Genomic DNA, 72,089 nt, shown 5'->3' on the forward strand with positions numbered 1-72,089 from the left:
GTTTAATTCACGAAAATCGTCATCTATTTCGTGTATGCAATCATATCGATTTTTCTGTATCAATAATTGTAATGTTTTCATTGTTTCCGCCCTTCTAATTATCATTCTACACCAGCTTTGTAGAGCTAAAACGTTGGTTATAACTACTCTATGTGCAGAAAACATTCGATACATTTTATCATATATGAAGTTTCTTACATTGTTTAATTTTGTCCACTTCTGTAGAATACATATGGCTTTACTTCTTACTAAAAACCTGAAATATTTTCTTATTCTATCGTCTCTTTCTTCTATAATTAGAAACTGCTTCCATGAAATTATTATTATTGATATTCTTATACAGTGGACGAATATCGTATGGAGTTTACGAGAACGATTAGCATGAAATGACAGGTGCTTCGAAAATTTCAATTTATACCACATTTCTATTTGCCGTGATGCTTTTTTCTTCGCTATTGAATAAAAGAAAACTTGACTGGTGTACCATTTTTCAATCGTCAGAAGATTACTCTGAAGCTTCGAAAATGAGGGAATTGATTTTTTAAATAAATTTGATAAGTACCATCTTTTCACTTTACAAATTCCCATAATAATATATTTTTCTACTATGTAACAATATAAAATATTTATCCCTTCAACTGTCTGAAATTTAGATTTTCTCTTCTTTAATTCAATCAGATAATCGATGCTACGATAGATTGTTTTAAATAGGGCCATGTCGGACTTAAACAGATTGACTTTTATATCTTTCAGCTGTTGTAAATTTGCGAAAAGACTCATTTTGCGATACCAGAATTGTATTTCAGTAATTTCTACTAAATATATCTGTTTTTAAGTGTATCAACAGAAATTCTAGAGTAAACAGGGTAATCTTTCGATTCATGTTTGCTACAGACAATTGGCATAAGTTCCGAATCCTCATTACACTTCATGTTTGTATTTTGAAATGAATTATCTAATTTATCATTATTAACATCGTACATTTGATTCGTTCTTCGCATGTGCGTGCTTCTATTACCATTGTTTTCAATCCACGAAGTCGAAGTTGGGCAACAGACATTCCCTTTAAAACACATTCTGATATTTCTTTTTTTCATTATGCAGAAATTGTATAAGATGTTAAAATTTACATTTTCTTTAAACCATTTTTGAATTAAAGCACTACAAACATGTTCCATTATTCGCTTTCTATACATAGATCGCAAATGCCATCGCTGAATTACAAATGCATATATTTTGTTATTGACTTCTAATTCTGATTTGAATGTCGATGATTTATGCCTCCATAATCTTCTTGCTGGCTTAAAATTCAAGTTACGTGTAGAAATTTGACGTTCCTTCTCTTCTGCCTTTCTGGCTATAACTGTAATTAAAATAAATGAGTAAATATTTAATTGATTAAAACTCGTTCTTCCTGTAAACACAAAAGAGTTTTTACGGCCAGGCTCACAATGGGCGAGGAGAAACGGCCCACCCACAAAAAGTTCTTGGGGATTTCCACTCTTCCAAATAAAATTTCCAGACCAAAAGAGGAGTACTCTACCCCTTAACCCGTCAAATTTAATACTAATGCCAGATATATGCCAAATAGCTCTTACCCATCATATTCAGGAGAAAGAGAAGATACAGAAAACACGCGATCACGTAGCAGATATATTCAAATAAACCTTGTAAAGTCATAATTCCAGACATTGCGGCAAAAAAAGATAAATTCATTGTTCAATAGTCATTATTAAAACATAAACGTATCTGTTTATTATAAATATTTGTATTGTTGGATTTTAAAAGTTTTCATGATTTCTATTGATATAAATAAAATTAAATCTACAAAACTAACGTAAAACACATATATTATTATAAATTCAGCATGAAATAAATCATTGGCAGACTTAGCGACAGACAAATAATTGAGCAATTTCGGTTTGCTGGAGTGCAGAGTTTGACTTGTATGATTGGCAGAATATAATTCATGTGTTTAATTGTAATTGGTTAAGAATTACGCACACTTCTGTAGTACACTATCATAGTGAAAATGTTTTTGATATGTTTAAGCAAGATTTTACACGTAATTAACAAAAATGTTCAAATAAAGTTACGGGAAACCATTACATTAGTGGTGCTTCTCTGAATCTTTTTCCGAATTCAGTGATCATCTGTTTAATCGAATGGGGAGATTTATACAGATTCTCATATTTGCTTGCAGAGATAAGTTCGTCTTAGGTCTTTCTATGTGCAAAATTTGTAAAATGGCACTCTGTCAACTGAAGCTATACAGCTATAATACTGCAGGCAAAGACTCGTCAATTTTTTCTTGAAAAACGTAGTTATTTCTTTTTTATATATTAGATTCACTTTCTGCATTGTTTCCGACTGTCTCCTCAGATTTTCTTTTCAATAAGTTTATATCATGACGGCGTACGAGGTGACTATGCAGTCCGGCAGTACTTCCTCCGACTGCATTGTTTGTTTCAATGCACAACTCGCACACTCCATCATCTCTTTCTCGTGCGATCGAATAATTCCATGATGAATTTTTACTCATTATTACAATAAACGCGAAACACTGTATTAGGGAAAATGGTATTTTCTGTATTTCTGTTTTAATTAATCTCGCAATAGAGGTTCCGATATCTGAATTTTACGAAATCTGACTCCAGTGTCACTAAAGCACACTCCAACGAAGAAGAAACACACAAAGTAAAAAATAAGCTTTTAGATTCTTGCACTTAATCCACTTTAATTACGATTATTTTTCCATCATGACAAACATGGATGATGTTTATAAAGAAACTGAAAAGAATTTTACTGTGTAAGTCGTTTTTAGTCAGTACGTATTTATGAACTATTTTAAATGAAGACATGGCAAGAAGTTTCCTTTCTCACCTCAGCTGTCTCGGAAGCAAAAACAAGACTGTTTTTGGGATATAATACAGGGAATCAAGTTGTAAACAGAGTAGAAAATCTTTTTTAGTAACCTTAAATAACAAACGGAATGCCCATTACCAGCTGCACTGTTTTCTCCCTATGGTATCATAGAAGAGAAAAGAGAAATTGTCTTCCCACTGGTATTTTCAGTATGAATTACAAAAAATAAATATCGGGCTAACTAAGAGGTATTTTTAATGCAATCACTATTCAGAAAAGAAACGTCAAATAGAAGTACGACAAGGAATCACAGGGCACAGAAGAGCGTTAATCCAGAAAAGCACACAGACACACTAAAGTGAACAGGTAAAAGAAATGGCGACAGCTGACTGGAATCGGCCGTTCTTGTTCATATTCAATGCAGCAAATTCCTTACAGCATATATGATAAACTGGCGGACCACGATCTGCATACGGCGCCCTGTGTCATTTTTCCTGGTCTGCGGCCACGATGATCCGAAATTAGATAAAACGGCTTACAGATCAAATGGTAAACATATATCTGACATAATGAAGATTGTTTCTTCTCAGTCTTTGAATCCAGTAAAAACGATTAAGTATAGTTTTATAAATACGTGCATTAAATAAAATAAATGTTTAAATCAAAGCAATACTATAGCTATTATGTATTGATTAGTTGAATTCATTTAACTACATAATGTGTTTTAATTGTTCTATCTATATTTCGGCATTATCATCTCAAATTATAATTTTAAAAAATTTTGTAAATGTGACGTGGCATTCCTGAATCTTACTGGTCGCAATAATGGCCAGTTGTTTAATTGAATTTGACACACACGCCTTAGAAATTACTAATTCTCTTGGGGAAAATGCTAATATGGACGCTGAGAAAGCGTAAGTTGACTCTCTCAGGACAGAAAGTTGATACATGATGTTATCCTTGAGTTGTTTTCCTTTTATTTATTCGATTCTCGAACTTTTGTCACGTACTAGATAAAGAGAAATAAGTATAAGGAAAGTGAGTACGATTTATTTTTAATTTCTGAAGTGGACACTTTACTTAATTAAATACAATCTATTTTTTCATCTTAACTTCTTAATCTGTTAATTTAATTACATTTTGTTTCCTATTACTTAATCGCTAAATCGTTTCGATGGCTTTTCCTTATTTCCGTGTTAAAATAATGTTTAATGAATACCCGAGATAAATATTTAATATTATTATTCGGAATAACGAAAAATATTACACAACGTATTTATATATATATATATTTGTAATTAAATTTACTAATGATAGGAATAACAGAAGTAACTTTCGTTAAAATTAATTTTTAACACGCTTCTTCTAATTAGTACTACATATAAAAAACTTTGTCTTAGGAAATTTGGTTAATGTTACCTATGGTTCCAAAATGGCGGCTCGTCTCTGATTCCAGTAAATAGAAGAAAGGAAACAGTAAGGACGCACGTTCTAACCTAACCTAACCTATTTTAATGATTTTGTTGGTAATAATTATGGTAATTTATTAGAATAGGTTAGGTTAGGATAGAACGTGTGTCCCCACTGTTTCCTTTCTTCTATTTACTGTAATCAGAGACGAGCCGCCATTTTGGAACCATAGATAACATTAATAAAAAATTTATATTTTACGTAAACAATATTTATCTTCTATATTTTCCTACTTTGTAATCGATTCTAAATTTAGCCTTTAAGGAATAAATTTCGTTATTTTCATTGATCATTGAATAGATAAATAATTTACTTTTACTTTCCTGGTTGTTAAATATATCAGAGAAAAATATCTCAATCCGGCAAAATATTATTCTCCGTTAAAATTTTTAAATTTTTGGACACGGGTCACCTTGAAATATCGAGAAATGCAAAGAACTTCGTGTTGTTTTTCTGCGTGTATGGATATTAATGTGTGGGGTGTACGATTTTGTTCACACATCCGAAGCTTAATAACTCGTTTTCTATTTGTCGAAAATTCCTAAAATTTTGTAGGCAGTTTGTTTATTAGGGGATCGATGGCTTTACAATTTGGTGATTACAGGTCAAGGGGATGGGAAGATTAAGTTGTCGCATGTATTAAATTTAAGGTCACATTTAATAACGATTTTTCTGGCTATTTATGATTTACAACTTTTTATGTTGCCCATGCACTAATATCTGATATCAATTGAGTCGGAAAACAACAATACGTTACGTATCTGCAACACCTAACCGAATAGCAGTAAAATGCAGTCTACCGTACAACACATTAATTCATGACGATAATATAATATTACGCATTACAAAATTTAACACGACAGTTTTTACCTTCCTCTGTAAAATAATTATATGTGGAAATGCCATATACTGTACATGTTAAACAATTTATGTAACTTAAATCCGACCTATTAGATTATTAATTCCCACTGTCGGTGCTTGTATTTCATAACCTTAAGAAATATGTTAGATAGATGACTCTATTTTTAAACGATAAGTTCGATGTATAGAAAAAAAATATTACAGCACTAATTTGAAATGGAGAGCATACATTCTAAATGAAAGAAATTAAAAATATGATTAAAAATCGCAGTCTGCACTGTGACAATGTGAAAACAAATAATTGCTCGTTGTATCTAAATAAAACCATTTACCTCTATCAATACTTTTGTCCTGTTAGGTTTAATGCCTTTTCCAGTTATGGTCTGATAATTACTATATCAATATCAATCTAATTTATTGATACAAGAAATAATTCTTTTTTAAAATGCATTGTCTAAATGTTTCAAGTTTAAGTACACAATGCCAGCATATTAATACCTTGCATGTTGCTGGTAACTAGTGTTCTTAATATCAGTGAATGTTTCTTAAGCTAAATGTTTTCCAAATTTTGAAGTACAGTAGAGCGTCGATAAATGGAACGAATTGGGGACTGGGGTCCTTCCAGTTAATGATTTGTTCCAGTTTCCGACTTCGTACGAAAAAATACATTAACCTGTCCGATGTTCAAATTTTACTCCGTTGCGTATCGCTTCCTGTTGAATTTTTCTCCGTTGCGTGTCGCTTCGTGTTGAATTTTTCTCCGTTGCGTGTCGCTTCGTGTTGAATTTTTCTCCGTTGCGTGTCGCTTCGTGTTGAATTTTTCTCCGTTGCGTGTCGCTTCGTGTTGAATTTTCGTAGATTTTAAGCCTAACGAAAATTTTTATAATAATCATCGAGGCTATCGTATCGTTAAAAATTATTTCTGCATTTTGCACAAACAAAATAAATATATTAAAGAATATAAAAAACATGAAAACTATACTTTAGAAGTAAATTTAGTATCAAAAACATTCGATTCAGCATGACACAGTCCGACTGAAAATCGTTCCACTTTCCGGCCATTCCACTTACCGACGTTCCACTTATCGACGCTCTACTGTAATTAATAATTAAAGTTAAATATTACTTTGAATATCACAAAAGCTGCAATAAACATTTTAATCGTATTTAGCGGAAAAAGTAATAAGAACGAATTCTATTCATATTAAATCCATTATTAAATGTTCCAAACTCAGGTAAAACACAACATAATCTTACTTAATAAATTCGTATACAAATAAATTACGTTCTGCGTATTAATTCGTATTATTTTACTTTAAGTGTTGTAAAATTTTCATTTACCTGGTAAGATATCAGATCACGCGCTTCTGCCATCAGGTAGAATGACTGTATAAATACACACACAACATAGATATGTATTAGAAGAAACGAAATCATCGACTTATATGGAGCTCGTGCTGAAGTTATTCGTTTTTACCACTGTTTTTTCTGCAATTGATTGCTGGCCAGATTAGGCTGAAAGACTCGCCGATCCGTTAAATCGGATTGTACAAAGCTTCCGACGTTATTGTGGTAAGTGTTGGTAACATACGATTACGTTTTTGTATATAGTTTCATATTTTTCCAAAATTAATCTATGCAATATTCTGTTCACGTTTATAAAAATTGAGAAAATAATCAAATAAATTAAATCTTTAATCATTTTTACCTTGTTTCTTGCTTTTTAAATTAGCTTTGAGTAAGGAGACACTAAGAAACTTGCTAAGATTTTGCTGTATTCACTGAACACCTTTTGTAGAGAATACCAGAAAAAGAAAGAGAAATAACAAGTAAAGGTATGCAAAATATATTAAAAAATCGAAAAGTAAAACCAAAAACTATCGACAAAGTGAAAAATTATAATAGACGATTAAATAATGCTAAAAAATTTTTAACAGAGAATAATTTAGTATTACTTGGAAGTGACAAAACAATACAAACTATAATTATGGAGGCAGATAAAAAAAAAATTATTAAAAACCTAATAAAAGAAAATGAATACAATTTACTAGAGAAAGATCCAATGTTCTAATTTAATATTATCTTGTTACTAAATGAGAGAATCAACTCACATACAAACGATCATTGCTTTCATTCTATGAGTTAATATATAAATTTTTATTTTAATGAATATTTAAATCAAGAAAAATATAGCAACGACATTCAGGCTGTTAAGAGATTTCGTTTAATAAATAAATTTTATATTAATTATAATAACATTGTTTTGGCATCTGTTGCGACTTTATTTCAAGAATAACTTTTACATTATTAATTATTATAAAACCGCAAAAAACTTCATTTTACAGGTTGAAATTACTTTTAAAAAATATTTAAAATGACAATAACGAATATAATTTTCATATCGTTTAAACAAATGCGAGATATGACACATGACTACCATTATCTCCCTATGCAATCAACCTTAATCAGTAAGATTTAATAGCATCGATGCCCTTTAAATACACGCTACTGTGAAAATTTCAGTTTTTGTATCTTTACCCCATCTTGAGAAACTAAGCGAAATAGGCACTAAAACACACATGTACTGTACATACATATCCATAGAGTTTTTCGATGTTTTCTTTAGCTTTTGGGTTAAACGAGTGTCAATATGTGGAGATTCACAAAAATCTTCGACACGATTCCCTTGTTATATACACATAACAATCGGAAAAGCAATATAAAACCTATATAATTTGACTATCGGAATATTGATATAGCTTTTAGAATATAATTATCTAAATTAAGAACTTAATTATAATAAAGGTTTATTCATCATCTTCAATAATTATTAGGTAATCTGCTTATTACAACTGAATGTTTGTTCTAGACTAAGAATGCCTTTTGCAAATTCTATTGTAGTTCTGTGTCCTTCGGAAATTGCGCTTTACTAAATAAATTAATGCATCAATCTTACCAATAAATCGATGAAAATATTCGAAACGTATGCAAACAATTATTGATTATTTTGATACGTTTTCTTATTTTGTAAAGCGCAATTACCAATGGACACCGAAATACAATAAAGTTCGTAAATGTGATCTTTCTCATACAACAAACACAGTCTTAAAAGAAGATTATACAACACAAGTTCAAGAATAAAAAAAGTTCATTCTGATTACCTATGATAAAACGAATTAAAAACATAACCTTAATACAACAAAAATCTGCGTAAACGGAAGAATTTTTCGAATCGTAGCGTTTTTCTGTTACATAAGCCTGTTCGAAACAGAAATCTGGCTAACCGGAAAAATAATTAACACGAAGTGCTTGAACTAAGTAATATTTAACTGTTATTAACATTTAAATTATTATACTCATTAACAAAGTAAATTAGTTTTTTTCTAACGGAAATGAATCTTTACATAGTATGAAATACAGCACGAAAAATATTGTTTGGTAGACTTAATATCTATTTTTTAATCTATAATCACAATGTATAGGTTAATACTAATATAACGTAGCCACCGACACAAATCACAAAATAAATCAATTAGTTTTTGATAATAGAAATGAATATAAATTTCAGTATCTAACAAAATATTCTTCTGGTTATCTTACTTTATAATATTATAACATTATAAAATGTATATTAGTATGATGTATATTTACTTAAAATATGTTCAACATCTACGGAAGTGCACAATATTACAGAGAATTTTCTGTAATAAAAACAAATTAATATCTTTTATAAACAATCTCAAATTCTGGTTATTCCGATTTATTTTGCTGTTATTTGGTTCAGTCTACCTGAGTCTATACTATTATTATAAAATACTTATTGCAAATTTTATTTTTTATAATAAAATTTCATTTTAAAATATGTATTTACATGTTATAACATTTATAATATTGCAATATTAATAATAATTATTTATTATATATATGAATTTTTATTCATTTCCAAAAATATTCTCAATCATTAATAAAGTAGTTTAGAGAAAAGTGTTTTCAAAACTTATTGTTTTTACGATTAATTTAACCCTGTTTTCTTAATGAACTGCTTGGCTCACATTGAAAAAACCCAAACTCACCACGTGATGATTATTACTAAATTTTTATTGTATTATTTTCTGTTATAATGTGTTGTATTAGACATTAAATATAGTAAATCACAACAGATTATTCCCAAAAAACGTCATTGTTTGCTGTTAAATTAGTAATGTCATTCACTTCGAAGATCCAAATGTCCATCCTATGTTTAGGGTTTACACTGACGGTCCAAGATGGGTGACAATGTGGGTGCCGCCAATGTAGTTTTCTCTGACTTACACCGCGAGTTTCACAACTCTTGCTTGTGTCTCGGTTCATACTGCTCAATAGCACAGGCGAAAACTTCAGCTATTTATATGAGCTTACTTATTTAATTCACATTAGGCATAGGAAAGACAAAAGACACTACTTATACTATCGCATTTATTCTGACTGTAGTGTAGCTTTACACAGAATTGCGAAGTCTGATAGCTGCTTAAAACTTATCCAACTTATGCACCACATTCTCAGACACTAAGACAACATTAGAATAGATTTCCAATTGGTCCTGGTCATGCGGGGATTCTTGGAAACGAGACCGCTGACTGTCTTGCCAAACAAGCTGCAAAGTCTTCAGTCACTAGTACTTTCAGTTACATTGCTACCTCGTACATCGACAATCACGTCAAGAAGCAAATCTTCATTTTCTGGCAAGACAGCTGGGACCGTGAAACCGCTGGTAGGGTCACCTACACTTTCATCCCCAAGGTTGACACTACTGCGATTCTTTGCCACTTTTACCCTAGTTACTCCCTCACTCAGCTAATTACAGGACACGGAAAATTTAAATAATACTTGCATAGGTTTAACCTTAAGGACAATTTACAACTCGATTGTGGTATTCAGGAAGACCAAACACCACTTCAGTTAGTTTTTCGCTGCAATAGGTACAATCACATTGGGGATAGTTGAATCAGAGCTGCTATTCTTAATGGGTACAACTGGCCTTTTAATTCGCTGCAACTCATTCACACCGTACAATGTTCCATTATCTACTCGCACTTATATCCCTTTGCGGGGCTCTGGAGAGCACTCACTCCAAAGGCACGGATGGCAATTAGCTTTTCCTTGTTTTGTTTAAACTGTCAGTATATAGCTGCCTTTAACTTTGTATTTTAATTCTTTTTTCTGTATTCTTTTTCAGTCCAAATTCAGTTAGTCCTAGTTGTATATTTATAATGCATTAACATATTATAGCTGAATAAATTTATTATAGCATTAATGAACTTATTATAGTAATATTATTGCATGAATATGCTAAAGTTGAAATAAAACATTATCAGAAAATGAAAAATTGAGAGAAAAAATCGATAATTGAAATTTTTTAAGTCGACCTGGAAAAAAATATGTGAAACAGACGATAAACAAGACGATGCCGTTAAGTGCTGACATCTGTTGTCGATAAATTTTATAAAAATCGATTGTTAACAGGGTAACGATAAATCTTTACCCTGGCCGTTTTGCTTAACAACTAGGGCAGGGGTCCCCAACCTTTTTGTACCTAAGAGCACAATCTAGAATACCGGCCGGACGGCGGGCACCATTTATTTTTTCAAGGTGAATTTATACTTGGACATAGTTAATAATACATACACATAATGTACACAAAACATTTAATTCCAAAAATGTAATAAAACATACACAAGACTATTAACAATAATTTTTACAAAACAAGTAATTACTAAACAATGCATACAAAATCTACAGAGTACACTCAAAACCTGTTTTTGTGCGGTCTTTTTTTGTGCGATTTTTTATACGTGCAATGTGTTTTGTGCAATTATTTTTGCGCAGTATACCAATTTGATTGAAATTCATATACCGCACACAAAAAATCACACAAAACAAACCGCACAAATAAAAAATTGCACAGAAATCGACCGCACAAAAACAGGTTCGAGTGTATAAAAATTCTTTATAAAAAATATAAATCTGAAAGTAAATGTGATTTTTGGCATTGCATTTCATTGGCCATTGATTCGTAATTAGGAGAGTATGATGATATTCCTGCTCGTAAACAATCGTCAAGGTGTTCATCTGTAAGTCGTGATCTGTACTTTGATTTTATGATATTCAGAACGGACCGCTTTATTTCATTTCAGGTATGGGAAATTTGGTTGGTGAAGATTTGGCGGAGAGAAAAAGAGATCGGTCGCATTTCGCTTTGTGCTTTTATCTGTGTTGGACGCCATTTCTACTTTTTAGTGGTTAATCATTAAAAATGAAAAAACTTTTACATAGCATTTTATTGAAAACCGAAATATTTTTATTTTTATCGTGGTCGCACAGCGGCGGGCACACGTAAAACGATCGGCGGGCGCTATGGTGCCCGCGGGCATAGGGTTGGGGACCACTGAACTAGGGTAACGATAGATCGGTACTTAAGTAGTATTAAGAATCGCGATCGCGTTCAGTTTGATTAGTATTAAGTAGATATAAGTCTTCTTACTAACAGCCACTTGGCACGAACTTCTACACTTAGCTATTCATGGCGGCACTCAATTATTGGTGTTCGCTACACTCAGGTTCTTTTTTAGACCTTTTGGGGAACTACAGTACAGCCTTGCAGCATAAAAACTGCACGCCATCATCAAACATACAGGATACTGTAGCCATATGTACGCCATTCAGATGGATCCTACCTTTCTCTACTGTCTATCTCCTCTCCCTCCTTCTTCCCCTCCCCTGTCTCTTACCCTCTTTTCTGCAGGCTAAACACTTCGTGTACGGCCGATGTTTTTCTTGTATGTATGTAGGTCAAATTAGAACTATATTAAACGATTATAATTGCGAGATAATTGAACAGTTCTAACAAGATAACAACTAAAGCCCTTTACTAATTAGCTATTTGAATTTCGAAATTGAAGCACTAGAAATAAAAAATTATTTTATTATCTACTTTAATTTTTTTTTCTAAAAACTAAAAATAAAAATGTGAGAAAATTTCAAAAAACAGTAAGAGCGCATCCACACATTTGCTATTCGCCGAATGTTGAATATTCGCCATGAGTAACCGACTATTATTAAATAATCGCCGAAAGGCGAATGTTTCCACAAATCTGTATTATGTTGTACTTCAACTTAAATTAATTTCAGATATAATTAAACAATTAATTTACAGTCTTAAATGAAACACAATTAAATTTTCTTATCAATGAACCAATTAATATTACAAACAATATTGTATTTATTATTTCGTATAAATATCTTACTCTTACCAAATGACATCAATGCCGATACTTATCGATTAAATCTCGTAACTTATCTCCATGGTAATCGTTGTTAGATATTACCCTCATCTATAAATAACGTGTTTACGTCACTGAGTTTCAAGGATCTTCCATTCAAATCAAATTACTTCTTTAACATCGAATGTTTTAAATTGGCCAATTGGAAACTACTTTCTATCATACGTAATTTACAGATAGAGTATTGTTATCGACGTAAAACAAGTTTGTCCATTATTCTAAATTATTCTGCATTCTCGACTTCAATCCGTGTTTGAAAGTGGATCGCATATTGACGTAATCTAAATTAATTTTAATAATCTGTAATAAGAAGTGTTTATGCATTTAAAAATAACATATTAAAAAACATCACTTTTGCCTAAATCAGTAATCATGCAGCCATTATCTGATACTTGTATTGTAAAAACGCTTCAGCCTTTGATATCTGTTACGGCAGTTTTCGGTTTGGATATTTTGGAAACATGCAAATGCAGAAAAAAGACAAATACCACAACTGAAAAACTTTTTAAATTTTATACAAATGTAATCGAAATATTTTTGTGGTCAGCCAGCTTTACAGTATACAGGAATGTTAGTTTCTCCCGAAGTTATTTGTAATCATGTTTTTATAGTATTTAAGAGTAATTCGTTGTACATCAAAATCATTTTATCTATTAATGCGTTGTATGCAGCTGTACAGTTTAGCATTTTGAAGAGAAGAAAACTCAACATCCATCACTTGATGACAGGATTTAAGGAAGAAGAAGAATTTATGGATACACTACAGTCGTATATTTCGCAGTATTGTTTATTTTCTATCTTCTTACTCGTTGCACCATCGTTAATACTTATAGTGTATAGTCATTTCGCTTTTAATGATTACGGACTGTACGATAAGAGAATAACTTTAGTATGCATTGTTAGTATGCAGGCATGGCTTATCTATGCATTGTCTTCTATATTTTGTTTACTTCTGTTCGCGGCTTATTTTTTCATTATTCTTAGCAAACGTTTGATAAAAATCTCTCGACAATTACAACTGAGAAATTTCGCAACGAAATCTCTCGTTCAAGAAATGATGACGAAACTCTTACAAATTTGGGAAATTTTCGATGAAATAAATGAAAAGTGGAAGATGCTGCTTCCTCTTATGTACGGACATTTTACGCTCGAAACCTGTGTTTATATGTATATTGGTCTTTTTGTACAGATCGATAAAGTTTTTCGAATATTTTGTTTATGCTTCGGTGCAGTATTATTGTCTCTAACGATATCATTTGCGTGGGCCTTATCGATTTTCACTTCAGTTGTAAGTACCACTTCTATACTTGTAGAAATGAAATATTTTCTGTTCTATTTACAATAAACGATTATTATTTTTCAGATATACGATAATTTCATTTCGATCGGAAAATTCTATTCTTCTCTAAAGTCTTTGGCTTACATTTTCAAAGTATCTAATTTTTTAATTTTAAAAGTCTAACATATTAATGATAAATAAAAACACGAACAGAGACTAGGCAAACAATGTCTTCACTTGTCTTTTATTACTCAAAAAAGGAATCTGAAAAACACTAAGGTTTAATTTTTTATTTAAACTCTGACTTAAGTAAGATAAAATGTTTACTGATGAATGCATAAAATCTAAAAATGTATCTAAAAGATTTGTAAAACCTGTGACTTTACTGTCATAGGTTTTAGAAATGTTTTAATGCTGGTGTGCATAGCATCAACAACGATAGAATGTCAGTGTGTTTTTAATTAATTTAACTCTGAAAAAAAGGCATTTGAGACGTCGTTGCATAATCAACGTTTTTGTGTTTAATGTGTTTTTCTTAATTTTACGAAGAATTTGAAACATTTGGCTTTATAATTGAATAATTTCAGATAATTTGCTTTATGAAGAGATTCGGAGGAAGACCTTTTGGTATATCTGTGGCAGGATTTTTCTATATAAAGAAAAACTTTATAATAAGGGTAAATATTACGAATAAATATAAATTATCATTGTAGTCTATTTAACTATTCACTTATTTAACTGGAATTGTTCATAGCTTTCTGCAAAAATTTGTAAACAATTCCGGATTATTTTTTTATTTCAAAATTTATTATTCGATAATCATCATTAGTTAAGCATTTTTCTAATAGGAAGATTCGGAGTTTATATACGGAAATTTGCATGTTAGAAAAATTGTGAATTAAACGCAGGTAAAACTGAGAATAAGCACTCTAAACTGCAACTGTTTTGTTACAGTTTAGTGTCGTTATTAAACAATCAGCGATTTCAATCCTTCCATAGATTTCAATGTCATATGCGAATTTTACATACATTAAATTGTATACACGAAAATGCTCAAGTAATCATTAAGTGTAGTTAAGTAATCATCTTCTACTGCACAGTAGTGCTTCTACTTTTTAATCCACTGTTCAGAAGCATAATTGATAAAGTATATATCTGCTGCGTAGAACGTGACATACAGGGTGGTATAGCCTTAACTTCAACCTGATAAAACAAAGAATTTCGTATATGCTTATAAACAAGTTTGAGTTGTGGAACCAGAAAGTCATTTTACTTCGTACCTAATATACATATTGCCACAGAGTTAGTGCCAAATATGTGATATAAAAAACTTGTAGAATTAAATCATACATACGTGAATTCGAAACTCTATACTGAAGAATATATGTGCAGAAATTTTGTTTCAGATTGTTTAATTACTAGATTTTGGAAAAAGATATATAAGACCTTTTTTTGAATTATAATTATTCTGTATGTCAGTGAAAAGCAATCTTTTCAAGGTGCGTGGCATACCGCTTTACGTAGTTGCAGGCTTTATTTCTCTACGTACAATCGTCTTTTATATTTGCTAGTACACTACAAATAATGTATACCATTTATACATAAACTAGTAATATATAATTTTCACTTGTCTTCTTAGTGATGGGAAAATTTTTATGTTCTTTGCTAGGCATTTCAGCTTAATTAATTTTTATTAATGGCCTCGTGCTATTATGCAACGATCTGCACATATAGTACAGAGTAATACCTAGTCGTGCACATCAGAATATTATGTGTAAATTTCGAACAGCTGTTTCTTCTCTCTCCTGCTACAACATGGCGTTGTAGTGAATACGAACTGTTAATAGTCAGTAGTTGCTGTAGTGTGGAACTCTGATTTTGTGTAAATGTTTTAGAATTGGCTGCACTGCAGCCTAGTTCATTTTGGAACTGAATATAATTTTCCGAAAAAACAAATAATTTCCATTGTCGAGTATTATTTGGCGTGGGCTTCCTATGCATGTCTTGCAGAAGAGTTCCATTAGTAATATTTAAAAATCCTTTGGCGACTGCCATTGCCGAAAAAATTTGTTTACATAAGTTCCAGATGTTTTGTCACTAGACTTTTTCCTCAATGTAGCCGTGTAAAAAAATAATCCACAAACAAAAGATGAACTAAAGAAGAACATTATAAAGTTGATTTCAAGCCTAAATTTTTGGATATTTTTCAAAGTGATATCAAACACTAATAGTAAGTGCACGCGCCTGCACTTGTCAATAAAAAAAAAATTCGAACGTATGTTCTTATAACACGCTAATTCATCATTTTGAATTTTTAATGCCAAAGCCTTTTAGGACGTCGTGATATCTTAGTCATTGCTGTACGTGATAACAGCCTTTTGCTTATTAAGTTAAACAATTAAAAATTAAGGTCGTATTTCAGAATTTTTCTAAACTTTTTGTTACTGTTTCACCAAGAACAAGAATTATTATTAAATTCGAAACAATATTTAGTTTTAAGAAAAATACAAAACAATACAATTTAATTAAATTGCTTTATATTTAAGTGTTTATGCAAATTTTATCAAGTAACTGAACGAAAACTTACTGTTTAATTTGACTAACACGTCACACCCTGAAATTCTACACCCACTTTCTAACCGAAACATTCGAAATAATAATATGAAGGCGCTGTTACCGAACCCATATTTATTTTGAAACTATTCGTGTATATAATTGTTGACAATAGGCATTCCAAGTCCGAGTCTTTTGCAATAGCGCTAAAATATAAAAAAACAAATATTCTTTTATAATTCGATAAACATTATAATTCTCAAATGCAATCAAAATACCATAATACTGACATCAGTTATATATAAATATATACAGTAAATACATCGTCGGTATTACGACTTATACTTTTTCATATGACGCCAGCTTACACTCGATAGATTTTATTGGTTTAAATATATTTGACGTAATTACGATGTCATTCCAGCAAATGTCTAATTTACTTCCTGCATTTAAAATAACTAAATTTTTATGTTTGAATATTGGGCTAAAACAAAGATTCTTCGTTTTTTATACATACACAAAATAAAACATGTAACACAGATTAAAACAAATAAAAATAGTGTATAAAGCAAGAAATACTGTATTGTTAAAAAAAATAAAGTGCATTATTAAACATAAGATTTTCCTTACACCGAAAATTGTATTGGAAACAACTTTAAACTTGAAGAATTTGAAATAAATGTAGCCCTTTGATAATAGTTTTTAAATTTCGTAATTTCGATAGTCTCGGTTAGAAAGTGTCTGTGGAATTTAAGTGTGGCGTATTAGTGATATTGAACATTAGAACTGTTCGTTTAGTTAACTTGATAAATAAATATATTTAATATTTTGCAATAAAATCGTATAAAAAGTAATTAAGTGTTTAACTGATAATTAATACAGCTTGAATCGGTGTATTTGTTCGTATCTTAATACATCTTTAATTCGGAAAACGTAAATTATAATCCAGAAATATTCCGAAATGTCATTTTATAACCCCTTAATTTAACTTATATTTCACACGATTTTGATTGTTTTTAGGTGCTGAATTGCCTTTATTCTATTTTATCTTCTCTGATTGAAGTAACGGGTGTTATGCAGAAAAACAAGTGCTCTTCAAAAATAAGGGTGAATGTTGCAGTTCAAAACGAAAGTATCGCAGATACAGTATAACTCCAGTATCTTTTGAATTGGTTTGTATATTCATCATATAGATTTTAAACTCTGTAGACAATTTAATTTTTGTTATGATTGTGAAAATTAAAACATAACCTACACTATTCGTATATACAGAGTAACTTCGCATTAATGTTCCTATTGTTTGTACTCTATAACGCATGTAAGCTAGTAAGCATGTAAGTTAGTAGCGACGAATTACATTTTCTGGACATTAGTATTGCATTTAAGAACGGGTCAATAGAGACGAAAGTGTATATCAAACCTACACACGACCCGCTATATATACCGTCAACATCGAATGATCGTATTACTTATAAGCTTTCAGCGTTTAAAGCTTTAATTAGAAAAGCGTTTCAGTATTGCTCTAACATAATCGAGATGATGCGAGAGCTGGATAGAATCAGGCAAGTGGCTAAGATGTTGGGATTTGGTCCAAGAACAGTTGAACGTTTGATTGCCGCTTACAAGAATCCTAAAGTAAGCAAGAAAAAACGGGATCTGACAAACAGTATTACGAAATTCACGTAAAATAAACGTCTGTCCTCGGTCATGGAGGGTATTGCGGGCCGCAGGAACAGCACTATTGTGTACAAAAGAGCTGCATCGATATATAAGCTACTAACTTTTCTCTAGTCGCGTGATTATTCCACCCCCCCTTTGTCGCGCGGCGTCTGACAGAATCCATTTTTTATCTTTAAATTGTAAAATTTTTGGCTTCGCTTCAAAAATTATTATTACATCTTTGTTTTCTTTATTTTTTCTACTTTTAAACAGTGTCAAACATTTTCTTATTGACACAAATGCTTTATTTGTGTCGAATTTAATGTAATTTGATACGCAAAACGCAAAAAATAAACCTATCAAATTTCAACTCGCTGTAATTTCTCTCAAGTTTCACCGATCGCCATCGGGTTTGTTTGTAAATGCGGAAGAAATATGACACTTTCAAGTGAAGTCAGTAAAAATCTCGTACTACTACGAAAAAATTTGTCAATATACCTCGCTATACCCCCTATCGCGAAAGTCAATAAACGTTGATTGTTTTATGACCCTATTTTCAAATGCTTCTTTCTGACTTGAAAATCGACCAATTGACAAAGTTATTGTTTTGTTTTACTCATATGAATGTTGTATTTAAGATTTAACAGACATTTTCCTTATATTTCTACACATGAATTTTATTTTTAATTTTGAATATGATATAGTCGTGTGTTAGGCTTAACTCGATCATCTAATATAAAACTTTACAGCGCTTAAAATATTATTCAATCTATCAAAATTCTTTGTTGATAGTATAGATATAAATGTTTTCTGTGCATGAAATGGAGCAATCAAAAAAATAATGTGTGGAGCATCGAAAATTTGGCAATTTACGACATGATGTCAAATGCGTAAATTCATCTATTTATAACTAAAAATATTCTCGAAATTCCACCAAAAAAATGCATTTTCAACAATACCTATATGAAATTCTTACGCAAGAAAAAAAAATTGTACAATTAGCGCAATTTGTATTAAAGATATTAATTTTGAAAATTTTTGTCGCTGTTATTTCTCGCGCGGACAAACGAGATTTCTCGCAGAGTATAATAAAACATCGCTGAGTTTAGTAATAAATCTCGATATCTCGGTTCAAAATCAGGTTAAAATGAATCTTTTTAGTGAAAAAAAATAAAATTGTTGAGAGAAAAGAATTGATAGCGAATAAGATGCTCGCGATGGTCGCGATCGACGATAGCGATTATCACGAACTCGTTTTTTCCCCGATTTTTTACTACCGCGCATAGTCGCGTGGAAGCTTGTCAGACGCCAGCACTTTTTGGGAATTTTTTCTGAGTAAACTCGGCGCGCAATAAAAATGTTATTTATTGCATTTTTTGCAGTTCGAAAAGATTGGAGTTCTTAAATTTTTTGAAATTTTTTGAAAAATTTCAGGAAAAATGCCACGAAAATAACGATCAGATGGCTTCTCACAGAAGCCACGCGACTATAGAAGGGCTAAGGAACGACAAAGATGGAATTAAACCGAGTGAGCAACCAGGGGTGTACTCGATACCGTACAGCAACGACCAATTAAGGATTGATAAGGAATACATCGGGGTCACGACGAGAAGCCTAGGTAAAAGGATTAAGGAACACAGATATGACGTGGCGAAGAGTAAATGCACAACAACGTTAGCAAAAATGGCGCAGACTGAGGGGTCCGTTGTTAAATGGGAAGAGGCCAGGATCTTGACACCGATACATTCGCCGACACTTGCAGCTACAACCGAAAAATCTGAAATTTATAGGTCCAGCTTAACCAAAAAATGCTTAAATTACAAGGATGCGGCGATTTTACCGTCAGCTTAGAAGTTTCTAATAAAAAAAGTCACAGGAATACATTAAATAGGGCAAAAAGATTGCCTAGGAACTATAGATTTTTGTGTGACGACCGGCAAAAACCAGCCAGTCCGTTTTAAATTTTATTGTTCAAACCCCGATCAAGATTCAAAGGATGTGCAGTCTTCCGCCGGCAAACTCACTTCCCTCCTCCCCGGATCTAACCTCTGAGTCAGGGAGATCGACTCATCATCGCAGCGGACGAGACCGGGAGTATAAATAGGGGGGAGCTATCTAAGAACGGGGTCGGTCGCTGAAGGTCCGCACAAGCCACCCGACCCGTAGGATCCGTCCCGAGAAGCGAGGGCCGAGACACGAAGTCACCGAAGCCCGCCGACGACGAGCCGCCCGCCCGATCCTCCCGCTTCCCTCCACGACCGGAGAACTGAGAAGATTAATCCTACGATTACAGCTAATCCTAGGAAGAGGTATGATCCCCCCCTAAATTTGTAAACTCTCTCTCTCGCGGTTAGGAACGGAACGCGTTAGATCTTTTGTATCTGTTTACCGTCTAAATAAATCTTATATGTGTTGTCCTGTTATACGGATATTGCCTTTCTTTATCGACGACCCCACACACACTCCTCCACTCGACCTGACAAGTAACTGACCGATCCCGACAAGTCGGGATATCGCGCAAAATTAGCCATCCTTGACAGTGGGGCGGGTCTTGCCGACCTATTCGCCGAGAACAAGGAGGTCCGACTTCCGTCCTACCTCCCGGCGTTTCCCACATTTGTGAACTATAGATTTTTACAATGTGTACATGTAACATTGGCATATTTTATTTTATTATTTTCTATGTTGTTTATATTAGTTTTAGTTTACGTTGTTTAGCATAGCGCGTGAGTTCTTTTGTAGTTTATTTCAATTTGAAATTGGTTGTTCGAAATAGTATTCGAATGCAGTTAGCCTGACGATAGCCCATGAAATGGGCCGAAAACGTTTGTTTATGTTTAAATTTAAACGTTCTCAGCATCAAGGTGTTTTTGTCTTAAAAAATTACACGATATATAAAAGTCCGATCGATATATTGGTGGTACAAACAAACAAACATCTTCATTTATATATGTATAGACAAAAACAAAATTCGATATGCAAAGCATTAAATAACTTATTAGTTTGAAAATCACTTATTACGACGTCTCTATATACTACGGGCTTTTTTATTAAAATGATGTGCGATTTCTCTGAATATAAATGTAGATTCAATCTTCAGAATGAGCTTTAAAGTTTACGTTTAAAATTACTTTAACACACTAAAAATAAAAAATTTTTAGTTAAATAACAAGTAAAAATTATACTCTTTCCATTTCCGACTTCGAGGATTCTATGAGCCAAAACAAGACGAACAAATAGCAAGGAACAACAATTATTTTATTAATTTATCCATATGCATTTCGCCATCTAGGCCTCATCAGTGGATACATCAGGATGTTATTCGTTGATTACGTTTTATACCCAACAGCCGTTCCCAGCATGCATCAACAATCAATCCAGCATTCAAATTAAGTAAATTTACATGTTCGGCGATACAGAAATGTTCTACAATTTTTCTTTCTAAGTTATTTTCTATTCTATACAAAATTTTAGTATTTTTTATATTTATATTACAATTAAATTTTTGGCAATGTAAAAACCATGCTGATTCCGTTCTTCTCAGTCTAATGGCTGCCTCATGTTCCCTTACTCTCAACTCCAATCTTCTTCCGGTTTCTCCAATGTAATAGTTTGGATTTCTACATGTACATGACATCCTATATACGACACCGGCGATTTTAAATTGGTCTCTGGGCGAATTTTCACTGTTCATTATACTAATGATGTTAGACATCTTATTCTTTTGACTCGCAACTATGCATACAGAGAATTTTTTAAAAATTGGTTTATATTTTTCAAAAACTTTAGCAACATAAGGAACCTTTACATAAGAAATATCTTCTATGCTATTTTTAACATTAAATCTACGTTTTAAATATAAATTGTACCACTTACAGAGGATATGTTTCGGATAATCATTTAACTGAAATTTTTTAAACAATTGTTTTACTTCGATGTCTATGTTTTCTTGCTGAGTTGTTCGATTTAGTATCTTTCTCAATTCCATAATAAAGACATTCTTTTTATTTTCTAAAGGACAGTAAGATTTAAAGTTAATGGTTTTACCATTATTACATAGTTTTTCATACTTACTAAATGATACACTTGTTTCTTCTCTTTTTATAGTGACATCTAAAAAATTCATTTTATTTTGTTGTTCATCTTCACTTGTAAACTTTAAATTTTTATGTAATCCATTTGCATATTCTTCAATGTGTTTGGATGAAACTGTTTGAGAATCATAAACTATTATTATATCATCTACATATCTTGCATAATATTTAATACCTGTTAGACTTGAAATTCTTTCATCTATTTTATTCATATAGTTATCAGCCAATTTTGGTCCTATAACCGATCCCATGGCAATGCCTTTTTTCTGCCTATAATATTCTGTAGAAATTTTAAAGTAATTATTATTGAATACAAATTTAACAAGTTCTATTATATATTCAGGGACGTTATGTGTTTTAAGACTTTCTATTATCATTTCTAAAGTGATAGATGGGCTAGACTTCTTTCCAGACCATATCGGAGAAATCAACCTATAGTACCTTCAGAAATACAGTAGAACTAATTATCTGGATTGCTGAAAGGTAACTATAAGTTAATCTTCTCCGTATTATGAGTTTGGATATAGAAGTCAGTCCCATCTATCACTTTAGAAATGATAATAGAAAGTCTTAAAACACATAACGTCCCTGAATATATAATAGAACTTGTTAAATTTGTATTCAATAATAATTACTTTAAAATTTCTACAGAATATTATAGGCAGAAAAAAGGCATTGCCATGGGATCGGTTATAGGACCAAAATTGGCTGATAACTATATGAATAAAATAGATGAAAGAATTTCAAGTCTAACAGGTATTAAATATTATGCAAGATATGTAGATGATATAATAATAGTTTATGATTCTCAAACAGTTTCATCCAAACACATTGAAGAATATGCAAATGGATTACATAAAAATTTAAAGTTTACAAGTGAAGATGAACAACAAAATAAAATGAATTTTTTAGATGTCACTATAAAAAGAGAAGAAACAAGTGTATCATTTAGTAAGTATGAAAAACTATGTAATAATGGTAAAACCATTAACTTTAAATCTTACTGTCCTTTAGAAAATAAAAAGAATGTCTTTATTATGGAATTGAGAAAGATACTAAATCGAACAACTCAGCAAGAAAACATAGACATCGAAGTAAAACAATTGTTTAAAAAATTTCAGTTAAATGATTATCCGAAACATATCCTCTGTAAGTGGTACAATTTATATTTAAAACGTAGATTTAATGTTAAAAATAGCATAGAAGATATTTCTTATGTAAAGGTTCCTTATGTTGCTAAAGTTTTTGAAAAATATAAACCAATTTTTAAAAAATTCTCTGTATGCATAGTTGCGAGTCAAAAGAATAAGATGTCTAACATCATTAGTATAATGAACAGTGAAAATTCGCCCAGAGACCAATTTAAAATCGCCGGTGTCGTATATAGGATGTCATGTACATGTAGAAATCCAAACTATTACATTGGAGAAACCGGAAGAAGATTGGAGTTGAGAGTAAGGGAACATGAGGCAGCCATTAGACTGAGAAGAACGGAATCAGCATGGTTTTTACATTGCCAAAAATTTAATTGTAATATTGTAAAAAATAGTAAAATTTTGTATAGTATAGAACATAACTTAGACTAGAAAAATTTAGCATTTTTTATATTTATAAAAAATATATTAATTGTAATATAAATATAAAAAATACTAAAATTTTGTATAGAATAGAAAATAACTTAGAAAGAAAAATTGTAGAACATTTCTGTATCGCCGAACATGTAAATTTACTTAATTTGAATGCTGGATTGATTGTTGATGCATGCTGGGAACGGCTGTTGGGTATAAAACGTAATCAACGAATAACATCCTGATGTATCCACTGATGAGGCCTAGATGGCGAAATGCATATGGATAAATTAATAAAATAATTGTTGTTCCTTGCTATTTGTTCGTCTTGTTTTGGCTCATAGAATCCTCGAAGTCGGAAATGGAAAGAGTATAATTTTTACTTGTTATTTAACTAAAAATTTTTTATTTTTAGTGTGTTAATATTACCACCGATCCCATTGGTTTTAATAATTGATTTTATAAAATTACTTTGTTTTAAATTTCAACCTAAAATTTACTTTTGTTATATATTAGATTATATTTGTTTCATTTATGTAATGAACTATTCTGAGAAATTCGTGCAAAAACAACACCAATTATTTAATTATTTCGTAAGATATTTTTGAAATGAAATTCATGGTTTTTACTTTTAATTTTTTGACCTGAGCCAGCGAAAATGAAAAGAAAAAAAAAACTGGATGTAAGTTATTCCCGTGTTTGTAACACGATATCATTTTAGTTTATCAATAGTAAATCAATAGAAATTGTTGAGTTAACAGCATAGTCTTCCAATTCAACTTTGCTATAGATAATAGGCATAAGTTCTGAATCATTATTTCAAAATAAGAACACGAAATCTAATAAAGTTTCTGATTTATCATTATCAACATCATACATTTGATTCTTTCTTCGCACATGTGCGCTTCTATCACCAATGCTTTCAATAGGGGAGAGCGGGGCTACAAGTTCCGTTTTTTAATCAACCTTATATTTTGTTAAGGAAACATAATTCTAGCATAAGTATTAAGAGATTAAAATTTAGTAATATATCTAACTTTGCTATAAATACAGTTTTTGGGGTTGATTTTTTGTAAGTTTTTTTATAATTAATAATACAATACCTAAAGTCGGAAAGTAACAACTTATCCCGGTTCGGGGCTAGTTGTTAATATGTAAAAAAAAAACAATAATTAATTTAACTAAGTATGTATTTAAAGACTAATCAATAATATCTTATCAATAATTAGTTGTTTTTCTTAAATTTATTATAAAGAAAACATTTTTACGTTTCAACATTTATAACTTTTACTTAAAGAAAAGGGGAGGAAAGAACATCCTTTCCAAGTTCTTGTATAACACCAGAAGTTGCAGGCAAATTTACAACTCCTGATGACCCTGGCTGATCCAAGATTTGTCTTTCGTCAGTAAAGCTTACATTTAACAAATACTCTGCTAACTTGTTTTCCTGTTCTTCAATAAAGACCAATCTTACTTTTTTGTAGCCAATCGCAGCGTTTTCTACTCCAGATTTCAACTTCTTTACAAATCTATATAACGTCATATGACAAATATCTAATTCTCTGGCAACAGTTTTTATTTTTTAACCATCTTTAATAACTGCATCTGCAGCTCTTTGCATCAACTCCCGAGATACAGAACCCCGTGTTGTTTTTCGAATATAAGTCCGCATACTGCAAAAGGAAAAAAAACATTATTTTTACTGCATTACCGGTACAGATTAACTGGGCCAGTTGTTCCAAGGTCACAACATGCCCCCAAAGAAGAGAACATCTAGCCCCGATAACACATGGATTCAAAACAGCAACTACTAGATTAGGTTACGAGACATATACAGTTTTAGCGTAGTATATCAAGATACTCGATATATTTTTGAATAAAAATACCAAACAACTAATCGCTAATTATTTAAATTCGCCAGATATACCAAAAATATCAAACACGAAAATATTTACTTATGTGGATCAGCGACGTACAGGCTCTATTTCTAATGTACCGGACGTCACTGGCCTGATTAAGATAGCTGCCGTCGGTGCGCAGAACGTTCGATTTCATGACATATTTACTAATTATATATATATTTTTTCCTTGTGGAGCTATTTCAATCGGAACAACTTACCCCGGGAACTTTTAGCCCCGCTCTCCCCTACATGAAGTCGAAGTCGGGCAACGGACATTCCCTTTAAAACACACTCTCATATTACTTTTTATTATTATGCAGTAATTGTATAAGATATTAAAATTCACAGTTTCTTTCAACCATTTCTGAATTATAACACAACAAACACGTTCCATTATTCGCTTTCTATACACGGATCGCAAATGCCATCGCTGAATTTGTTATTTTCTCCTAATTCTGCAATCAATGTTCCCCGTTTATGCTTCAATCTTTCTGTCTTGAAATTCAGGTTACGTGTAGGATTGTGACGTTCCTTCTCGTCTGCCTTTCTAGCTATAACTGTAATAAAAATAAATGAGTAAATATTGAATTGTTTCAAACTAGTACTTCCTGTGAACACAAAAGAGTCTTTTTTTTTTAGACAGCTAAATAATGGCTCGGCCAGGCTGACAACGGAATTCACGGGCTCGACAAAAACGGGCCACCCACGAAAAGTGTTAGGAAATTTTCACCTCATCAAATACAATTTCCAGACAGAAAGAGGGGTACTCTACCCCTTAACCGCTCGATTATCCAGCCGTCAAATTAAATGTCATATATATGCCAAATAGCTTTTACCCATAATATTCAGGAGAAAGAGAAGACAGAGAAAACGCGTGACAACGTAGCAGAGATATTGAAATAAACCTTATAAATTTAGAATTCCCAACATGGCGGCGAAAAAAGAAGAGTTTATTGTTCAAAATTCATTATTATAACGTCAACGTATTTGTTTACTATAAATTTATTGCTGGATTTCTAAAAGTTTTCATTATTTCGATTGATACAAGTGAAATTAAATCTACAAAACTAACGTAAAAAAAGTCACATATATCAGTATGAATCTAGGTTAGAATAAATCATTGGCAGACTTAGCGACAGACAAATGATTGAGCACTTTCGGATTGCTGGAGTGCAGAGTTAGACTTGTATCATTGGCAGAATATAATTCATGTGTCATATGTAAAAATTTGATTGTAATTGGTTAAGAATTATGCACACTTCTGTAGTACACTTACATAGTGCAAATGTTCTTAAAAGGTTTACCAAGTAATATTTTTAATGATGGATAATGATGTAAAAACTGTTATAAAAAGTGTTACTATATTTATTACTTTTTTAAATGACTTTGTAAATCATATTATGTGATCTCACCCTATGAGTTAGAAGAAGGGTCGAAATTTTCGTGTTTGCATCAATTCTACTTCTTTCGTAATTTGCATACCCACGCATTCGATTATCGAGACTCACGACAGAGACTCCCGAATAAGTTTCAAACAGGGTGAACAAAGTCCTGCCCCCACACACCTATACATGTTAACTCTCTCCGTTATAACAGCCAGGAAAGTGAAATATATAGATTTGTATTTGCTGAGTAATTTACGTTTTAGTAATGTTTCTATTGTTCTCAATTCATTAAAGCTGACAAGTTTATGTGTATTCATTGACATGTATTTCAAATCCCTGCTAATTTCGGTTATCGCGATTTACGCTAACCTGGATCGCTTCGATCTTCTTACGATTGGATAAAGGCGATTGAGCGTATACACGTATAGGAAATATTATTAAGCATTTACGAATGTTTTGAGGGAGAATTTTAAAAATTTATATTTTATAATGCAACAGAAGGTTACGAGTGACCTTTGTTTACAACTAACTCTGTTCCTTAAAATTGAAAGTAAAGAAAGATTTTACTAATCACACATTTACTGTACTATTTGCTGTGTAATGAATAGACATCTTTCGTACGTCTGGATGTATATCGTATACTTCAAATAATTTATTAAACAGTGCTTTATTACAAAAAAATTTTTAATTTCGTGCATCATATCGTAAAAATACTAACCGATGTTAACTAAATAAAAGTGCCCACCAGTAGCCGAGCGGTTTTCGTACCCTGAACACTGGGAGTCCAATCGTGAATTCGCGCCTCGCTCGGACGGGCTGGCCACGTGGAGTTTTCCGGGTTTTCTCCACGTCTATAACGCCTAAATGGGGATCATTTCCCTTAAAAAGACCTCCCGAAATGCATTCCCCCTAGGCAGATCGGCCACGTGTAGCGTTGCCACAAATAAACAAACTAAATAGATGTGATGTAACGTATGGAATTTGGATGATACAGCGCACTTATTTCACACAACATTTATTAACGATGGTAAAGGTCGCCTTTGGCGGCCTGTGTCAAAGAAACCGCCCGACGGAGGTAATTGCTCCCACCTGGGGTCGGGGCCATAAACGGCCGGAAGGATCAAAGGTGGAGCGTCTCCACTTAAGGGACAATGTGTTGGCCACGTGCCGGCCAGCTTGAGAAAACAAGAATAAATAAAGCACGGACGCAAATGTGAGCTACGTCGGCGGGGGATAGGGCGGACGTCTTGGAAGGCTCTAAGAAGGGGAAGGAAGTGATTGGTCGCAGGAGGCAGTGCCAGAATCCCTTAAATTGGAAGGGTGGCAAAAAAGCGAGGAGAAAGGGCGAGGGACCTGGTACGTGGCGGTCTCTAACAACAGGCAGACCTTTGAGGCGGATAGAGAGAGTGTTCTCCTCTTAGAAAGTCCTCTGGAGAAAGGTTGTTGTAGAGACATAAGGTTCTCGTGGGTTAACCCTTTCGTCCCTGAATATAAATTATGATCCAAAATCAAAGATACAATAAAGGTGAGTTACTTTAAAGTCAAATTGAAGATTTTTTGTGAAAGAAATTAAATTTAATTAATTGGGTGGTCAAGGGGGGATGGTACATATTTGTACCAATAGGGTTTTTACATGGTACATATATGTACCAGCAGGTAAAAAATTACAACATATGCTTCAGAATCACTTTATTGCAAATAATACATTTAAAAAAAATATATATTATTTGGTATGGTACAACATGAAACAGTCTTTACACAAAGGAATTTGACATTCTTGACAAACCGTTTTTGTTCTTTTTTGTTTTTTTTCCTCTGCACATCGAGCACATCTTCTTCTTGTTTGACCTTCTACAGGAAGATGCAATGCTGTTCCAAAAAGTTTCTTTTTTTTTGAAGAAGGCCCTCTTTTTGGTAATGGTAAATTGCTGTTTTTCTTTTCTTCAGCAATCAAATTTTCAGAAAGATCTACCAAAAATGTTAGATAAGAAACTTTCTTTGCATTCCTTCTCAAGTCATTGTACATAATCCATGCATTTGTTACACACATACTTAGACAAGTGTAAAATACTTTTTTCCACCATTTGGTGGATTTTCTCTCTTGATTATACAGACTTATATATTGATCAGCTCGATCAACTCCACCCATTTTCTGTCGATATAGAGCTATGGCTTGTGGACAGTCTATTGTTACTTGTTCACCTGTCTTAGTTTTTTTAGTAATTTTTGTCAAATCAGGTTTGTGGCAATTACTCATTACTAAAACTTCCTTTGTGTCTTGCCATTTTACACACAATATTCTTGTGTCAGTACATCTGAATGTAAATTCTCCTCGTTTGAGTTTGTCTGGCATGCCAGGTACATTTTTGCGGTTAGCCATAATAGTACCTATTGCAGGAAAGTTAATAGTTTCCAATAGATTTACACCAGTAAAAAAGCGATCAAAACACAGGACTACATCAGGTACTTTTATTGTTGCTGCAAGCGATTTGACAACACGTTCTCCAAGAGTTACTGATTTATCTGCTACTGGTGAATCTTTACCAGAGTATACATTTATATCATATGTGTATCCAGAATCAGAGTCGCAACGAAGCCATAATTTGATGCCCCGTTTTATCGGTTTTAGGGGCATATACTGTTTCAACGAAGATCGTCCTTTGAATTTAGTCATTGATTCATCTATACTCTGAAACTGACTATCTTCCCGACATTTACTAAAGGTGTATTTCAAGCAAGAAATTAATTCATCGACATAATATGTTTTTGTAGCATTTGCAGGCTTTTCTGGGGGAGCAAAGTAAAGTTTAGAAATTACAAGCATAAATCGATCACGAGAAATAGTATTTTGAATAGATCGATTTCCCATTGACTCTTTTTGACTCCAATAGTTTTTTAGGCTAGGAAGATGGTTATATGACATTATGAGCATACACCCTAGCATTTTCTGGATTTCACCTTTATCAGTTAGTTTTTCTTTTTTTTTCTTAGCTTTGTTTAGCTTCAGAAGACGCTGATTAGTACAATTTACTATATGTAAATATAGAGAATGAGGGAAAACTTTATGAAATATTTTCAATGGACTTGATTGCTTTGTGATGTCCACAAGCAGTTTACAACTTCTTTCAGGAGGGATGATTTTAGCAGGCTCAAATAAATCATCTGGAACTGTCCAATGAATAAGACGATTGAGAGAACTCTGATTAGAAATATTAATATTTTGTTGTTGCTCACAATCACTAGAGAAACTAGTTTCTGAATCCTCCACATATACTTGACAGTTTTTAGACGTTGAAGGTTTTCCAAGATCATCTTGGCTATAGCTGTATTCACCTTCTGACCCATCATCAGTCGGTTCATATTCATTGGAAGATGAAACAGAAATGTCAGAAATATAGTCATTCATACAATCGAAAGTCTTCTGGGATAATATTGATCTTTTCATTTTAATACTGAAATAAAAATGTGTTCATCAAAAGACCTGTTGGTACATATGTGTACCATTAAAAAATCCGGCTGGTACTTATGTGTACCATGTGAAAAAATAGCAAAATAAAAACGAAACTATAAGTTAAATCTATTTACCTGAATATTGACAAGGATTATACATATAAATCTTCTAAAATATATAAAATTTTACTGATATAGACAACGAAAACTAAGAATTTTTTAACAAAGATACTCAAAAAATCTAATCTTTCGTCGATACACGTGTAGTATACGTTAAGCGAATGACTAAATCGCCCTCTACAGTTGCCAGTTCCTTAGCGATAAAGCAAAATCCCGATATGGTACAAAATTCCTTTGTCTGTAATGCATTTTCTAAATTTCAGGTATTTTAAAATTTTTGTGGTACCTATGTGTACCACTAGGGACGAAAGGGTTAAGCCATCTCCGGAAGAGTGACTCGTGTTCCCGGGCCAGCTAAGTCGACGTGCTGCATCACAGCTTCGATACTGTAGTGTACGTAATGCTATTACATAGTGTATATCTTTGTAAATATTTGTAAATAAACTGTATATAACTAATTATCGAGTGTGGAGGTGTGACTTTCAACGGACCATCAAACGGACAATCTCGAGGCGTAAAGAACGACTCGGGACAGAACATTTGTAAAGATCACGTGACGAGGAAAAAGGATCTTCACTGGCGCAGTCTTCGACAGGATTTTCTTGCAAATCTTCAGGAGATTCTCGCAAGACGACAGGAAAGTACTGAGCCCACATTCGAGATTTGGATACTTACGGAAGGAAGAGTAGCCGGAAATCAAGGCGGAACAGAACTCAACAGTGGTAAGTTGTTCTTGATTATTTGTATTCAGAATGCCGGGACGCGGAAGGACTCAAGGGTCAAAAAGGGGTATGCCATGTTCTGAGGATCAGGGAGGTCGGGCTGATCTTAGTCAATCCCAGGAAATGGATACGGAGCCAGAAAGGGAAATTTTGGATTCCGAGGTCGAGGTTATGGATAACCGAAACGAAGTAGAGGGGCATGAGTCTGACGAGTTAGAGAAATTACGCTTACAGGTCAGACTAGCTGAAATAGACTCTAAAAACAAAGAAATAGAAATTAAAAACAGGGAAATTGAAAGGGACATTAGAAAAAGCGAAATCGAAATGGAAATTAGAAAAAGCGAAATAGAGTTAGAGAGAGATCGTCTACGGAGTGAATCTAGGACTAGTAATAACTCTGAGCTGGGAGGTAACTTGGATAGCCTAGCTAGAAAGATCAGATGGGCTTTACCTAAAATGCCAGACAAGGAGGCGGAAGTACCGTCGTGGTTTCGGGCCGTAGAGGTAGTGTTACAAACGTACGATGTGCCGGAAGAACTTCAGGGGCAGCTAGTTTTAACGGTGCTATCGGAGAAATGTAAAACGGCGTTAAATAGGCTTACGGCAGACGAGATCAGGGATTACCAAACCTTAAAACAATTCCTACTAGACGAGCTGAGACTGTCTGCCGCTGAGTACCTCAAAGAGTTCACTTCCGCTGAAAAGGGAAGCAAAGAAACGTGGCCCCAATTTGCAGCTAGAATGGAGGATCTGTATCGGTATTATCTGAATAGTAGAGGCGTAGATTCTTTTGGGCAGCTAACAAAATTAGTGGTCTCGGATCACCTTAAGACTAAGTTAGATGCCGACACTAAGCGTTACGTTTTATTGCAAGAAGGTAAAGGCTGGCTCCCACCGGAAGAGATAGCCAGATACGCAGATAAGCATGCAGAGGCTGTGGAAAAGGGTGACGTTAGACTTATACCTGAACGCGAAAGGGATAGAACAGTCACTAGAACTGGAGGCATGAGCGCGAACAATGGAGGATCAAGAATGAGATGCTATGTCTGTGACCAAATGGGTCATCTCAGAAGGGATTGTCCTCGGAGAAATATTAAAGAGGAAGGACCAAAGCCTAAAGCAACGCGAGCGGTTAAAATAGACGAAACAGTAGAATCGGACGAGCAGCTAGTAGCTAGGGTAAAGGTGAACAGGGAAACGATCAGCGGAAACGTACCCGTTAGTAGAAACGAAAATCTCCTGCTCACTTGTAAAGGTAATAAATTTTCTGCAATAGTGGACACGGGGGTAGATATGACGGTAATTAGGAAATCTGTAGTGCCTGTTTACGTGTCGCGGGCAGCGAGAAAGGTTAAGTTGATCAGCGCATTTGGGCAGCAGGTATCAGCAGTGTTAGCGACAATACCTGTAAGACTAGAAGGGAGGTCGAATAAAAAGAAAAATGATTACGCTCCAGCCTTGATAACTTGCGCATTAACTGACGAACTTAGCTGCGGTGCAGATGCATTACTTTCGGCAGCCGATTATTGCGTTTTGAGGAGAGTCGAACGGACGAAAACGAATAGGCGACGGAAACCAGTCGCGAGGGTTACGGTTGCGAAAGAAAGCGGGGAAAATAGGACGAGCCCCACGACAAATAAAAAGAGCGATGCTAGAAAATATTGTAAGGCGGGTCATGGTCGGCAGGCAAGCGTTCCCCTTCGGCTAGTTGACCGCACGCCTCTTAAGGAACAATCGGTCCCTAGGGCATTGGTAGCGCGGGATAATAAGGCAAAAATCGCGCACAGAAGAGGGAAAAATCGTAATGAGATCGACGTACTATCCAGACGGGAAATCAGGAGCAATCCGGAACCCCCAGATCGTGCAGACAAGGCAGTTTAATTTCGGTATTAAGTCCTTCGGATAGATGTAATCAGTATCTACCAGGCGATTCTGAATGCAATGTGACGGGACAATTTGCCGAAGATGTTATTGACTGTGTAAAATATCTTTTTCTGTAAAATATTAAATACTGTATATTGTTAGTATAGTTTATTATTTGTAGTAACTTGATCCTTGTAATAAGAAAGGAGGAAGTGTAGTGTAACAAAATAATTTGTACGGTAAAGATTGCTGTGTGTCGCGGTAGTATTGTTTATGTCAAACAGGCTTTTGTTGAAGCGCAGTTTGAACCTTGTCGGTGGGAGGTGTAAAGGTCGCCTTTGGCGGCCTGTGTCAAAGAAACCGCCCGACGGAGATAATTGCTCCCACCTGGGGTCGGGGCCATAAACGGCCGGAAGGATCAAAGGTGGAGCGTCTCCACTTAAGGGACAATGTGTTGGCCACGTGCCGGCCAGCTTGAGAAAACAAGAATAAATAAAGCACGGACGCAAATGTGAGCTACGTCGGCGGGAGATAGGGCGGACGTCTTGGAAGGCTCTAAGAAGGGGAAGGAAGTGATTGGTCGCAGGAGGCAGTGCCAGAATCCCTTAAATTGGAAGGGTGGCAAAAAAGCGAGGAGAAAGGGCGAGGGACCTGGTACGTGGCGGTCTCTAACAACAGGCAGACCTTTGAGGCGGATAGAGAGAGTGTTCTCCTCTTAGAAAGTCCTCTGGAGAAAGGTTGTTGTAGAGACGGACGGCCACGAGGTTAAGCCATCTCCGGAAGAGTGACTCGTGTTCCCGGGCCAGCTAAGTCGACGTGCTGCATCACAGCTTCGATACTGTAGTGTACGTAATGCTATTACATAGTGTATATCTTTGTAAATATTTGTAAATAAACTGTATATAACTAATTATCGAGTGTGGAGGTGTGACTTTCAACGGACCATCAAACGGACAATCTCGAGGCGTAAAGAACGACTCGGGACAGAACATTTGTAAAGATCACGTGACGAGGAAGAAGGATCTTTATTAACGATTTCCATTTATAATCATAAAATACTAAATTTCTATCAGGAATTATACGAAATACATTCGATTTTCTATTTCATCAACAACTTTTATGGCTTCTTTAATACTTTCTTCAATAACAATTTCTTCATGTTCTGACCATTCACTACCAGAACTGGACGTGCCTTCTATTTTGTTAACGAGATATTGCTTGGCTCTGTATGCTACCAGATCCGCGTACATAACCGGGCAAGGTATAGATATGCTCCTGGTGCATCTGGCATACGTGTGGCACAGGTAGTAAGTCAACACTTGTAGCTCGTCTGCATTAAAGTCGTTATCGTCCCACAGAACCGTATAATGAGCGGGTCTGCTGGTACCCTGTATGCCGATATGACTGCATAAGAAGAAATCGTAGAACACGGGATGTACCACATCCGTATCCACTGTAGTACCGGGAGGAATGTTTCCCGGTCTGCCCACACCGTCTCTTGGATTTTCGGGGAGAAAACGCGTGTGATGCCGTTTTCCAGTTATGATGAAAGTGATGGGAGGTTGGTAGGTCTCCTCTGGTGCCATTTCTTCACACGCCTTTCTAATTTCTCTCAGTTCGTATTCCGTCACTTTCTGAAATTCTCCTTCGCTAACGCCATCTCTAAAAACAATAATTTTTTCTGGTTTTTTTCCTTTGGTTTTATTGAAAAATGCCAGTAAGACTTCCTTCATCATGGCCTTCACTTCAATTACGACATCTTGACCATAATCTTTTCTGTCAATTTTCTGCTTTTTGTGCTGAACACGAATGGAAGCTTTATATTTACTAGGATGGGAATCCAGACTCCCCACTACTGCTGCGATCGAGTATCCTACTTTGTCACCAGGAGCAGGATGATTACAATCGATACCTACAATCATGACAGGTTTCTTGAAAATTGCTGGTTTGTCCTCTTTAGATAAGGAATTGTTAATGCCACCCATTTTAGCATTAATTTTTTGACACAGATTACTTATTAACTGAGTGTTACACTTTCTTTCTGTGGTGTTTACATCTCTTACACATTGTGTCATAAGTCCCAGTTCTGTTTCTGCAACAGTTTTCACTTCAGAATAGATATCTTCTTTTGGTAATACTATTATTGCTAATTGCAATTCTGGTTCTATCTCTTTAGCTTTCCTAATTATATTTCCTGGGTTCTCACAAACGAAGCCTCTTACAGCCAGAGGTTCTTCAAAATCTACTCCTACACTTTTTCCACCGTTTATAAGCAATCTCACAAAATTATCTAGAGAGTTTCGGTTGCAGAGTGATTCTGTTGAGAAACTTAGCAGCATCCATTTCTCAACTTTTACTCCTGTATAAAATTTCTTCTGTCTCATATCCCAACTTCCGTTGAAAGGTCTAATGTTTTAACTTTGGTCATACATTATTCGTGGAGGATCTAACACTCTGCCAGGACACTTTAGCATGTTAAGACTTACATTAATGTTAAATTCTCTTGAAAATGGTTCAAAATCTCGCATCATGTCATTCACTGATTTCCTAATATCGTTAAATCTTTCCACGGGAGGACGTGCCATGTATCGAATCATATCTGAAGTTTGTTTCTTCGATAATTTCTCGTTACAGTGTTGACCTTCCACAATATTGCACACTTCGATCGGAAGGAAGACATCTTTTTCTTTTCTTCCCACATTCAAACAAGGCAAGTTAGGATATTTTAGGCTTCCATATTCAGACTGAAAATATTCTGATACTGAACATCTCACACTTGATTGGCCAACCGTTCTCGTAAAAAATGTATTGTTAGCATTGTCTCTTGTTACTTCTCGAACTCTGTACTTTCGGGGATAACCCAAATGAGTTACAACAACTTTCACATCTTTCATTTTCTTACTTAAAATTTTTCTTTGATCATCCGTGAGCCCTCTCAATTGTCTTGCAGACGATTCAACGTTTCTGATATCTGGAAATAATGTCTCGAACATGAACTCAAGAACGGGACAATTTTTATAAAACGTCGTTGCCGATTTATCTATGTTCAGCATGGGTTTCCACTTGCTTACATGAATGCTTTGGTGATGGCCAAACCAAATTTCCATTCCTTCACCAAACGGATGAACCTCCTTCATTTGAGGCTTTATAAAAAAAGATCTTCCAACAGGTATTAAACGTAGAGCAGGGCCGTGTCTTAGTATTGTTTCTATGGCCATCATTCCCACAATAATACTTTCTGTTATGTCACTGCTTTTACCAGCTAACAATTCATGTAATGGTTCCAAACTAATTGAATTTTTGGTTGATTTTTCCAACGTATCTTTTCTCTCCACAGGTTTTATTTTTATTTCATAACTTACCTCTATTCTGGAATTAAAATCGTCTGCGATCTTTACGGTAAATACTTTCCTGTCTTTTATAGGTAACGGGTTTCGAGTGTATAAGTTTTTTCGACCATCAAAAGCCGGTCGAATATTTCCAAACATAGCCTCATCCCTAATCAGTTTTTCTATAATGTTTCTATTTATTTTAGTGTTTTGGCATCTATGCTTTTTATGGACAGGTTTGCCTTCATCAACACACTCTTTTTTCTTTACTGATACAACGTTTTCCTCACTATCATCCGCTTTTCTATCGAGTACAACCTTCTCAATCTGAACGTCGTAATGGTATATTTCACCTTGTGGTACATCTATTGGAAAATAATTTGCAAGTAAATTTATCTTTTTACCCTTAATGCCAATCCCCGGTCGTTTAGCATAATTATATCTTGTAGAACCAGTAAAAGTCAGTTCAAGACCTAGTCTTTTCATTGCAGTAGACAGGAGCTCAACAGTGGGTTCTTCTTGAATTACTGAACGAAGAGCTCTGACTGAAGTTTCTTTTCTATCCTCGTGGGTGACTGAAGAATGAATGACACTTTCTGAAATTATACGGTTTATTATATGTTAATACAGGGTGTCCAAATTAGAGTTGACATTTCCCAGCTGGTTACAGCAAAAGTATTCATCAGAAACAACCACTAGAAACCGTATTATAGCTCTATACATAACATAACAATGAGCTACACAAGTTATCTGTATAATGTGAATAAAACATTTTGAAAACACGATGGCCACTAATGCCTGCTGCCATGTGAAAGCGTAAAACAGTTTGTTCAACGGTTGCGTGCAGTGTATGCCTTGGAATATTACGCAAATTGGTACTATGCTGTGTTTAAGGTCTGACATAGATGTTATGGGATGTTGGTAGACCAAGTCTTTGAAATAACTCTAGAGCCAAAAATCGCATAGATTCAAATCTGGAGATCTTAGAGATCAATGTACCATTAAAAGTTTCAGTTTGGAAAGCGCCCTGTAGTGGTGTTTTCGAAAGTAACTTTTGCTCTGAAACAATTCTCATCATCTCGTTAAGGTATTCCCAAACTTTCATGACTTTCAGATTAATAGCTATTGCTGTAGCCGGCTGAGAAATGTCAAGTTTGATTTAGGACACCCTGCATATATACTTACGAATATAATAATATAAGGATAATTCTGTGTATAACCAACCTGTGTGTAAAGTGAGAGAACGTTTTGGTATACTTTCACCAGAAGCAGTTTCGGCTGCTTCTTTTATCGTTGATTTTTCATATTCTGTCGATGTTGATTCTTGTATCCCTCCAACTGGGAAGGCAAGATGACGCCTGTGACCTCGACCACGTCCTCTGCCTCCTGGAATGAATTAAATTCGAAGTACGAGGCACCGCTGTGATGTATTGTGACAAGATTTGTAATTTTGGCACACTCACCAGGCATAGTTTTGGTTGTTGCTCCACTGGTCACTGGTCTTCCATCTTCTGTTTCTGGAGGTTGTGCTTCTTGTATTCCTCCAACAGGTATGGCAGGATGAGGTTTGTGACCTCGACCACGACCTCTAACTATTACATAAAAATACTAGTTTTTAAAACGATCATAAACTTTTTATTCGCATTCATATTCGAAATATAAATGAAAAATTTGAAAATATCGCGAATAATTTCAAATAACCCCAATATTTAACTTTATTCAAATGGTGCATCCTAAAACCGGAAGTAAAAAAACACATCATAATTTTGTTTCGTTTTCACTTCCGTTTCTAAATTTAGGAAAAACAAATACATAACGGTCCTATTGTTCTGTAAACGATCAATATTCCCGGTTTGACTAAATAATAAATTTAAGTACGACTCTTAATTACGACTCTTCTAAGTAATCGTTCCTACTTCGAAAAATATATAAAAGTCACATGTTTGAGTCGCCATTTTTAACAACAGTTCATTCACTGTTATTTGTAATTAAGTTACTATAAATTAAACAGATAATTAAAATTTTAATTTAATTATTATTTCTTGAAGATTTAAATTTTTTAATATTAGAAGGTAATTAACATAAATTACATGGTGTCATGTTTCATCTTCGCTCCTGTTTAAGTTTATTGTCCTAGACACGCGCCGATATTACTTTTACTTCTACTGGAATATTTACTACTAGTTCGATGACAAAAACGAAGCACTAAATGATGTCTCGTTTACATAAAATATTATAATCGGATTTATCAGGTGACAAATTATAATCACTTCAGACACCATTAACAGTTGATATACCGATTCGCCTTTTTTATACCATAAATACACCGGTGATTCTGTGTTAACACTTATAAATAGATAATAATAATTATTATTTACCTTGACGTTGACTTGCTTGACTGCTTTCCTTTCTTTTAGGGTCCATTTTCGAAGTTTATAGGATATTTCACGTCTACACAACACATTCACCTTTTATATTGATCGCCTTGTGAACATATACATACCTATTCAGTTTTAGTTTCGTTTTCCAAACCGAAACTGAAACTGAATTTCCTACCTAGTCATAAGTCTTCTCTTCCTGTGCGCCTAGCAAGCGCTTCCCAGCTTTTAATTTTTCAAATGATTTTAATTATGTGACAGAATGGTTAATCCAGTCATACCTGATACCTTGGGTATAGATTATGGCTTATATACAAGAGTAGTTTATACACGATAAACGTGGCCTTCCATTACAGCTTTCATACCAGTGCAAGCTACAGAGGTTTCCAGTCGACATCACGAGTGACGTCATGCGGTATGGGAAATTCCCCGGCGCCATCTTTGTGGTTTGTTTACGTTTAATTTGTGTTTACTTTCGCTTTACCTGGAGTTCTTATTTGTCATCAAGGACCCCAAACTGAGGAGCTTTGACGAGGAAGGCAATTTGCATGGCTCCCGAGAATTAACCGGAAAAATTTCAATATAGATAAAGTAAATATCAATACAAGCGTTTCTCGAAAACATTTCATTTCAGGTAAGCAATAAATAAGATTATCTAAGCATCTATTGATGACCTTTCATAAAATGTTTACAACCCGGTTACATAAATCCCTTTGTTAATACTGACAAAATAAAGATAACATACCATAATGATACAGGTAACCCCCAGGGCCGAATTATCCAATAGACAAATTAGACAAATGTCTAGGGCCTGTAATTCGGAGGAGCCCGGCTCCAGTGCAGAATCTTTCTCTGTTTTAAAACGAGTTAACAATTATTTAAGAAATTCGACAGGACAGGAAAGGCTGTCTTTAACAATGCTTACTAAAGAAAGAGACACTCAAACGGCTAGATTGATCAATTTTCTGAAATGAAAATCCAAAACGAAAAAGTTAAATATTTTAAAGGCTGATTAATGGCTAAAATTATATACATTTTTCGTTGTACCAGAAACTTTTTTGTTGTACAATTCAGAGGCGTAGCTAGGGGGGACGGTGGGAGCGGCCGCCCGGGTGTCACCTGACCGTGAAAGAATTAAGTGACATTATTTATGATTTGTTCAGAAGCAACTTATTTAAATGGGGTCCCAATTTAAATTTTGTCTAAGGCCCGCTAAAGGCTTAATCCGACGCTGGGTAACCCCCCTGTATAACACGGCACTTCTATAGCACGGATTCACTCTAACACGGTTCGAGAATTGGGAACATCCCCGTATAACACGGTGCTTTTATAGCACGGATTCACTCTAACACGGTTAGAGAATTGGGTAAAATCCTCGTACAACATGAAATGCAATAAAAACTATTAAAAGCGAACTTTATCTAAGGTACTGTACAATTCTAGGTCCGAATGACGCGGTTGGGACTTTAACAGAGCTGTAGAGCATACTGATAGGAACAAAAAAAGTCTAATGAACTATGGGTCTACGAGCGCGCCTTCGCGAGATATAGGCCCCCCAAAATGACTATATGTGAACTTTTCGAGACCCTCAAAAATGGGGTAAAATTTAAAATTCTTCGCTAATTCTGTCGGGCGTTTAACGGCAGTCTTGCCCAAATGAAGCCCTATTCTAACGACACTCGTCGACAACGACCAAAGAAAAGCCCTATTCTAACGACACTCGTCGACAACGACCAAAGAAAAGCCCTATTCTAACGACACTCGTCGACAACGACCAAAGAAAAGCCCGATTAACAAGACTAATTAGGCAACGCTTTCTCCGACGCCGCTCCTACGTAAACAGAGCGCGCTTCTTCTATTTCGAGCTATCTATAACACGCTCTAACTACCGAAAAGGCCAAGAAAACAGATCCTGCACTCACCTTCGACAGAGTCTCCTCCTCTCGCTACCTGACGACGTCTAGCCTGTTTCCGATCTTGTGTAGAACGGGGTGAGGTCGCCGGTCGCCGCCTCCTCCTCGGCTATGTCCCGGAGGTCGGCGACGACGAAGATGGCGTCCGAACAATCGCATATAATCCAGGTTTCGCGTACAAGTATCCTTCGGTAACGCGCACCATATACACACACACAAGCTTCGCCGTTCGCTGACCAGTCGTCTTTCCCCTGCCGTTTCTCTTCGTCGCCCTCGTGCACGGGTACATCAGAAAACACACGTATACATATGATGCAGACATGTCGGCGAAGACAGAAACGTCGGTCGATCATCACATGTAAACCTTCGCCGCCAAACTTTTCAAGCTACGATTAAAACAAGTCCTAATCCATGTTCGTTGAGGTTTTTTTTTTTTTTTTTTTATTTTTTTTTTTTTTTTTTTTTTTTTTTTTTTTAACTCTTTCCGCCCTGTGGGCACTAAGAGGGCCTCTTTTAGTAGGACCCATTATGGGTTCGGCCAGGCCCACAATGGGGCGACCGGGTGGTGAGGGACGGGGCCCGACATATCCGAACGGACCACCCCCCGAAAAATTCCTGGGGATTATTCGACCCCGTTCGGATTCGATCCCGGGTCCCCCAGAGCGGCAGGCTGCCACCTTTACCGCTCGGCCATACCGGCCGTCATGTTCGTTGAGGTTAGGCATCCATTAGGCATCGCTTTTTTTAAACACTGAGAGGCGGAAAAATCGAATTAAAAAAATATTCGGTCACATGACCCGGCTTTTTTGCCCGCGAACCCGCGTGACGTCGGCCCAACTTTCGAGGGCTATATCTCGCGAACGCGCACATATACAGGTATGGTTCCTTTGACTTTTTTGCTCCCCCAGGGGGGATCGACAGTTTGCCCCCCTTTCCCGTGTCATTCGGACCTAGAATCTTGCCTTTATCTAATTTAAAATTAGGGAAATCCCCGTACAACAGTTCAATAAACGTGATAAAGCTTTTAAATTTCCTGCATAATTTTCATGAACTATTAGTACTTACAGTATGTAAATTTCTTTTCCCGCCTTCTGTCCATACACGTGGTCCTTATCGAAAGTTGTTTCAGTGTTGCCAGATCTCGACGCTTCTGTTTTTGGCGTTGTTTAATTTATATTAATATGTATCACTTAAGAAAATTTTAATAAAGATATTTATCTTAATTATGAAAATATAATAGCATGTTTTTTTTTAATTTTTGGAACCTAACTGCCCTTTTCGTACTAGTTCTTTGTTTCGTATAACACGAATTCGCATAACACAGCAATTTTTTGAAAATCAACTCCCGTGTTATACGGGGATTACCTGTATATTATTATTAATAGGCCTATATATACCATTATTATTATTAAAACCCTCCTCATTGTATGATGAGTCATCACCAGACCGGATGCCAACCTCATGCATGGGGTGAGAGTGGCCACAACTCAACTGCATATCAGGAGCGTTACGAAAGAGCACATAGGCCGGAGTTAAGTTAGTTACGGGCTAAGCTTTCATTTGTGAAAGTGTAGTAATTTGTTGTCAAAACCAAATAGTTTATGATATCACCAAATTCTACTTTAGACCAGTAGCGTAGCTACGGTTCTCCAGGCCCGGTGCGAAACCAGATTTGTGGGCCCCCGAAAAAAATTTTTCGGCACGGGTGTCCTTTTTCCGTAATGGTAATCGGGAACGTCCGAACGGAAACAAGTAATTTTTTTCTATAAATTTCGGCTTTGTTTTTAACGGAATAAATAAATTCAATTGTGTTTAGACGTTCAATTTCTTTCGTTTGATGAATGATGTGTTAGGTATTTTTTTGTTTTATTTACGTAAACGGACTAAAATATTTTTGTGTAGTGGTTTATACAGTGTATAACTAGATTACAGTTGAGTTGCTGGTTTTCCTGTGTAATAGGAGCCCCAGCTCGAGCATCCAATTGCCAAATTTTGCTTTATTCTGATTGCCGTGAAAAATTTTTTGGGTCTTTTTTTCTTGTGATTTTGGGGCCCCCATGGGCCTATCGCTTTCCAAGGGCCCGGTGCGGACCGCACCTACCGCACCCTCTAGCTACGCTACTGTTTTAGACCACAACTGTTGATCTACAACGATGATGATGTCTTCGTATGGATGGACACCTTGATATAATGAAACTCTCTCTTCGTATAAAGCATCATCTCGTCCTGTCAGAATGCGAGAATAGCATCTTTTTAACTTTGTCCTTGATATAATACTGCATTTGTATTAAGTTTAAACGGAAATAAACGCTGCCAACCTCCCAAAGAACGAATCACGTGAAAGCTAAGCAAGCGGAAGCTAGACCACAAACATGGCGGAGCGGAGCAACATGCGTTTTATCACGTGACATGCGACCTTGCAACCCCTCTATAGCCAAGGTTTCAGGATAATGGAAGGAATAAAAATTTTAAGCTCTTCACAAAAATTTTAAATATAATTTTTTTTTTCAACACAGAAATTTTCATGAAATTTAACACCAGTATAAAAACATTTTCCATATATTCAACTAAATCCATGTTTGAATGGAAACAGTATACATTGGAGAGAGTATCTAAATATTTATTTTCTTATAATCATTTACATAGTCAGTTATTTTAAATATCACTTACATACAGTTACAACATATAAAAAGTAACTATACAGTACTTATAAAACTCGTTTTTAAACAATCCCTTATTAGAGATTTTTAATATTAACTTTGTTAAATATAAACAGTCCTAAATACATTTACAAAGACGGCCGGATGGCCGTGTGGTCAAGGTGGCAGCCTCTGCTCTGGGGGACCCGGGATCGAATCCGAACGGGTCGAATAATCCCCAGGAATTTTTCGGGGGTGGTCCGTTCGGATATGTCGGGCCCCGTCCCTCACCACCCGGTCGCCCCATTGTGGGCCTAACCGAACCCATAATGGGCCTTCTAAAAGAGGCTTCTCTTAGTGCCCACAGGCGGAAAGAGCTAAAAAAAAAAAAAAAAAAAAAAATACATTTACAAAAGTAAATACTCTAGGTAAGAGTAAAACCAGAATATGTTCTAATAAGCTTACTGAATTAGTGCCAATCCTTGTGTAAATATTTTGTCAAATTTTTATCAACAATTACACAAAATACCTTCTTTTTTTATTTTAACTCTTTCCACCCTGTGGGCACTAAGAGGGTCTCTTTTTAGTAGGCCCATTATGGGTTCGACCAAGCCCACAATGGGGCGACCGGGTGGTGCGGGACGGGGCCTGACATATCCGAACGGACCACCCCCCGAATAATTCCTGGGGATTTCTCTACCTGTTCGGATTTGATCCCGGGTCCCCCAGAGTGGTAGGCTGCCACCTTGTCTGCTCAGCCATCCGACCACCAAAATACCTTCTGTTTTATATACCTTCTGTTTCATATTTGATAAATTATTTTTTGACACAGATTACTTATTAACTGAGTGTTAGACTTTCTTCCTGTGGTGTTTACATCTCTTACATAGTAGTTCAAGTCCCAGTTCTATATCTGCAACTGTTATCATTTCAGAATAGATATCTTCTGCTGATAAGAAACACTATTATTGCTAAATGCAATTCTGGTTCCATTTCTTTAACTTGCTTAATTAAATGTCCTGACTTTCCATTATGACATGTAAACCCTCCGACTACCAATGGATCTGCAAAGTTTACCCCCTACATTTCCCCCTATATCTCAACTTCTATTAGTATGTTGGCTAATCAATTTAACTCATCTTTGTTACAGTATAAATTTGACAAGAAACTCAGCAGCATCCATTTGCCAAGTGTCATTCCTACGTGAAACTTCTTATTTACCAATTCCTTCAGTTAAAAGGTTTCACTTCGGTTGTACATAACTTATGGAGCATCCAATACTCTGCCTGTACACTTTACAAAATTGATACTTACACGAATGACAAATTTTCTCGAGAGAGTTGAAAGTCTTGCTTCACAGCATTCGCAGACTCTGATATCATTGAATCTTTCTGCAGGAGGTCGAGCCATGTAGAGAATCATCTGAAGTTTGTCTGTCTGTTAATTTTTATCACAGTGTCTACCTTCTACAATATTGCACACTTCCAATGGTAAATATATATGTTTGTTATTATTTCCCACATTTAAAAAAGGTAAATTAGGTTATCTTGATGCTTAAATTAAGTCAATAGATCATACCTCTAATTTTCATTGAGTTGACTTATGATAATCAAAATATTTAAAGATTGCAAAATATCCATATGAAAATTGCAATACAATTAGTTCCTGTAACATTTGGTTAGTCCTTTACAGATGTTATGATGTTCAGACTTGCATATTACATTTGCTTTAAATTATAGATGCCAAGACACTGTCAGAACACTGCGTTTACTTTGTATCTAATGTTGGTTTAACATTTTGTCATGCTGTACATTTGGCATCATTTTAGTTGCTTTATATAATAAACATATTAGAGTCAGTGCATTCTATTTGTTGGAACTGGTATTATATGAAATTGCTGAAACCGAAATGAAAAGTTACATAATAAATATACTATGAATTGTTTTGTTAATTGTTAAAGATAATTAAGGTGACCAACTATTTTACAATGAAAAGGAGGACACACATAAATTGAAGGAAAAAATATTGTAAATAAAAGAAACATTTTATTCATTGCAACAATAATACACTATAATAATCTCTACTGCTGCCGTGTTGTGTTTCGGTTAAGAAGTAAACAAAGCTACTTACATGCAGCGCACTCTCTCGAGGTCTCCCATGCAGAGCACATGCATTTCATAATCGCATTTTGCTGCACTGTACCGAGCCTCGACGAACCGTCGTGTCAAATACAAACACATCACATCACATTACATGCAACGGATCGGCTCGGCATCAATGAAATATGGAGATTTACAGATTAGTCTTCAAATATAAAAAAGGAGAACACTTTTCGAGGGAGGGCAGAACTTACAAAAGAAAGACTGTCCTCCCTAAAGGAGAACGGTTGGTCCCCTTAAGATAATAGTTATTATACAGAAGATTACATTTGTGATAATTTGGATGTTCTAGTAGATATTGTAATTATTGTTTTCATTATAGTTTATTTGTATGAGTATTAACTAACTATTATTTAAATTATGAGTATTATTACTAAAAATCTACATATTTTAGAGTATAAATGTTAATTTTCTTATATATTACATTATAATATATCAGTAAAAATGTATATGTATATATTATAATATAATATACAATGATATTATATCATTGATATAATTATCTACACGTCAATTGAAAGAAGGTTCACTTTGTCCAATTTAGTCTGAATAAACAGCTGGAACTGAAAGTACAGTTTAAGTATCAAATTAATGCTCTTACCCTGTAGGTGATGCCAGTGGAAAGAAATTTGAGAAAGATGCAATGGTTCAGGCATAATGGATGGGAAAGATAGAATAGTAATTCTATGGGACAGACAAACCTTGCATGCAATATAGTGATTTAGTTTTTTTTAATTGTTCCTGCTTTTTGTTTGTTAATTTATGACTTTTTTCATTAATTTTTAATGTTAATAAATATAAAAATAATAAAAATTAAGAATCACTTTTATTTTTTCATAGAGCTAACATTAAGTGTTTATAACAATGATGTAGTTATTAAACATTGTTGACAATCATAAACATCTTAAAGGAAATTAACTTGAATCAATTTGCAATTTAGGATATACAAAGAAGGCAATTGGAAAATCATGTGTGTGGCATTACTTGGACTTTTGAGGGGGTGGGGATTGGTGAAGTTATGTTGGAGAAACAGATAAGAACAATGGTCTTAGTAACTAATATGTCCATTTATTGACCTGTGTTTGCAAAAGAATTGTTCTGTTTAAGTTAAGAAAGGGTGTGATGAAAGGGTGGTTTGGGGTAAAACCTTCACAATAGTTTTTCTAGGATATTCATGAATATTCGTGCCAAACCGAATTCATTAATATTCAAAGTAAAGATATGTTGAATGGCATAGAACCCTTTACCTAAAAAACATACTTAATAATGTAAGATAGGGGTGGGATTGAGGGGTTGTTTGACTTCCACCACACAAGTTAATATTAAATATTAAAGCTATTGTAATGCACATCAAGAACTCGACAATAAAAAGAGCTGGTTAATAGAAAAAAATTAGTTTCGTGTGCTATGTTTAAAAAACAAATACAAGATTCCAATGAGTGAACCATTGACAGGCTTCCTTGAGTAGCACTAACTCCAAGTAATAGCACTTTTCCTTTTACACTACACTTAAAACTACAATTTCCTATTATCCTGTCATTTGCCATGACAATAAACAAATGTCAAACACAGTAAAGTTTACATTTATTTACCAGAGCTGGTTTTCAGTGGTGATATGCTTTATGTGACCCTTTTCCAATCTAGATAGTTAGAAAGTTCTATACAATTCAATGTATCTGCACCAAATTTGGCAAGAATTTTCTTTAAAAACCTAAAAAAATACTGAGAGAACCAATCCTCAAACACTTGCTAAGGCCCACTTCCCATAACCTGGGCAATTTTTTGTTTTGCATTTTCATTATTGTAAAAACTCAATTCAATAAATTTGCAAAAACATTGAAAGAAACAGAATTAAAAATATACAGACAATGAACAAACAATTTAAACATCAAAAGTATATGTGGAAAATTTGACAATAGAACCAAAGGTATGATTAAAGAAGCAAATTCTGCATTCAAGTAAGTATAAATTTCCTAAAATTATTGATTGTTTTATATACATTATCAGTATTCATTTTTAAATTATAACTTAAATTATGTATTTATGATTTAATATATGGTTTTTATATTTGTTTTGATCTTTCTTATATAAAATAATCTTTGATGATATACACAAGTATTGAACTATTTTGCTTTTTCTGTAGAAGGAAAAATGTAAAAATTAATAATAATATAAATAATAAAATCAAGTTTTATTATATATTTTCTGTGGGTTTTACTGTTTTTTGGAGTTAATATTTGTAATTATATCCAGTTGTTAAAGCTTTTCAGAAAACAATAACTGTAATGATTCAATGATTAATAAATATTTTTATTATACATGCAATTCACTATACATGAATGTCTAAGTATTATATATTAAAAATAATAATTAGATGGATAAATCTAGTCTGTAACTCACACTGAACAGACAGTCTTTCAACCCGTGTAACTAAAGTCAATTCAGATCCAATACTGGATCTAAATTTCCATGTAAAACCAATAAACGGGGACACCTTAAGTGAATCATGGCTGCCATGGCTATAAAATTTGTAGGCTATAATAGCTGTTAATTTCCATTTGGTTGTGGGTTTGTGCCTGACCTATTTGCCATTATATGGATTTTTCTAGGTTATCTTTTGTCTAATACATAAACACAGTGCAGACTGGATCCCAAAACATCTTAATTTCTTTGCTAAGCTACATATTCCTTTTACTGTTTCTTCTGCATCTTGTTTTCATCATGTAAAATTTCTAATTTCAGTTTTCTTTTTGAAAGTGGAATATTAATATGAACTTGAAATAATATATCAAATTCTCTTGTCAGATAAATTATCATCATCAGAACCTAAAGCAGATAAATTATCATCATCAGAACCTAAAGCATATACAAATTGAAAGATTTAATCTTTCAATCTGTATATGCTTTAAGTTCAAGATATCCTTGATTGATTTAGTTTTGGAATATTCTACTCTGCCTTGAGTTTATATTCATAGAAGAAAAGTTTTTTAAACAAGATTTTATATTGAGGTAGATAAAAATCTCAAAATAAAGCTTTAACTCTATGGTACGACTTTGCTATGTTTCTGAGGGTGAAAACGGGTGAAACTGTTGCAAAGACTGTTAAAATTTCTCAGCATTTCTTCTGTTTTTATGAATTTTAAGTATATGTTTTATCAACATTTAATAATTTTTTTCACTTTTTTAGAAAGTATATTTTAGAATTAAAGTAATAAAAATTAGACTTTATAGCATTTCATTTCATCCTTGTGTATTCTCAAATTATTTTCCTATTAAATACTGTACATTTCCTAATTACTAATTTTTCAATTAGTGTAGTGAGATATGAAATGCATACAGTAAGTCTGATGCAAATTATTTAATAGTATATAATTCAACAAAGATTGGTTAGAAAAATTTTTGGTTTCTAAGAAATAATAATAGCTGATGTAAATCCTATTCTTGAATAAATTATGTAAATTCTACAGAGCATTTACACAAATTTCTTTTTGCATTTAGTAGTGACTTATGAAAGATTAAATAATAAAAATTACAGAAATATTTTCACATTAGAATTGATGTATCAGAAGAAATAGTAAAGTTAAACACAGAAAGTTTCATATCAAATATTTTATTCAATTTGCTTGTCTTGTCTCATTACTCCATTTCTAATCTTAATTTTATAACATTTTCAGGTAATGAAAGCAGACAAACTCTGTAAATAAACAAAGGGTCTTTTTAAAAATTTATTGGGACTACCTATTTGCTAGTACTGGACTTTCTACACTTAATAATGATAAAAATTACAAGTCCATTTACAGAAATATAAAGATTGACAACATACAGTTATTTGTAAGCATAACCGACAAACTAGATAGAAAAATAAATTTAATTATTGTTTATCTTCTAATAATCCCAATCACAAGTCATATTGCTTAAGGATCAGTGGAGTGCCATCCGTGGAAGCCGTGGAAGTGCCGCTTCCGTAGGATCATCAAATTTCACGGACACCGGTGTTAAGGATAGATCTGAATGTAAGTACGTATTCGTGCGAGGACCCTTATTAAATTGTTATACAATATTATAAAATTTTATATTACTTTCCTTTTGCAAATGAACTACGCATATTTATCAATTATGATTTGGTGAAAATAATGTCAACACTGTAACAATACGCCTATGTAAATCAGATAGTAAACAAGGAAGCATTGAAAGAGTTGTTGAGTAACTCCCAAAGCTTTGAATATTAAAAATAGAAAAACATATAACATGAGTAAATAAATATAAACTTTAAATAAGTTAAAAACTCTCATGCTACTCTTAATACAATAAAATGTAGCATTTTGACTGGTCTACATGCAAGAGTGATTTGTTGGATGAGGATATGTATATGAACATTACGGGAGATAAAGACAATGCCTAATCCTATTCTCATTGGCAGGAGCCATGATAATCTAAAAACTTCTTGCACTAGGTAAGGTGCAAGAAAGAACAAAATGGATGCTTATTAGCAAAGAAATTGTGATAAGTTGTATTTCTGCTACAAAACCTCAATAAAAATATGCTTTTAACAGTATTTTGGGACACGCATTACTTACCCTGCATGCTCTGACAGCACACCTTCAGTTTCTATCCACTGTGGATGGTCATAACGAGTGGTGCTCTCATGATTTCATCTCGAGGGAGCAGAATTGAGCAAATAAAAAAGTTTTTAATGCAAATTCAATAAATTTCCCACCTTATGTGACTGCAAATTCACAAGTAATATAGAAACAGAACACATGACCACTATTTATATTATAAATAAAAATAATAAATTTTAATTAAGAAAATATTTTTGGAAAATTTACTAGCATTTGAAGAGTGCCAGAGCCCTTGGCCCACCCTATAGGTTTACCACTTGACATAACTATACACTTTTAACATCTTTCAACTATACAGAAATATATGATAAATGTTTATAACAGATTTAATGTACTGTACATAAGAAATAGAGCAGCAGGTAAAGCAATTCCAATAAGTGGCGTAACATATTTAACATCATTAATGTTTTTAAAAACAACGATTGGAAGTTGAATAAATAAAATTACAGTTTTTTGTGCCAATGGGAGGGCTTTTGCTCTGTAACTGTTTTAAAAACTTTGACAGTCATTCATTTAATTCTTATCATTGACTGACTTTTGGCCTGCCTTATATTTTAATCCAAAGTATTGAGAATGTTTTACTTATAACTCTGTCATTAATAATAAAACACAATCTATAATTATACAGTAATTATATCAAAAATAAATATACCAAATAAATATAGCAAAAAGAGAAGTCACTAAATTCCAAGTTCAATCTTTATCAGACAAAAACAACATTAAATGTAAATTATATGTATTTATGGCAAATAATATATTAATTAAGCATGTTTAAATAAGATTCAAGTACAGTATGTCAATCATACTTATACCCTCAAAAAATGCAACAGTGAGAGAGACAGAGAGAAAGACAAATGATGAAAAGAGGATGGAGAGAGAATCAGTCCTTAATCTTCAGAATATTAGACTCAGTTTTACTCACAAATAGAATCTTTTCTCTTAGGATCCATCCTTCTTGATCTTCTCACATTTGACAAGTACCAAACACAAGAATAAAGGTAGAATTGAAACTGAAACTGGAACCAAACACAACACTACACTTGATAGCTAAATGTATTACAATTTAAACACTTATATTGAACAAATATGTTTATTAAGATTCAGATAAATCAGAAGTTAATCATTTTAAGTCAATTTATGTAATAACTAATTTATAAATTAAATAAACACCAAGTTTGTCCGTTCTTAAATACTTGAATGTACTGTACAATTTACTCTAAATAAGGATAATTATGGATTTTCAACTGCCAATTCAAATTTACATGTTTTTAATGCCCCAAAATTTGACTTTTATTGACCAGCATGGAAACCATACCATATTCCAATTACAGTACTGGTAGGTCTATGTATACAGGTATATATATATAGTTTTAATTAACATAAAGAATTAAAAATATTTAATATAAGCAGAAATCATAACTAATTATCAGTTATATATATATATATATATATATACAGTTTGTGACTTTTAATATGCAAAGTAACGTTTAATTAAGATCAATATTTTATTCTTCACCTTGAAAACGCCATTACAAGTTACTTTCATACAATATGCTCTGTATTTATCGACTTTAAACTCCGACACAGACCATGAATTTCATCACATTTACAACAAAACGTGCAGCTAACGAAATATGAAGTAGTGACTCATGACGTCAAAAACAACACCAAGCCAAACAAAACACGTGTCTTTGTTTATGAAAGTACTGTACGTGCGAGGTCAACGTCACCACCGTTACTAAATCACGTGGTATACGTTATAAAACGTTCCCGACTACTTTCCCGGTTCACACTTGCCACGTAATCACCGTCGTGAATTTCTGACAATAGTCGTTATCAGCCGAAGGATCGTAGAGGTAATTATTATTTCTAATATTTAAATTAAGTTGGTAATAACTCGTTTCGACGCCACGTGCGCTACAACCAATATTTTGCCTGTCAGCATTTTAAAACGACAAAAGTATGCATTAAAATCATGTTTTAGTATATGAGAATAAATACATGAAAGCGGCAAGTCAATTGTGGGTCGAAACTTGCAGATATCGGTGTCAGCATCCTTCGTAAGAAGTCGCGCTTCCTCCCCAATATGGAGTCGAAATGACGGTAGAGAGTGTTTGTGCGTTAGCGAGTACATGTGATAAAATTCGTAAGCGTCCGTCCACAACGTGCTACTCCGCAATGAAAACAAGGTTAATTTAGAGGTTAAAGGTGAATTTTGTAAAAATTCTAAATGCTAACAACGAGTAAAACCGTCATTAAGTCCGACCCTACTGGAGATAAACACGACCCCAATTATCCCCCACCCCTCGACCTTTAACCACCAAAATTTAATAGCATCAATCCCCCTAATAAACAAACCTTCCTGCAAAATTTCAGAAATTTTCGATAAAAAGCACAGGCGTTATTAAGCTTCAAAGAGGGTGAACAAAATAGTGCCCTTCCACACACTAACATCAGTACATACAGAAATTACCGTCGAATTATTTTTGTATTTTCGACGTTTCAAACTTTCCTGAGTCTAAAAATGTAAAAATCTGAAGAACATTTTCTGATCGATCCCCTCTGTTATCTATAACAGCCGGAAGAGTAAAATACCCCTGTTACAAACAACTGACTTTACAGGATATAGTTATATATATATATTAAAACTGTATCCTGTAAATATTTTTAACATTATATTTTATTATTAGTAGCTTTGATCATTATGTCAGTGTATGTTAGCACGAATATTACAGAGTATCAAGATGTATTTTTTTCTAGCCACGTCGAGCATGTTTTGCCCTCGTATATGATTGATGAAAAATTAATGAATGCATACATAGGAATACGACAGGTGGTCGTCCAAAGCAGGTGGTGCTGTAATACCGTATTTTGCGCACTTTTTAGCTATTTCTACTAAGCAAAACTCGAGGTGAGCAAAAAGAAGCGACGATAGAGCTATATTGGCACTGTATTTTATTCTTATTGGATAACTCGATTAACAGAAGTCGTAATTTTATAAGACAGACTTAAACGCGTGCAAACGTGAATGTTGGACGTTCAGCGTCGCCTTCCTGTAAGCTTAGAAGCTTGACAATGGCGTTTGGAACGTCGCACGATTCCACTGACGTTTCAAACGCCATTGACCAACTTCTAGCCTTACAGGTAAGCGGCGCTGAACGTCCGACGTACACGTTTTCGCCTTGAAAACGTCGGCCTCAACCTCGATATTAATTAATAATAAAACGATTTTATTATTTCTTTTCATAGTACGATTTCATTACATCGATTACTCCACAAATTTTTATTTGTAATTTAATTTACTCTTAGTCTAAAAATTATTATAAAAGCTACTCAAACCACTACTACTACTATTTTATTTCTCTTCTATTAATAAGAGAGATAAAATATAATGTTAAAAATATTCTTATTGAAATGTTAAATTTCCTATTTAAATAGGTCAAGTCCTCGTTTCATCTGTATAAGAAGCAGTTCATTGTTTTTTTTTTTTTTTTTTTTTTAGGGTACCAGCTGCTACTTGAAATGCAGAATTTACCATTTTCCTTATTATGAAGATTGTATTTTTGCTCTATATACACAGAAGAGAATAAAATCGGTAAGAAGTATTTAAATCCTATTTAAATGTCACAGAGTAGTAAAAAAGTTTAATATTTTAAATATCTGAAGAAAGTGAAGTGTATTCATGATACTGGTTCTGAACTTTAGCCCGTCAGTGCTGACACACTGATGGGTCAAAGTTTCCTTTACGATGCTTTAAAGAAACAAAAGTTCTGTTATAAATACTTACAGAAATTTTATCATTAAAATTTTGTAATTTTTAATATATGCTTGTAATAAAATAACAAATATTCATTGTTTATACATATATCTGTTACACATAGGAGGTAGACAAACGGTAGGTGTGGTATCGTTGTTCTGTCTTTAACTTTCGTCCTGTACTTGAAAACTAAAAATCTTAGCTTTGTAATTTGTATAGTGAACACATCTTTATGTTGTATTCCGTGTGATTTGTTAGAAATTGTTTATTTTTTGTCGATATGGGTAGCATTATTGATTCGATACTCTCGAGGAAGAAATGACACGAAATATTGCTTACAGAATATCATATAGGAATTTAAGGAACGTATTGCAAGAACAGAAACAAATGAAATTTGACAATTGGATCAATGGGCGCTAATAAACACGATGAAGAAGTTGACCGATGAAAAGATCAGTGTAGCTGGCAGATATGTCAAATATTTAATGAAATGAACGAAAAGGATCTCAAATTCCTATATTTTAATAATTTTATAAAATTATTCCTTTGTTTATTAGCGTCCACAACTTCCATGGTCAAAAGAGAAGTCAAAATTAAATATTCAAGCCACGAAAACAATGCTATTTATAATGAATACTTACAATTTGACAAGTTTTACAATAAAAATACAAGTGAGAGGGAATAGAATTATTATCAGTAACTCAATCAGATTGCATTATTTACAATTTCAATATGTAATAAGTATAGTGTAGAATGTAAGATTTTTTATAATGATTTAATAATATTATTATTTCAACAGTTACTACACAAAATCAATATGAGTGCAGCAAGGTCTGAATTTTCCAGTTAAAGTTCCAGTACTAAAAACAAAGGTAATTATTTTATTTAAAATGAATAATCATATCTTAAATTTTCTGTTAAACATTTAATAGAAGAGGAATTATCATAGAGGAAAATAAAACTTAGTAGCTAAAACCATCTATCAACTTTTTACTTCTATCCTTATGAGTCTGTTAGATATTTGATGCAGGTCAAATTACTAACAGACTCATTGCAGTAATTTTGAATTGTTTTATTATTTCAGATTTAATCATGAAGTGTCGAGATAATATGATGGAGTTCTATAAGAAGCGTTACGCTTGTGTTGATTCCTGGTTATCGAGTGAAAACAAAAACGGTTTTCCGTTACGGGAACATTTTTCCAATTTAGTTATTCTGAAAGGAGAATTTTTAGAAATAGGAGATAAAGGAGACGGTTTAGAATTAAAACAGATTTTCTCAATTATCTTCGACAGTCGCGTAACTATTCTTTTAAGAGGGGATCGTGGGTTTGGTAAAACAACACTTTGCAAGAAGCTCGCTTACGATTGGGCTACAGCTGTTCAACCGGACAATTACCTAAAACAGTTTGATTTTGTCGTGTTTATTGAATTGGGGAAGGAAGAAGAAACAGATTTGAATGATTTAATCTTAAGAAAAGTTTGTGGAACAGAGAACTCGGAAGAGAAAGAGAAAATTAAAGATGCAAACTTGACATTTTTAATTATTCTAGACGGATTTGACGAGTGTAGCTTTCAGCAATCCGTTGTTAACTTCGTCACATCAGATTCTGCATCCATTTCTAAAAAAATGATGATTCTTCTGACTGTTCATGGTATACTGGTGGAGGACGATTTAATTGGAATGAAAAATAGGTTATTAGATCTTCATAACGATCGTTTCGAATCAGGAATTTGTATTCCTGAAATTAAATTTGAGGAAAATATGAACTTGGTTGTCTATATTGATGAGTTTTCAGCAGTAGAAGAGGAAATGTTCGTAAATTTGGTTTTCAAGCAAAGGAACGATCGAGCACGGAATCTTCTTAATCTTTTGAAGAACAACAGCTTTTATGCACAATTGGCCGATTGTCCGATGTTACTTCATGCACTGTGCTGTTTATATCGAGACGAGCGAGTAGAAGACATCGAGACGAAGACTGATTTATTCATCCGATTGTTCGGGTCTAAAATCGAAAGATATGTGAAAAACAATGAAGAATTCAGCTATTTGAAGAAAGGAAAATATTTCTATGGTGAAGATCTTTTAGTGAAATTGGGGAAAATTATTTATGAAAAGGAACTGAGTGTAGCCAGAAGAGAAAGAGACCGCGAGATTGATTATGTGGAAAGACTCAAAGAACATAATAAAAATATTAGTGTTTCTGAATTCATGCAAAGTTTTACTGATGAGAAAGATCGTAAGTTTCTTCTGGGTATAAATATATTAGTTCGATGTTATGACGTGAATGAGGATTGTGAATGCTACTATACATTTCTTCACCAAACATTTCGCGAATTTGTTATTGCCCTTAGTTTCAGCGACTCGATCAGAATTCCTATTCAAGAATTACCTGATGCCGATTATTACTTTCCGTCCATAAAATTCCCAGACAGCAATCATATCACTTTATTTTACTTTGGTTTGCTGAACGATAACCCGATCCCCGATCAACTTCTGAGCATTCTCAACGAGGATGTTCAGCCTTTGACGCATTTAATAGAAAGTTTTAACGAAATTAAAAACGATGCTAACAGAAAGCTGCTTTTTTCGAAAACAAAACATTTCGTTACTGTTGAGAGTTCCATAAATTGCAAAACATTTCCTCAACAGTTGAATAGAATCTACTTTATTATAGAACAAAAAGTTGCCTTTGAAGACGTGAGACGTAAACTAATAGAACTGCAGGATGTATACAACCATTCAGAAAAATTGGACATTTTAATATTTGTACACCTAAACTATTATGCTTCTTTATGCTTCAGAGACGAGGAAAATAAAACATTTGTAGATATTCGTCAGTCGACAAAGTTGATAAGACGTTTAATGAGAAATGAGGAATGGAGAAAATTGAATATTTATTTTTGTGGCATTCTCGATGTTAATTTATGTAAACCCAATAGAGTTATTCCTATTGATAAAACACTTTACGACTGTTTTGTAAATTGGACAAACTTTGAAAATCCTGTGGAAGTGCCAGAGTCCGTTAAGAATGAAATAAACAGCAACGAAGAGCTGGTTGCATTCAGAATCCAGGAGGATGATCCTAGGTCAATGATATTTTTCCTCGCCGATCATCTCGCTGATTTTAAAAATCATAATATAAATTTACAGCAAATTTAATTATGGGAGATTTCACTACGAAAATTTTATTAAATATTTTTTTTTATTACACTAACTTTACGTTTTAAAAATAAATAAACACTTACATCTCGTCTTTGCAAAGGTAGAGTGAACCAAGGGCAGACACAACTTTAAAACTTAACAGGACTATAATTACATTGAAATTTCACAGAAATGCTCAGAATTGCATGGGTTATTTCGAATTACAAACAGGTGAGGCAAGTGCTAGATTCAAAATATTCTAGTAATTAAGTTCATCCTATTAAATACGAGCACTATGATGTATTCTCCGTTATTTCCTTTTGGGTGTATAGCTTTTATACCGGTTACTTATGTGATGTCACAAAATGAACTCTCTCTAATTGCTTGAATTTATTATGAAATAAATATTTGCCAGAAATGTTGTGTCGTTGAGTGTGATTTTGAACACCACTTGGGTTTTGCAACAGAATTCTCTGAGAAATACAATTATCCTGTCTAAAGTCGTCTTTTATTAGTATTTTATTTTTATTCTTTCCAAAATATTTTAGTTTGCAGTGTCTGAAGAAAAGGATCGAAGGACCAGATGTAGGATTCTTTCACGATTTCTGTTTACCTGTTTTAAATATTCGGATCTTTATATAATAAATTTTAAATGACATTTTAATGACAAACAATTACTCCTTTATATCGGGGCTCTAATAATGTTACTAATCAGTGATTAAAATGTCAAGAAATTTGGCCCAAAGATAGGCGTTAGACATTACTCTAAACATTGGGTTAAATATTTATATATGTTACGGCCAAAGCCCGAAGTTCGGCCAGTTCTTGAATTGGCTGGCCATTTCGCACTTTGGCCGAGAGTTGTGACCGAGGACCGATGTATTTGAAATTACCAGTGTATATGCTACTTTGGCCGCTATTTCGCGAAGCGGCAGATAATCCCTGGCCAAAACTGGATGTGCTGATGCAAGATTGTCCGGTAGGGGGCACAGCTTTTGCTTCAGGTGTGATGGTGTTCTCAAAAAACTGAGGTCGGCGAACTGCGCGTAACGGCAGGATACCTTTGCAATTCCGATGCGTATGTAGGTGTGTTGATGACAGACAACTCTTTCCGATTACAAAACTCGATTTATTGTATAAATTCTGCTTACAAAAACAGTATCTTCTGTCCGAGAACGGGATGATATGGTGGACAGTTGGACAACTGGACGGCCCCGTGGCGCAGTCGTGTAATAGTTCGTGTGTAGAGATATGCATCGTCTAAACGTCGGAGAAACGAAGAATATTTTCACTACGAAAATCCCACACAGTATGAAAATCCGGCGAAGAAGTTCTCCGTATTCTTGAATCGGTCATTTTTATAAACTCTTTTGGATCCCAGATCAATCGTTTTGATTGGTCGTTCCTCCACACCTCCGCTTTTTAATTGGTCTTCTCTCGTTACCTAGTGTAACGAGATTGCAACCCAGATCGCTGGATGCGTACTCCATTCGATCCAAATCGACTATGGCGATCTTGGGACTTGCATCATTCTATTGTTTTAATTCGAGAAGTTCATTTTTCTAAGAATTAGTTTTAAACATGCCCTTTTATGGACATAAATTTTTATCTTTCTTTTCTTATCGGTACTACAAATTAAAAGAGTTTTCCTCCCTTTTTTCCAAGAAAAAAAAAAAAAGCAAAATTTAATTATGAATATCGTTTCGGTTCACTTTCGGTGCCTCACACAGCTGTATTCCAGAAGCGGGTTTTTCATTTTGCAACAGAAACTCTTCACACTGGAATCAGTGGGCGGAAAAAAAAGTTAGTACGAACTGTTGCATCTCCCCAATCTCTGACAGGCGGGCAAGGCCATTTCTCAAACTGGCCGGTCAAATCCCAAAAACAAGAGAAGATCGGACACGGGCCAGTCAATTTACAGCGACTTTGGCTATTGTGTAACCCAAAATAATCATAGGGGTTGGGAGTTAAATTAAAATTCATTCACAGTTTATTAGTGATAGAAACCAATCTTATGTAAGGGTTGTAATTTTTGAAAAAGCGATAAATATGTTCAAAACAGAATACGTTTATCAATTTAAACATAAAATAAAAATGTCTTCCATTATATTAATGTCTTATATAACGTTAATATTTACTACTACCAAGTTAGAGCTTATAAAACATTTTCTTTGAGCAATAAATTTCTTATCTATATTAATATCAGAGTTTTCCACGTGCACGAAATGGAGAACTCTGATATTGTTTTATAATTACAGTATAACCTTTACGTTACGTACTATACGTGTTTTGTAATAAGAACCATTAGTTTCTGCTTACAATAAATTGAAGAAATTGCAATGTTTACATTTAATTTTGAATAAAATCTGTTTCCTGAGCTTCACCGAAAAAAAAAAATTATGAATAAATATCTTTACAGTTAATGTACTATTTCAAACGGTTATTAATTCATGAAGTATTTTGTGAGAATAGTCAGAATAATGATAAATGCACATAATGAGTGTAACGGACACTTGGTACATGTGCTTGTTCCAGTGGCTAGTGGAGCGAAGCTATTGTTCGTGGGATTATGACTAAACACTCCTAAGGCAGAAGACCTCTAGCCGCGGCAACATAAGTCGTTGCGATAGTAATCCTGCGCGGTACAAGAGGAACCGTAGGTTCAGACGCTTTCTTACTTGGTTCCTGGTTGTTAGGACGTTGGTGAGTGCGGAGCAAGAACGAACGTATACCCCAGAATAGATTCGAACCTCGGGGTACGGACTCTCGAGTGTCGACCACACTGAACTTGTGATTGGGAAAGATTTCCATATGCCGTAACAATGGGTTATAATAAATTGTTAGTACAGTATTAAATAAAACAGTTGTTTTCTCCATTTTCTGGTTTGTTGTTCCATTTCATTTATGATTACTTCAAATTCATTTAGTTTATTTTTAACCCGTTTTTTGCTGGAAAACACTTAATTTCAAGTGTTTTCTTTCATTCTCTCGCCAACTCCTACGTTTTCGTCAGGATTCTCAGCGGGAAAACGCCACATATCAATTATCAATTACATATTTGAAATTTAATTCTAATTACTGAAATGAAACTACTTTATTAGAAATTATTAGGCGAATTTATCATTAAACACCTGACACAATTCATTATTATATATAATATAAGTGTTACTGTATTTTTGAACATTTACACATAAAATCCAGAATTATAATTTTTATTAACTATTATAACTTATTTTTTAAGGAAATACTTTATACAGTCATTTAAATTTGATATTATATAACAGACATGAACAAATGAGGCTCTTTTTGAGTTACATGCGGGTCTTGCTGAAATTGTTAATTTCTGCTTTTTATTATTATTTTTACAATTTTATTTGCCCAATTCTGTGAAAATATGTAATCATACATATTTACTAGTTAGTAATTTATTACCAAGTTGGTGCGGTAAATTAAATTGACATTTCAAATTTATTCTTTTAAAACAACTTCTCGACCCAGATAGGGGACAACCTATCCTTCCCTGCCTTACGATACTATCTGCTACAACAGTACAGTACTGCGGCTCCAATGCATTTGCAAAACCTACATTCCGGTTCCCACTGAATTCTTGCTTGTTCACCTCTGTTATATAATATGAACAATGCAACATAAAAGTTTTACTTCGTGTACCGAACAATAATATAAAAGATAATGATTGCAAATGATATTAATGTACACATACATTAATAAAGTAAAATTTCAGCGTGTACTCGTGTCAGTAATCTTAATGACATTATTCAATAAAAAATAAACCTTGTCTAATCAGTGCTGCTAGTATTGTGAGATGATAATAATGCATTTCCTGAAATGCAATGTGAACGTTTTTCCTTCATTATATCTCGAATTTGTAACATCATGTTGAAAATAGTATACAAACCATTATACACCTGAAAAATTAAAATAGAAAACAAATTTAATATTACACAATTTAAAAATAACTTCAACATCCATGAATTAATACGGAAATGCTAAACCTGAACAGGAGTTTCTTTGGAGACTATGAAACAACCTCCAATACTGGCACCGATAGAGTTCTCTCGAAATCTCTTCATGAAGTCTAATATCTGTGTATGAAAAATATAATAAAGAAAATTTATCCTTAGAAATGAGAAAATACTCAAGAAAAAAAAAGGTTGTAATACTTTAAGCTTTTCTGTTATTGAGAGTGGTAATGCACTCATAATTCTTATTTCTTGAAACGAGTCATAAGCCTATGAAAGAGAAATACATGAATACATTAAAATCAATTAATAATTACATATATTTATGTAATGAACATCATTAACTTACGTATACAGAAAAGTGAGACATAGCAAAAGAAGCAAGAATAGCAATAGTGACAGCAAGAACGGTGGTAACGCATATGACGACATACAAGGAAACTGACGTATCAGGAAATACGGTGTTGTAGATGTTAAAACATACCAAACACAGCAAAAGGCCGTAAACAAAAAAACCATATTTGCTCCACTTTTCGTTAACCTGATTGACAAAATCGCATAATTCGACATGCTTGCCAATTAAATTGTGTATATCTCGCTTCGAACATTTAACGAAAAGCCGTTGCAATCGACGTGACAAAACGTTGAATCTGTCGATAACCGCAAATCCCGCCAGAAGAACAGTCGACATCATCCACATGAATAGAGCAAATTCGTAAATGAAGCAGATATTGGTATATACGGCGCAGAACAGAGCTCTTCTGTAACTCGATTTCGCTTCCACGCAATTGCTAATTAAAATACTCAATAAGATTACAAAGGGAACCAAAACAATGCAATACATTATTAAGAGAAAGATTCCCATTATGATTTGATTCTTGAAGATTTTTTCTTTTTCTCCGCGATAACCGGAAATTCGGAGATCGAGTACAAGTTTAGCTTTTCTTCCATTTCGTGCCATTAATGCCATGCCTAAGGAAAAGCAGGCAAACATTCCCTTCATAAATATTGTGTTGTCTGTTCCACTTAAATCTCTCATAGGACTACATGCGATGATTTCATCATCGGGAGATAATGCATGAATACATACCATTGCCGTATGACTAAAGAGAATTGCTTCTATTATTTTTGCATAAACAGACATAATTTTGGTTTCTCTGGGTGTTAATCTATGATTTTCGCATCGTTCGGCAAAATTATCACCGAAAATTAGCCCAATTTTGTAACACGGGTAAAGCATGCAGTACAAGCACTCTTCCTCCATTTTCTATCATTAAAATGACTTGAAATGGCGTATGTTATATAAATTTAGCAGATATTTATTAATATACGATCGTTTTACTGTTTATATATTGAAATGATTTCGCCTGGAATGCAGAACGAGACATTTATATAACAATAAGTTTAGCTGTAAAGTTCTACGTGCAGAATAATACTTAATCGATAAGCAATAAAATTGATTTAGCCCTATACATCGAAATGAAATGATGCATAACTCATTGAAACATCAAAATATGTTTACTGAAAGACATATTTCCCTTTTGTGCATTAAATTTTATTATAAATTCTAAATCTGGCTCGTGCAGTAAATCGTAATTTTGTTTATTCTTTAAATTCGAGTTATTAGTGTATGAATATATATTGTCGTTAATTTCATTTGCATTATTATTATGAAATGAAATGAGAAAAATGTAGTTGTATCGAGGAAGATTAGGAATTGTCGTCGATTTTGCATTCGATATTATAAGCCAGAAACGTTAAATTATTCTTCCTTATTCTTCAGATAAAACGATTATAAATCATTAAATAATTTTGCTTACTCATCAGTACAACACATGTTTTTGTTTACAATCTATTTTCTTCTCCTTTCTTATATGCAATATATGCTAATATAATTTTTAAATGAATATTTTATAGTACAATTAGCACTTGCATTTACTTCAGTACGCGAATTAAAGACAGCGACCATACGTGAAGTGTATAAGATGAAAAATAATAAGAGTGTGTATTCTAATTCAATAATGTAATTAAAAAAGGTTAAGTTTAATGTTATAAATTAATATCTCGCCGTTTATCTCTATAGATTATCATTTATACAATAATGTAAGTATTTCATTACTGTTTTTACTTTTCCGGCTGTTATATATAACAGAGGGAACACATGCCAATCGGTCAGAAAATAATTACCTTTTTAAGACTTTTCCATTTTTAGACTTAGAACTTTCGAAAGGTCGAAAAATGCAAAAAATTCGAGAGTATGTATATGTGTGTGTAGGGCGCCATTTTATTCACGTTCTTCGAAGCTTAATAACGCTTGTGCTTTTTGTGAAAAATATCTGTATTTTGCAGGGCGGTTTGTTTATTAAAAAGATTGAGGCTGTTAATATGAAAAAATAGAGATTTTCAAAGTGATTTTGATAATTACACACGTGTTCGTTTTGTTAGAAAGTGTGTTACCCAAATCTCCCGTAGGACTACATCCGATGATTTCGTTATCGGGAGTAAATACGGAAATACATATCATTGCCGTATGACTGAAAAGAATTGCTTCTATTATTTTTGCATAAATCGACATAATTATGGTTCCTCTCGAACGTAATCGAGGACTTTCTCATCGGTCGTCAAAACTATTACCGAAAATTAGCCCAATTCTGTAAGACTGATGAGGCATGAAATACAAGAACTCTTCCTCCATTTTCAATGATTAAAATGGCTTAAAATTGCCTATGTTACATAAATCAAAAGAACACTAAAAATTGATAGAATATCCATTACATATAATGCAGATATATATTATTATTATACGATCGTTTTAGTGTTTATAAATTGAAATGATTTCTCCTGGAATCCAGAATGAGACTTTATATTATATTAAGTTTAATTATAAAGTTCTACAGGCAAGATAATAGTTTATCGATAAGCAATAAAATTTCTTTACGGCCGGAACATTGAAATGAAATAATTATGCATAAATTATGGAAACATCAAAATATATTTATTGAAAGACCTACTTTTCTTTTACGTAATATCGTAAATGATAAATTCTATTTCTGCAGTAAATTGAAAGTTTGTTTTTAGATTTAAATTGGTATTATTAATATATAAACATATATTGTTGTTAAATTATGTTGCTTCATTATTACGAAACGAAATGACAAGGATCTAATTTAAAGTAAAAATTTATGATTAATTACAACCTTCTTTCTTATTTACGAAGAAATGATGTATTGTGATTATTTTTGCTTTCGATGTCAAGAACAGAAAATGTTGATTTGCTTATCGTTATTTTTCAAAGAAAAAAATTATAAATCATTAATTTTGCATACACGTCAGTACAACACAAGGTTTTATTTTCAGTGTATTTTATTTTTATTTCTTTTATGAAACATATGCGAATATGATATCTAAATAAATATTTAGTATCACGATTAGCAATTGGTTTTCACAATTTTTACTTACGACACCTTGAAACGTCGTAAAATGCAAACAATTCAACGGTTATTTCTGTATGTATGAATATTCGTAAGTTTTAATATGTATGTGTATGTGACCGCAGGGTCGGTACCTCTTTGACATTCTATCAGGATGACACCACTGTGTCTTTGCAGACAAACACATAAAGCGTTACGATCTCATGCGAGCAATAGCATATGTAGTATTTCAGTTCGAAATAAAGACGAAAGGAGATTTCCGGAAAAAGTGCACCACACACGATTATTGACTTAACAAATACTTTATAGAATGTAATATTGGAATTAACATAAACAAGAATATTTGTAGTGTAATGGTTGCATCTTTAGTAAATTTTTGACTGTACTTTTTTCTTTTAAAATGATTATAATACAAATATAATTTTAAATTAAGGTGTAACAAAAATTAAGAAATAATAAATACTGTTCCATACGAGCATACAGACTTAAAAATGAATTCTTCTCTCTTTGTGTATTTATATGAATGATTCCTCTGAATGTTAACGACTATATCATGTACAAACGTAATACCACTCTATTTTTATATTATTCAAAACACCTTGTTTAAAATGTAAATATAAAATTAACTGTGTATTGTATTTTGCTATGTTTTAGCTGAAGAACGGATTTTGGTTTCGTTTTTTTCACATACTGCGATTTGTATGAGTCAAATAGAGATGAAATTGGCAGCAAAAATTGGACTGAAACTTTTTTAACTCTGGAACAATTTTTCAGGTAATGCAATAACAGGTTTCGTATTGTCATTTTTTCTCCGAAAAAGTGAGAAAAGTGAGTGGAAATACAGAAATAGTGATTAAAACCTGAGTAAAATAGTGACAAAACAAAGTAAAAACATGAACAAAACTGAGCAAAATAGCAGTAAAAGTTGTTTTCTCCCTTTTCTTTTTATTCTGTTACGGTTAAATGCATCTTAAAAATCTCTGTATATACTGTAAGACAGTGGCCACTCGTTATATCGCAAATTCAGATATATCGCTTATTTGGTCCTCCAAATATTAAAAGCACTCGCATCAATAAACTTTAATGTAGCAATTGCCATTAAGTTTCTATATGCAACAGAATACAAATTTCGTATTTCTACCATTGCCTTTGAATCTTACCTCGAAAGGGAAACAATAAATTCGTCAATATGAAAAACAGGTGGACATGAAAATAATACTTACTACTCGGAATAATTATACTTGAAGTCATTAAGAAATATGCTGTAAAATCGTTAAAATAACATTATTCTATTTAACTGAAGTTTATGAAATTATTTAAAGCTAAAGTAAAAAATATTTTGGTAAACGACAGCTCTATAACTTAAATATTAATTAATTAAAACCAAATGAACTCCCAAATTATCGGGCTATGACAACTAATTATTTTAATTTTTATATATATTGCAAAATATATCAATGTAACATATTAATAAAGGTTTATCGTAAATTATCAAAATTAACGAAGAACACTAATTAACATGTGTTTTGCAATCGTAGTCTTTCAGCACCACTCTGAATTTTTATTCTAATTTGCATCAGTCAAACATAATTTAAACAGATTTGTCTCGAAGTTTATTTTTGGAAGAATTTGCTTTTCCTAAAATATTCTTAAAGTTCAAAAAAGAATAAACTATTAATGTTAGCAGCATTTTTATATTTATACAAAAATGTGAAAATCAAAAAACTAATTGTATACCACAATGTACCGATTTGCAAATTGTGGTAACGACACACCGCTTCGAAGTGTCAAGCAATTCAGAAAGCCCACACTGGTATATATTGGCTTTCGGGAAACGAATCAGTTCGTTTAATTAATTAATTGCTAATTTGTAATACCCTGGATAGAAGAAAACGTACCATTATTTAAACGTATTATTTATTTAGAAACAGCATTTTTACATACAAATGTACTGTCAACGTGCAAGCATAAAATGTGTATATCGATGATTAATGAGAAAACCGAATGGTTGATAATCAATCTACAAGTGATAGAGTCATAACAAGCTTAGTTTAATTCAGTTAGTTCGATAAATTTTACGAATGATATAAAATCATAGTTTACTATTATTGACATTGGAAAGAAATGCACTACAAAATACTTTTTCAAACTCTAAATGTTGAGATCCGCTTATAACATGAATTACGTTCCAAGTACTATTAAATTGTAATAGAGATTGGAAATAAATATACATTTTCTATTCACGTCACTGAATAATTGCAAGCAATAAGCGAATTAGTGCAAACATTTAAATACAGATTAAGGAAAGTATGCAAAAAGCATTTCGCAAAGAAAATATTTCCTTCAAAAACTTGTGCAAGTGGACGATTTGCACAAAAACGCACGAAACAACCGAAAAATCACGAATTTATTTTCATTTGTTGCATGACAAAGATTACTAATGTAACGAATGTGGCCCAATCTGAGCTCCATTGTTTAGGTATAAAACTTAGAACAAATCAGAAATTGATTTTTTACGAAATTTTAATATAACAAATTAAAATGTGACGTAAGATTACCATTTTCCATTTACTATGTTCTGTTTTGTATACTTTCGTATTAAGATTCCCAGATGAAATTTTGAACTAATATTTTTTTCGGAAAACACTTTTCCGCATTTTTCGCTTAGTCGGTATGCAAATTTTTGTATTAATTCTCATGCCAGTTACAGTTACAGAATGATCGGAATACCAAAACTTTAACAATGGCAACACTATTTAAATTTTTATACATATCTATGTGTAGATGTTGCCTACAGAAATACAACAGAAAACATACATTAAAGTTAATGTTGGCTTGATTAATGTTATTAATCGTAATTACATTAATCACTACGGAGACGGCCGGATGGCCAAGCGGTCAAGGTTGCAGCCTGCCGCTCGGGGGGGACCCGGGATCGAATCCGAACGGGTCGAATAATTCCCAGAAATTTTTCGGGGACTGGTCCGTTCGGATATGTCGGGCCCCGTCTCTCACCACCCGGTCGCCCCATTGTGGCCTGGCCGAACCCATAATGGGCCTACTAAAAAAAAGCTCTCTTAGTGCCCACAGAACGGAAAGAGTTAAAAAAAATCACTACAGAATAAACCTTGTCTAATCGGTGCTGCTGGTATTGTAAGATAGAAATGAGGAATTTCTTGGGATGCAATGTGAACTTTTTCTTTTCATTATATCACGAATTTCTAACATCATGTTGAAAATGGTATACAATCCATTATACACCTGAAAAATTAGAATAGAAAACAAATTGATAATTAAACAGTTAGATGGAAATTTATGAAAATTCTTGAAAATTTCATTCTTTGTAATTTATCACTAGATTTTAAATTTTAACTTCGATCGCATTTAATTAAACTTTATAATATTAATATTACTTCAACATCCAATAATTAATGTGTAAATTTTTAACCTCAACGGGAGTTTCTTTGGACATTACGAAACAACCTCCAATACTGACACCGATAGAGTTCTCCCGAAATCTCTTCATAAAATCTAATATCTGTTTATAAAAATATAGTAAAGTAAATTTATCTCGAAAAATGAGAAAACACTTAAAAGAAAATAAAATTTGTTTAAAATACTTTAAGCTTTTCTGTTATTGACAGTGGTAATGCACTCATAACTCTTATTTCTTGAAACCAGTCATAAGCCTATAAAATACAAATGAACACATACATTAAAAATAATTAACAAATACCTATGTTTAAAAAATTAATATTGTTTATTAACTTACGGATCCAGAAACGTAAGCTATTACAAAAGAGCCAACAATAGCAATAGTGACAGCAAGAATGGTGGTAAAGCACATGACGGCATACAAGAGAACTGGTATATCAGGAAATACGGTGTTGTAGATGTAAAAACATACCAAACACAGCAAAACGCCGTAAACGAAAAACATATATTCGCTCCACTTATCGTTGACCTGGTTGATAAAATTGCACAATTCGACATGCTTACAAATTAAATTGTGGATATCTCGCTTCAGACATTTAAGTAAAAGCCGTTGCAATCGACGTGACAAAACGTTGAATCTGTCGATAATCGCAAATCCCGCCACAAAAACAGACGACATCATCCACGTGAATAGAGCAAATTCGTAAATGAAGCAGACATTGAAATAAACGGCGCAGAAAAGTGCTCTTTTTTAACTCGATTTATATTCCACGACATTGCTAATTACATAAGTGAATAACATTACAAAGAAAGTCAAAACGAAGCAATACATTATTAAGATGAAGTTTCGCATTGTGATTTGATTCTTGCAGATTTTTTCTTTTTCTTCGCGATAACCAGAATTTCGGAGATCGAATACAAGTTTAACTTTTCTGCTGTTTCGTGCCACCAATGCCATACTCAAGGAAAAGCACGCAAATATTCCCTTCATGAATAGGGCGTTGTTTGTTCTACCCAAATCTCCAATGGGACTACATGCGATGATTTCGTCATCGGGAGAAAATGTGTGAATACATATCATTGCCGTATGACTGAAGAGAATTGCTTCTATTATTTTTGCATAAATCGACATAATTTTGGTTTCTCTGGGAGATAATCGATGATTTTCGCATCGTTCGGCAAAACTATTACCGATAATTAGCCCAATTTTGTAAGACGGATAAAGCATACAATACAAGCACTCTTCCTCCATTTTCTATGATCAAAATTGATTGAATATCCATCACTTATATAACTCAGATATATATTAATATTATACGATCGTTTTAGTGTTTATAAATTGAAATGATTTCTCCTGGAATACAGAATGAGACTTCATATCATATTAAGTTTGGTCATAAAGTTCTACAGGCAAGATAATCGTTTATCGATAACCAATAAAATTTTATTACGGCCGGAACATCGAAATGAAATGTCGCATTAATCATTGAAACATCAAAGCATATCTATCGAAAGACATATTTTACTTTTACGTGATATCGTTAATGATAAAATCGGTTTCTACAAAAATTTGAAACTCTGTTGTCAGATATAAATTGATATTATTATTGTATAAATATATATTGTCGTTAATTTACGTTGTATCATTATTACGAAACGAAATGACAAGGATCTAATTTAAAATAAAAATTTATGATTAATTACCATCTTGTTTTTTATTTATGAGGAAATGATGTATTGAGATTAATTTTGCCTTCTACGTGATAAACCGAAAATGTTGATTTGCTTATCGTTTTCTTCAGAGGAAAAAATTATAAATGGTTAATTTTGCAACACAAGCTGTTTTTTCAGCGTATTTTTTTCTTATTTCTCTTTTGCAACATATCCAAATATGATTTCTAATTGAATATTTAGTAGCACGATTAGCGCTTGATTTTCACGTTTTTGACTTACGACACTTTGAATCGTCGTAAAATGCAAAGAATTCAACGGCTGTTTCTGTATGTACGGATGTTAGTAAGTTTTAATATGTATGTTTATGGGGGGCGTGGTTTTGTAAGCTTTTTAAAGCATAATAACTACTTTTTTCTGTTTTTGTCGAAAATATCTGAAATTTCGTAGAGCGGTCTATTTGTTTGGGAAATTGGTGCTCTTAATGGCAAAAATGTAAATTTATGAAGTGATATTGATAAATTCAGATGTGTTTGTTTAGTTAGAAAGTTTGTTAATCTGACATTATCCTTAAAATTTTTTTGTTGTAAAACGACAGAAATTAACTTAAACTGACAGAATTATATATACCAAGTACAAGTTGAAGCGAGTGACAGACTATCAATTAGGGTGACTTCCTTACTCCTTGAGGATGCTTGATCGAAGTTGCAGTAAATTGTTTAGTAATTTTTTGGGACATCATTTATAAATTTGTCGTCATATTTGAACCATTTCACTGAGGCATTGTGACATTGGCTTATTTTATAAGTGTTTGGAAAAAAACCTACATTTCGCTCACACGAAAAAATAGTATTTGAAAACGCTCAAATAACTCTATTTGATCTAGAAATAATGATCAGTCCGATATGTGCGACTTTTGTCTAAACAATATTTAATCCAATACAAAAAAATAAATAGATAACAGCTTATAATGTAATTTGAAATTTTAGTGGAAACGTACTGTGGCCACAAAAAATTAAACCTTTAAACAGTGGTAGTCGTCGCAAAGATCGATTTTGATTAACAATATACTTGCATAAGGATTTCCAGTTTTTCACATGTCTAACATCTAAATAGGCGCCAATTTTCTGTATTTGTCTTAAAGACTAACATTTGTTCTGTTTTGGTTAGTGTAGCGAGGCACACAGGGATGAATTCGTAAGAAAATGAGTTATTCCCAATAGTGACTGCTTCAATTCCAGGACTAGAAGGATTTGTGTGTTTACTCTCCTATTGAGAAAAATACATTTTTAATGTGAAAAAATAAAACTGTTCATTGTAAAAACGGTTTCGGGACAATGCCACATAACAGACACATCTGACAGTCTAACTTTTGGAGCATTGCCTACTGTCGTATCGTCTTATTTTATCAATTATTTCAATGCAAATTGGAAGAAAAGCTCATTAGTTCTGTATTAATTATATAACACGTAATCTTTACGTTTTTTGTAATTTAAAAAAATTCTTTTAGAAGTGTACTTATATGTAGGCCTACCATATTTTAAGTCTTGGCACAAAATTTGTTGTAACGAGTAAAGAACGACATGTTTGTCATGTTCTGTTTAAAAGTATTGTTATAGCAGTGGCGTCCCGTCATTGGAAGCGATGGAAGCGCCGATTCCACCTTCCAATGACCTTCTCTTGTATTTTATAAAATATAAATTTTCATATTTTAACGTACAGCATTAATTAAAATTAATTTTTTATTATAACTGCATTATGTATCTTTTACAAATTTCTATACTACATGTGAAAAAAACGATAAGATTGCTATTGTATATTCGAATAATTCAGTGGCAGAAGGAATGTCGAAACCGGGTCAGTTTCCAATCAGCCAGATCATATAGGCATTGGAACATGCGGTTTACAGAGCACAAACCTCACCCGGTTTAGCTGGTAGAAGCAACACACGCATAAAGCATCTAATTTTATATCCCGGACCGGCTCTCAGCTGTTAGCCGCCTGCCTGTCAACTTCCAAGCAGCCAGATTATAGGCATTGGCGCATGCGCTTTACAGAGCACCAACGTCACGGTTTAGCTGGTAGAAGCAACACACGCGTAAAGCGTCCAATTTTATATCCCGGACCGGTTGTGGGCTGTTAGCCGCCTGCCTGCTAGATATTCGGCCGCCCTCGCCCGATTATGTGAATCACGAGTAGACTAGATCAACGGCGGACAATCCCCGGCCCGCGGGCCAGCTACGGCTCGCGAAAAGTTTCTATCCGGGCCGCGAGATCTTTAATAGATTATTAAATTGGAAAAATAACTAATTAATAGTTATTTTTCCAATTCTTTGTAATTTTCGAAAACGATAAGAGAAATAAATGTAGTAATTAACTTTTTATTTATTTATTTCATATTTGCAGACTAAAAAAATTACGAGTTACAAGAAGGCGTCAATTAACTACTACGGCGCGGAAAAAAAACGTAAAATTTATCCTGGCCCATGTTATAAAAAAGGTTGCCCACCCTAGACTAGATT

General features: G+C 33.5%; 4 protein-coding genes and 1 long non-coding RNA gene across 5 annotated transcripts; 2 read left to right on the forward strand and 3 right to left on the reverse strand.

Annotated features, from left to right (window-relative positions):
* Window positions 1–21,243: 21,243 nt before the first annotated feature.
* On the reverse strand, window positions 21,244–22,430 carry LOC136990646 (uncharacterized). The gene is made up of 3 exons (XM_067289036.1): window positions 22,276–22,430; window positions 21,883–22,215; window positions 21,244–21,741 (listed from the first exon to the last, which is right to left on the reverse strand). The coding sequence occupies exons 1-3, from the start codon at window positions 22,349–22,351 to the stop codon at window positions 21,317–21,319; spliced, it is 834 nt and encodes a 277-aa protein (XP_067145137.1). The 5' UTR covers window positions 22,352–22,430; the 3' UTR covers window positions 21,244–21,316.
* A 271-nt stretch (window positions 22,431–22,701) lies between these two features.
* LOC136990650 (uncharacterized) lies at window positions 22,702–23,563 on the forward strand. Its single transcript, XR_010883089.1, has 3 exons — window positions 22,702–22,856; window positions 22,917–23,249; window positions 23,391–23,563. It is a non-coding gene; the product is annotated as an uncharacterized lncRNA (long non-coding RNA).
* A 2,399-nt stretch (window positions 23,564–25,962) lies between these two features.
* LOC136990634 (piggyBac transposable element-derived protein 4-like) lies at window positions 25,963–30,399 on the reverse strand. The gene is made up of 2 exons (XM_067289024.1): window positions 28,713–30,399; window positions 25,963–26,126 (listed from the first exon to the last, which is right to left on the reverse strand). The coding sequence occupies exons 1-2, from the start codon at window positions 30,397–30,399 to the stop codon at window positions 25,963–25,965; spliced, it is 1,851 nt and encodes a 616-aa protein (XP_067145125.1).
* Window positions 30,400–34,185: 3,786 nt separating this feature from the next.
* On the reverse strand, window positions 34,186–38,896 carry LOC136990635 (protein argonaute-2-like). The gene is made up of 5 exons (XM_067289025.1): window positions 38,817–38,896; window positions 37,896–38,030; window positions 37,663–37,821; window positions 35,540–37,034; window positions 34,186–35,500 (listed from the first exon to the last, which is right to left on the reverse strand). Exons 1-5 carry the CDS (start codon window positions 38,860–38,862, stop codon window positions 34,186–34,188), a joined length of 3,150 nt encoding a protein of 1,049 aa, XP_067145126.1. The 5' UTR covers window positions 38,863–38,896.
* A 13,065-nt stretch (window positions 38,897–51,961) lies between these two features.
* Window positions 51,962–57,462, forward strand: LOC136990647 (NACHT, LRR and PYD domains-containing protein 10-like). The gene is made up of 3 exons (XM_067289037.1): window positions 51,962–52,005; window positions 54,706–54,778; window positions 54,991–57,462. Exon 3 carries the CDS (start codon window positions 54,999–55,001, stop codon window positions 57,066–57,068), a length of 2,070 nt encoding a protein of 689 aa, XP_067145138.1. The 5' UTR covers window positions 51,962–52,005; window positions 54,706–54,778; window positions 54,991–54,998; the 3' UTR covers window positions 57,069–57,462.
* Window positions 57,463–72,089: the final 14,627 nt, after the last annotated feature.

The sequence above is a fragment of the Centruroides vittatus genome, unplaced genomic scaffold (assembly GCF_030686945.1).
Source record: "Centruroides vittatus isolate TY-2023 unplaced genomic scaffold, ASM3068694v2 scaffold_996, whole genome shotgun sequence".
Taxonomy (NCBI): domain Eukaryota; kingdom Metazoa; phylum Arthropoda; class Arachnida; order Scorpiones; family Buthidae; genus Centruroides; species Centruroides vittatus.

What these genes read in the sequence shown, in the direction of transcription:
- LOC136990646 (XM_067289036.1), bottom strand. Translation starts at nt 22,351, where the DNA reads ATGGGATCGGTTATAGGACCAAAATTGGCTGATAACTATATGAATAAA. An exon ending in AAGAATTTCAAGTCTAACAG is followed by an intron (nt 22,216 to 22,275) that starts GTATTAAATATT and finishes ATTCTCAAACAG; the next exon opens with TTTCATCCAAACACATTGAA. An exon ending in TTATCCGAAACATATCCTCT is followed by an intron (nt 21,742 to 21,882) that starts GTAAGTGGTACA and finishes CTGTATGCATAG; the next exon opens with TTGCGAGTCAAAAGAATAAG.
- LOC136990634 (XM_067289024.1), bottom strand. Translation starts at nt 30,399, where the DNA reads ATGAAAAGATCAATATTATCCCAGAAGACTTTCGATTGTATGAATGAC. An exon ending in AGAATGTCAAATTCCTTTGT is followed by an intron (nt 26,127 to 28,712) that starts GTAAAGACTGTT and finishes TTTTTATTACAG; the next exon opens with TTATAGCTAGAAAGGCAGAC.
- LOC136990647 (XM_067289037.1), top strand. Translation starts at nt 54,999, where the DNA reads ATGAAGTGTCGAGATAATATGATGGAGTTCTATAAGAAGCGTTACGCT.
- LOC136990635 (XM_067289025.1), bottom strand. Translation starts at nt 38,862, where the DNA reads ATGGACCCTAAAAGAAAGGAAAGCAGTCAAGCAAGTCAACGTCAAG. An exon ending in TCAAGCAAGTCAACGTCAAG is followed by an intron (nt 38,031 to 38,816) that starts GTAAATAATAAT and finishes TTTATGTAATAG; the next exon opens with TTAGAGGTCGTGGTCGAGGT. An exon ending in TTAGATCCTCCACGAATAAT is followed by an intron (nt 35,501 to 35,539) that starts GTATGACCAAAG and finishes TTTCAACGGAAG; the next exon opens with TTGGGATATGAGACAGAAGA.